The 72,089-nt window shown below is 42.5% G+C and overlaps 1 protein-coding gene and 1 long non-coding RNA gene across 3 annotated transcripts; one reads left to right on the forward strand and one right to left on the reverse strand.

Moving 5' to 3' along the window:
• Nucleotides 1–24,624: 24,624 nt before the first annotated feature.
• LOC142733345 (uncharacterized) lies at nt 24,625–30,340 on the forward strand. 2 transcript variants are annotated; one of them, XR_012880020.1, is made up of 4 exons: nt 24,625–24,800; nt 26,660–26,796; nt 27,441–27,729; nt 30,006–30,340. It is a non-coding gene; the product is annotated as an uncharacterized LOC142733345 (long non-coding RNA). The 2 variants fall into 2 exon arrangements; XR_012880021.1 differs by having other exon boundaries at nt 27,445–27,729.
• Nucleotides 30,341–30,508: 168 nt separating this feature from the next.
• On the reverse strand, nt 30,509–54,689 carry LOC142733355 (uncharacterized). The gene is made up of 4 exons (XM_075849520.1): nt 54,267–54,689; nt 53,928–54,081; nt 53,505–53,812; nt 30,509–30,621 (listed from the first exon to the last, which is right to left on the reverse strand). The coding sequence occupies exons 1-4, from the start codon at nt 54,448–54,450 to the stop codon at nt 30,509–30,511; spliced, it is 759 nt and encodes a 252-aa protein (XP_075705635.1). The 5' UTR covers nt 54,451–54,689.
• Nucleotides 54,690–72,089: the final 17,400 nt, after the last annotated feature.

The following is a 72,089-nucleotide window of genomic DNA, read 5'->3' on the forward strand; positions in this document are numbered from 1 at the left end:
GGTCTCAACCACCATTACCGTCAGCCGCGCACACCTACCCAAGGGCGCCAAGCACAAACTCAATATTAATTACAGCTCTTTGTTCCTTTACCCAAACGGGAACGACATTTCAGATGAATATCCCGTACGCTATCAGCTGTGCACAACACTTCTATCGTGCCTCATTTTAAAGTGTAGCTGCCATCAATTTTTTGCGTGTAATCAGTATTAGCTTATGATATATCCTTTTCTGGACATTCAAGTAAATTATATCTTTTACTTCTTTTAGTCTCTTTTTCAGTAACTTTTATTTAGAGGCGAATGAGTCTGAAGTATTGGCTTGTGTCTGAATGAGTCTAAAGGCTAGAGCTTCAGTGAGGGCTTTGACCAATCAGATTCAGCATGGTATATCAGATGACATGATCAACCAATCAGCTGCTTAATAAGAGGTCTGAACATGGGTGGAACCCCCTTATAAATGTTCATTATGAGCCATTTTGTTAAGATACATAGATAAAATTCAGGACAGCTGTGGTGTAAGTTACTGGAAATAAATCACAGTCACATAGTACAGGAGATATTTATCATATGATTCTACAGTGATTTCTCCAAATATGTTCATTTTGTTGTTGTTTTTTCCAAAGACCCCTTTTACCCCTTTTATATATATATATTGTATTTGATAGATTTTGACTTGATATGATCAATATTAGCCCTACGTTTAGTTGAGCTTTCCCAACCTACATAGTAAAGTGTCCCTAGGTCTCCACTAGCCCGACAGATTTAAAAAAAAATTTAGTGTCTTTTTGGCCAAAGTCAGGCTGGTATACGCTATTCCATACAATGGGATCCCTCAAGAAATGTACAATATGTGGTGTATGTTTTTAAGCATGGGAGACTATGGGTGACGTATACCACTATATAGCATATGTCACAGGCCTCTGTTTCATGTATACGTCATAGGATTTACAATAGCTTTTCATGGCATGTATATGTTACATTGATCTGTCGATGGGTGACGGATGCCTGTGACAGATGCCTAAGGCTGGGTTCACACTTAGTTTTTTGCAGGAGAAAAATCTGCCTCAAAATTCAGTTTGGAATTTTAAGGCAGATTTTCCTCTGCATACATGCCAATTTAAATGCCCAAAGATAGAGCATGTCCCTCCTTTTTCCCGTGAGCCGGTTTTTCTGCTCGCTGGAAAAAAAAACGCCTCCGCCTCCCATTAAAATCAATGGGAGGCATTTTGGGCCGTTTTTTGACGCTTTTTGCGGCGTGGTTTCCGCGTAAAAAAACTTACCAAAAAACTGTGTGAACTCCCCCTAACAGTGGCATCCCTCACCTATAGGCTATTATGGCATCCGTTTAACGTATATATGTCTTGAAATGGGTCATGAGAGTTAATGACATATACATTTAACGTACCCCATTGTAGTCTATGCTTGACAGATGCCACTGTTTAGTTGTTCCTGGCATATACATCAAGTGGAGGCTAAAAACGTGATGTGATGGAGCCTTATAGACTTTTCTAGACTGATATTCGTTGGAAACACAGTAAACTGTGATTTCTCGTGATCTAGTCCCCTGCAGGCTGTCTTCATCTCCGATAAAGGAGTTTCTAATTACTGTTTTTCCCCTGACATTTAGCTGAAACAAAATAAAACATAATACTGTCCTCACTGTATGTCCTTTATTCCCTGTATATTGTCCTCACTATATGTACTATATTCCCAGTATATGTCCTCACTGTATGTCCTATATGTCTTGTATACTGTCCTCACTGTATGTCCTATATTCCCTGTATACTGTCCTCACTGTATGTCCTTTTTTCCCTGTATATTGTCCTCACTATATGTACTATATTCCCAGTATATGTCCTCACTGTATGTCCTATATGCCTTGTATACTGTCCTCACTGTATGTCCTATATTCCCTGTATACTGTCCTCACTGTATGTCCTTTATTCCCTGTATATTGTCCTCACTATATGTACTATATTCCCAGTATACGTCCTAACTGTATTTCCTATATGCCTTGTATACTTTCCTCATTGTACTGCCCCTACCTCCCCCTTTTTCTTCTGTGTGCCCTTGTCTTGTGTTTGTCTGTCTTGCACTTATTGAGCGTAGGGACCGTCGCCCAGTTGTACGCCGTCACTTAGGGCGGGCCGTGCAAGTAGGCAGGGACTGAGTTTCGGGTAGATTAGGGCTCACCTGTCCGTCTCCCTACCCCGTTTCATTACACTATGACACATGATAGCTCTGCTACTTGATAGGAGACAGCGGCTCAGCAGACAGTATCACATATAATAGGCTTAGATACAACGGCTTAGCAGACAGTATCACACATGCTAGGCCCAATTAGAAGGTTAATTGTGAAAAAATTTCTTATGGTGTTTTTTGATAAAGGTCACTTGAACTGGTATAATCTAAACAGTTAACCGATGAATGGCGCTGTTTACGTGGAATTTACCCTGCGGCCTAATGTACCATATAATGTATTACATTTTTCTTTTTAAAAACCTACATTTTGTGGGGTGAATTGAAAAAAACCCTGTAATTCCGCCATTTCTGTTTTGATTTAACAGTGTTCATCGGGCGGCATCAGGGGCGGATTATAATGAGGACAATCTGGGCAAGTGCCCAGGGCCCGAGGCTGGAAAGGGGCCCAGTTCGCCCCGGTTCTCCGGTACTGGCTGTTAAAATTACAGCCAGTTCAGAGAATCGGGGTGAAGCGGGACCTCTCACCAAATTATATCCTCGTCCTTAGGATGCGGTTACAATTGATTACTTTAGCGGAGGCGAGACAGGGAACTATCCATTCCCTTCCTTTCATTCGGCGCTTTACTAATGACACAGTCGGCACGATGACGTCATCACGCCGACTGCGCCATTACACTAGATGACGCCGTCTGGTCTCTGACCAGTCCTGCATTCCTGGAGGATGGCGCGGGAACGGGGATTTTTTTTTTCTGGGCAGTGTTGGGGGCATTATCTACAGGGGGCATTATCTAGAGAGGGCATTGGAACTGGCGCTATCTACAGGGGACATTATCTACGGAGGGCATTGTAATTGGCACCATCTACAGGGGGTATTGTGACTGGCGCTATCTACAATCTGCGTTATCTACAGAGGGCATTGTAACTGGCATTATCTACAGGGGGCATTATCTACAAAGGGCATCGTAAGTGGCACTATCTACAGGGGGCATTGTGACTGGCGCTATCTACACAGGGCATTGTGACTGGCGCTATCTACCTATCTGGCATTGTTAGTGTGTGGGGTTTTACTTCATGAGCACAGTGTATAATACTATTATATTCAGGGGTGCAGTGTATGGTACTATTATATTCAGGGGCACAGTATATGTTACTATTGTATTCAGGGACACAGTGTATAATACTATTATATTCAGGGGCACAGTGTATAGTACTATTATATTCAGGGGCACAGTGTATAGTACTATTATTTTCAAGGGCACAGTGTATAGTACTATTATATTCAGGGGCACAGTGTATAGTACAATTATATTCAGGGGCACAGTGTATGATACTATTATATTACAAAACCACAAAAAAGGCCATACTCACTAGGTAGGTGGGTGGGTGAAAACCCGTTCCCATCAGGACGCAGACGGGTCAAAGAATGCTGCAGAAGGAGTGTGCATTAAATAGTGATAGCCCCTCCCACTAGTCTTGAGGGGAGTGGCGGACTAAGTGCTCAAAGGTGTGCGATAAATGAGTGTCAGTGTAGTGCTAGGGTGTGAATGGATGGTAAAAAATAAATATGTATGTATGAAAGTGTCAGAACTGTGTAATAATGTAATAAAAAATAAATAAATAAATAAATAAATAAATAAATGTGATGAGTAGGGGTCAGTGCTGTGAATAGTACATGGGGTGTCAGTACTATGTGTAATACGTGGAGGGATAATGTGCTGGTCGTCAGGCATGGCGTATCTTGCCGAATAACAGCCTATTTGTAACGCCGCTAGTGTTAGCTAAAGCGGGCTGCTCTGCATTCCAAACCAAACGCCAGCACATCATGCCCTCCCAGCATATAAGACCCGGCTGCGTCCTGAAAAAAAGTGTAGTATAAGTAGTAAGAAATATCCATGAAACATGGGGTATTAGTTGTTATTTTGGCCAAAATACGCAAAGCTCGCAACCCAACGTCAAGGGTCCCCAGTGCCTTGCGAGTCCCTAACCAGAACTTTTCGTTCCTAATTTAAAAACACAAACAGAAAAAATGGGACATAAAGATCATCAAAACCACAAAAAAGGCCATACTCACTAGGTAGGTGGGTGGGTGAAAACCCGTTCCCATCAGGACGCAGACGGGTCAAAGAATGCTGCAGAAGGAGTGTGCATTAAATAGTGATAGCCCCTCCCACTAGTCTTGAGGGGAGTGGCGGACTAAGTGCTCAAAGGTGTGCGATAAATGAGTGTCAGTGTAGTGCTAGGGTGTGAATGGATGGTAAAAAATAAATATGTATGTATGAAAGTGTCAGAACTGTGTAATAATGTAATAAAAAATAAATAAATAAATAAATAAATAAATGTGATGAATAGGGGTCAGTGCTGTGAATAGTACATGGGGTGTCAGTACTATGTGTAATACGTGGAGGGATAATGTGCTGGTCGTCAGGCATGGCGTATCTTGCCGAATAACAGCCTATTTGTAACGCCGCTAGTGTTAGCTAAAGCGGGCTGCTCTGCATTCCAAACCAAACGCCAGCACATCATGCCCTCCCAGCATATAAGACCCGGCTGCGTCCTGAAAAAAAGTGTAGTATAAGTAGTAAGAAATATCCATGAAACATGGGGTATTAGTTGTTATTTATAGTTGCGGAAATGTTGGAAAAGTAAGGAGCCGAAGACATCTTAGCTGAAAACTGCAGAAATGGGCCATGCCCAGGAGAAGTCGTCATAGAGGTCTGGACCGGATGGAGAAGAAAAAAGAAAAAGAACGTAAAGTAATCTGAAATGTCACCTGTGAGTCACTCAATGAAAATGTTTATTCTCCCTGTGACTGATCAGTACTGTAGTATATATATATATATATATATATATATATATATATATATATATGTACTGAGCTTTGTTCTGGCACTGTATTTATGTACTGAGCTTGGTTCTGGTGCTGTATATATGTACTGAGCTTCGTTCTGGGACCGTATATATGTACTGAGCTTTGTTCTGGTACTGTATTTATGTACTGAGCTTCGTTCTGGTGCTGTATTTATGTATTGAGCTTGGTTCTGCTGCTGTATATATTTAATAAGCTTGGTTCTTGGGCTGTATTTATGTACTGAGCTTGGTTCTGCAGTTATATATGTACTGAGCTTTGTTCTGGTGCTGTATATATGTACTGAGCTTGGTTCTGGAGTTATATATGTACTGAGCTTTGTTATGGTGCTGTATAAATGTACTGAGCTTTGTTCTGATGTTGTATATATGTACTGAGCTTTGTTCTGGTGCTGTATTTATGTACTGAGCTTTGTTCTGGTGCTGTATATATGTACTGAGCTTGGTTCTGGGGCTGTATTTATGTACGGAGCTTGGTTCTGGGTCTGTATTTATTTACCGAGCTTGGTTCTGGGTCTGTATATTTGTACTGAGCTTGGTTCTGGGGCTGTATATATTTACCTTATATTGAGGTAAAAGTAGATGTTAATCTACTTTTACCTTGAGAAGGTAAACATATACAGTAAAAACTAAACCCAAAAATCCATGGCAGAATCTAATTTTTTTCCAATTCACCCATTGTATGGTACTTTAAATGGTGCCAATAAAAACTACAACTCCTCCCACAAAAAAATAATCCTTCACACACCACTCCATTGACGTAAAAAGAAAAAAGTTATAAAGCTCCTGACCTCTCTAGTGTCTCAAAGTATTCAGCCTTTTCTCTTCTGTATGGCTCATTCTGCTTTTACAGCAAATGCAAAACCGTGCCAGATCTGTGGCCGCCTAAACAAAAATCTGCAAATATATACGGTACAGCGTTCAGAGTTCGGGGGGAGGGAGGCCCAGACTTGAAAAAGTGCCCAGGGCCCATGGTACCCTTAATCCGCCTCTGGGCAGCATGAATTGCATGATAACTTGTTTCTGCGGGTCGTTACGATTATGGCGATACCAAATTTATATTTATATAGTTTTATTTTTTACAAAATAATTTGTTTTCGTGATGCTGCATTCGAAGATGAACTGCACAGTTTTTCAATGCAACAGCACTTCATAGGGCTGGAAGGGGTTAAAACCCACTCTCTGAAGCCCCCCTTCAAGATACATTTCAACTAATCTGGTCCCCATGGCAGAAATATGTCTTTCCATCTGGCACCTCCAGCAGACTCCTTTCAGTCTAGTTTGATTTATTTTACCTCAGAGTTCCTCTTTTTACCTTTTTTTAATTTCTTTTCACCCCCCTTTTTTTGAACTATTTCTAACAGGGGCTGTGCAGGATTAGAAAAATATGGCTGCTTTCTTCCAAAAACAGCACCACACCTATCCACAGGTTGTATCTGGTATTGCAGGTTTGCTCCATTGAAGTGAATGGTAATGAGCTGTAATACCACACACAACCAATGGACAGGTGTGGTGCTGTTTTTTGGAGAACGCAGACAAGTTATCTTATCCTGGACAACCCTTTGTCATGTATTGTTCTTGTGCGGAGATGCTCCCTGCATTATCCCTTTTCCTTTATGGCCGCTGATATGTTCTATTCAGCTTTATGGCCTCTGTGGTAAGTGCACTGCCAGTCATTAAAGGGTTAACACTTCAGACCACTGTTGGTGACGTCACAATGAATGAGGCGGCAGTGTTAATAAACTCCTGCAGTAATGATGATGAATGTGCTGATGTCATAAATACAAATCTTTATGACATAAAGAAGATTCCATATTAGAAGGTTTTACTGCCACATTCAGCGCCATATTGGATGGGACTGAGGACCTTGAGCTTGACTTCCCCACCAATGACGACCTGATGTAATTTGTAGGTTCTAGCAGGGAAACCATTCACCCAAGACCACTTCTTCATCACAGTGATGCCATCCTCTTCATACGGGTTGTCTTTATTAGAGGGGGGTTTCCAGCAGGAGATCCCCCTCTATTAGCCGGAGCGGAGACAGATGCTACAAGGAGGCATCTGCAGGACCCGTCTCATCCGTGGATCGCTTATTCATTTTAATGGGTGGCCAGGAAGAGAGACATCCGTCTAGCCAACCAGATCAGCCGATTTATGTGTTTTATGTTGTTCGTTTATTGTAATGTCTTTCATTGAAAATCTGAGAAAACGTACAAATTCTGTTACAAATTATATTTTGGCACCTTCTAAGCTCAGAGGAAGGCCAATCCTCCAGCCATGGTTTCCCTAGAGGTTTCCCCCACAGGGGGTTTTTCCTTTCCTGCGTGCTGGAGGGTGACTCTTCGTGAGTCGGAGGTTTGCCATTTTGGGTTTGGTCATATAATATAATAAAAGTTTTGACCATTTAACACCCAATTATAATGTTTTGTGTCTTTATTTTGCATTCTTTGGTTTGGTGATTGGGATTCTGGGTCTATCACATATCACAAAATCATAAGGCCGGACATCTACTTCCCACTCTGACATAGAATGGAGACAACAAGCGTTGCTGCACAATTAAGTGTACACATCCTTACATATACTTCGTTATACCTTATTAATGCTTGGTGAGCATGTATATTACCATTGATGTTGTTATCGATTCAACAGACGACTCGCTCTGATCCCTGCTCTCTCCTACTATTTGTTTTTGTCCACCGAACTTGACTATGTAAAATAAATGTATTATGTAAAACAAATATATTATCATGCACTCGTGTATGCTGACTCTGCATGTTGCGCTGTGTGACTGTATTTTGCTCTCCCTGCGGCTAGCATGACGCGTATATTGTACTGAATGCATGCAATTGCTGTCATCCTGTATTGAGGCTCTCTACGGTATCCACTTGTTTGGATTTGTTTATCCCAATTGGGTGCCGTGTTGTACTCCTTATTGGCTGCCCATGCTGTCAATCTCCCCGCATACAGAACTTTCTGAATGACTATCACCCGTTTTGACTGACGTGCGCTTGCGCTCAGCCTCCGTGGTGATTGGATACCTGATCCCGGTGTTCTATTGGCTTGTTGTCATGCCATTTTCCTTGGCGTGGGGGCTTGTCATTTGCGGCCATCTGATTGGCTTTGAGGAGAATCGTTGCCGTCACACGTCATGCAGACGTAGGCACACGAGTCTATATAGGGAGCAGGTTTTCAAACGCGCGCTCATTAGCCCCGTATTATCCCCTGAGGACGCTGCTTCTGCAGCGAAACATGTCGGGGGGGCTATCGCCATTTTAATACATCACTGACGGTCCAGTTATTGCCTCCATTCGGGGGAACTGTTTCTATGTACGGCAGTCTGCAGCTGCCGAATCAGTCTCTCTCACTACGTCCAGTGTTGTACTGGATGCATGCACACTGACTCTTGTGTTACATACTGGCCGTCTTTTGATACAATTTTACTCTTCAGTGTCGTTTGTCTGTTTGATACATTAATAAAAGTTTTATTTTAACTGCCTTTACTGACATTTATCGACTAATTGACTGGTGGCTGGGAAATTGGGACTTTGTGCCTAGGCACATTTCTCTTCATTAGGTGCATGATAACGCGCCAATAGAGGACATGCAGTATGTTTCACGCAGCGGACTCTCGCTGCGTGAAAACGGCCCCATTGAAATAAATGGGTCGCGTGTGCTATGCGTGGTTTCGACGATCAGCACACGGACGAGATTCACCCTGGTGTGAATGGGGCCTTAGGCACGATTTACACAAGTGTGAATCACGTCCGTGTGCTGTGCTTTGAAAAAACGCACAACACATGCGACCCGTTTATTTCAATGGGGCCGTTGACACATGCGTGACTTTTCACGCAGCGAGAGTCTGCTGCGTGAAACATACTGCATGTCCTCTATTGGTGCGTTATCATGCACCTACACTCACATTGAAGTCAATGCATGCGTGAAAACCACGCACCGCACACGTGTTTGGTGCGTGATTTACACAGCAATTTGTTGTAAAAAAGAAGAAAAAAATGGGCTGGCTTTGTGAGTGCGTGAATAACACATGACAATCGAAAAGCACACTGATGCATAAGGGCAGATTTACATGAGCGTGTGCGTTTTGCGCACACAAATACGGTGGCGTTTTACGTGCGCAAAATGCACTTGACCGCTCCGTGTCATGTTCATACGGATGCGCGGCTGCGGTTTTCGCGCAGCCGTCATCATTATGACACTCCGTTTGGATGTTTGTAAACAGAAAAGCACGTGGTGCTTTTCTGTTTACATTCATTATTTTACTGCTGTTGCGTGAATTACGCACGTCACACGGAAGTGCTTCCGTGTGCTGCGCCTGATTTTCACGAACCTATTGACTTCAATGGGTGCGTGCTGCTCGAAAAACCCAGAAATATAGAACATGTCGCGAGTTTTACGCAGCGGACTCACGCTGCGTAAAATTCACGGACTGTCTGCACTGCCCCATAGACTTGCATAGGTCCGTGCCACAAGCGTGAATACCACGCGGGTTGCACGGACGTATAGCACGTTCGTGTTAATCCGCCCTAACGCAAACACACGGATGGGATTGACGCAAGTTTTTCACGCGCGGAAAATACACACGCTAGTGTGCATGAAGCCTTACTAATGGACACTGTTAGACAGTGGCCATTAATAATGCACTAGTAATACATTTTTAAATAAATGAGAAGGACAAAATATTGTAATAAAATAACACACAACACTGGTTAACGATTTTATTAAAAATAAAAAAGGTGTCATTGAAGTAGTCCTTGAACTTGATGTAGTACCAAGGACCCAACCTGTAAAAAACACCTAATAACTAAGAAAAAAAAAAAAGAGGGATGCTTAGATACACTGCTCATGTGTGATACTGTTAGACCATGTATCTAAGCCTACCACAAGGTAGCCTTAGTAACATTACCCAAGCAGACAGTGTCACACATGGGCCATGTATCTAAGAATACCACATGTTAGGCTTAGATACAGGGCCCCAAAACACTAATCTTAGGGTATGTTCACACGGCAGCGTCCGTAACGGCCGAAATTAAGGGGTTGTTTTCAGGAGAAAACAGCCCCGTCATTTCAGCCGTAACGGCATGTGCAGGCGCTTGAACGCCGCGTCCATTACGGACGTAACTGTAGCTGGTTTTCCATGTAGTCCATGGAAAACGGCTCCATTTACGTCTGAAGAAGTGACATGACACTTCTTTGGCGCGGGCGTCTATTTACGCGTCGTAAATGGGCAGATGTTTCAATGGGCAGATGTTTGCCAACGCTTTCAAGCCGTAATTTCGGTCGTAATTCGGGGGTTAATACGCCCGAATTACGTCCGTAAATAGGCCGTGTGAACATACCCTTATACAGGAATAAAAAGAATGTCATCTGGGGTCCTGTATCTAAGCCTACATTGTGTTAGGCTTAGATACAGGCTCCATGTGTGACACTGTTTGTTAGACCCCGTATCTAAGCCTAACAATGTAGGCTTAGATACAGGACCCCAGAAGATCTTATCCAGTTCAGGACCGGGCTATTTTGCGCCTTCAGGACCAGACACCGTTTAGCCCTTTTTAGCACGTGTTAGTTAAATGGCTATAACATTTTTATTTGTTGGGCTAACGGCGTTATTTTTGCGACGTTTTTTCCGTAGACAATGGAGGTTTATTTTTTTATCGTTTTTATACCCACCTTTTTGCCATTTTTGAATTTTCATTCATAAAGTTTGAAAATAATAGTAAAAAAATAAGCTTTTTTACGTTTCAGCTATTTTTTTTTTGGTAATAACATAGTTTTACCCTAAAATAGACATTTTTTTTGTGATCGTCATTGTCTACCGTAAATTTTAATATATTATATGTCTATATTAGGGTAATTGGGTCAGCGCTAGCGTTACAACAATGATTGGCGGGGGGAACGGTATTTTTTTGGGGTGGGTATTTTATGTGTATTTATTATTTAATTTTTTTGTACTTTACTATTTTTTTATTATTATGGTCTGTCCCTCAAAGGTCAAAAAAGACCTTTGGGGAACTTTATATCTTTTTTTTCTTTCTTTTACACCATCTTTTCCACTGTAACTGGAGTTGCACAGCAGCCCCAGTTACAGGGGAAATCAGCCCTCTCATAGTGACGATTGTCACTAACTGGGCTGTGCTGGGTCTAGTAAGACCCAGCAGCAGTCTGTCACTAACGGCACCCGGCGATCATGTGACCAGTTACATGATCACCGGGAGGAATAGAGACAGCGCCGCTGCTGCTGCTGTCTCTATTCCTATACACAGCGTTCATTGAAACACCACACACACTAACAATGCCCCCTGTAGATAGTGCCAGTGACAATGCCCCCTGTAGATAGCGCCAGTCACAATGCCCTCTGTAAATAATGACTGTCACAATAACCTCTGTGGATAGCACCAGTCACAATACCCTCTGTAAATAGTGGCAGTCACACTGCCCCCTGTAGATCGCGCCAGTCAAAATGCCCCCTGTAGATATTGCCCAGTGTAAATAGAGTGCCCTGTAGATATTGCCCCAATGCTGCCCACAGAAAAAAAAGCCAGTGCAATAGTAATCGGTTGTATCTGCATCCTAAGGACACGGATACAATTGGGTAAAAAGTCCTGTTTCACCCCGGTTCTCTGAACCAGCTGTAATTTTAACAACCAGTTCGGGAAAACCGGGGCGAACTGGTCCCCCTTCAGCCTCGGGACCTGGGCAAGTTCCCACATTGCCCTCATTGTAATCCGCTCCTGCATATATATGGTTCTGACACTTCTCGGCATCCACTATATATGAGCGGCGCTGAAATGATGACGAGATGGAGGGGAGAAGAAGAGCGGTGAGGTGAGTATGTGTTTTTTTATGTTATGGGAGACGTGGGAGGGATGCTATGGTGCATGGTGTGGTCATTGCTGCACAATTTTACCGCACGGCCCAGCAGAAAAATGCAACACATTTATTAAAATGCTTTTGCCTCTTAATAAATGTGTCGCACTTTACGTTCAATTTTCTTTCTATTAAGACTGGTGTATAAAACACCAGTGTTAATAAATTGCCCCCTTTATGATTAGTATCAGCGACTGGTAAGTATCCGGATAGATTGTAGTTGTAGGATCACACGCTGCAGTAACATCTTATTTCATGGATTTCTTACAGACATCGGCGTTATATAGAAATCGATAGCATTTACCAGGAATGTATTCTCACACCTCCTTCTTCTTTTTCAGGTGTCTATTTCCAAGTTCAGAGAATCAAGATGGTGAATGCTCCACAGGTCGGTTCACACGGAAACCGCAACGGAATCAGCGCCAAAAAAATGCCCCAAATCACTTTCCTGGAGCGGTTTCCGCCTCTGACCCCTCATTGAAATCAATGGGTGGCAGAAAAAAACGCGGAACTGATTAATTTGATTAATTTATAGGACTTTGTGGCTGGCGTTGGAGCCGTTTAGGTATTGTGATTGTCATGGGGCAGTTGGGTAAAGGTATGTTTTTAGTCTGGTGTGAGGCTGATAAAGTGTAACTAAACTTTTAACATATCAAAGTGACATAGCAGAAGTTTTGATCAGTGGGGGTCTCAGCACTGAGACCCCCCCCCCCCCCCCCGACTGCTACAGCGAAGCGGCAGAAGCGCTTGGGTGAGTGCTGTGCCGCATGGTTTCTGATTGGCTTTCCACGGAAAACTGAGTGAACGTTGTACGGACTAAATGTAAACTCTGAGTCTGTACACCGTTTGCTCAACTTTCCGAGGGAAGACGATCAGAAACAAAGCAGTACATCGCTCACCCTGCCGCTTCTGCTGCTTCATTTTAGCAATAAGTGGGGGTCTCAGTGCTAGGACTCCCACCGATCAAAACTTCTGACATGTCACTATGTTTAGTAACAATTTAAGGCCCCATGCACATGACTGTAAAAAAACAGAACCGCCTGGTTCTATTGGCCGCAGAAACCTTTCCGTATCGCTACGGATAGCTGTCTGTGCCGTAGAACCGTGCCGTGAATTATGGAGCATGTCCTACTTTTCGTTTTTTATGGGCCGTGCTCCCATACTTTGTATGAGAGCACGGCCCGAAACTGTGGCCCGCGGCCATCGGCAGCTGGCCGTGCCCACAATCACAGGCCGTGATTATGGGCACGGCCGTGTGAATGGGGCCAAAATGTTGATAAAATTCCTATAGAAAGTATTATGACTAAGTAAAGTAGCTGTGATAGAAATAATTCATACAGTTCTGGTAATAAAGTGATTTTGAGTTGGATTTCCCCGGTCAGATGCGGTTTGGTTGCTGTTTGCAGAAGAGTTTTCTTCTGGAGTTCTTGTTCTTGGAGGATATTCTTGAGGACATTTGGACGTTCTAACAGTCAGTTGTCTACCTCTGGCCATAGAGTAGTGTTTCATCTCTTACAGACGAGTGTGCAGCTTAAAGGGGTTTTTCCATCTTAGACATTTATGGCGGGTCCAGCTCTGATGTATGCCATAAATGTCTAAGATGGGAAGAACTCCTATAAAATGCTCCATTTGTGGCAGGGTAAGGAAGGACACTCTACTTGCCGTCAGATCCACCAAATTAAAGGTAGCGATGAATGGGGTGATAAATGTTGCAGCCAGACGCCCCTTACATCCCGGCTAGTAACAAGATATCATCATTATTTGAGGTGTTCCTGATGTAGAAATCCCTATGTGTAATGACAATGACGTTATCGAGCCCAGTATATTTTGTTTGTCAGTATGTTACACAATCGTTCTGGTTATCAGCAGTGTCCATGAAAGTCTCCCCTGAAATAAGGCTCATTTTTGTAGGGTTTGTGTGGGCAGGGTTTTAATATTTTTCCTGTGAATGGCGCAGTTTAGTTGATGCGTCTCCTTTTCTTTTCCTCTCTAGTGATTTGGCCAGAAGTCACAAGTCAGTGTCCGGCTATTTTCACTACTAGTGATATCACTTTGTGTCATAACTTGGCGCATGTGAGGTCTCTATTGAATGTGTAATATTTTTCCTGATGATGATATTAGATATACGGTGTCCTCTCTAGGCCACACTTAGGCCCATGTTATAAATGAGATGTAAATGGTCCACTGAATAGATTGTAGAATGGTTTTCTGTTATACAGATGTGAAGGAGAGCGCTATTTCTTCTAGACATCTGATCTTTGGTGTGATTGGTGAATAATTTAGGGGCTGTGGTCAGAGACAATTCCATGATACTTGTGGCTTATAGTCAGTGTGGGGTGGTCGGTGCGACCTCTTGGATAGGAAGACTTGAGGTGGGATCTCTAGTTTGGCTCCGCAGAATGTACCCCAGAACGGATTTAATTGCCCCTTAAAAATGATTTGAGCTTTATCAGAAACCAGGTACACTAACATCTCTTTACTGATCCAGTACATCTATAGCATATACCAGGAACGTATTATAGCACCTCTTTCTTTTCTAGATGTCTATAAGTGAAGAGAAGCAAAATATAGAATCCTCCAGTCAGCGGCAATGGAGGAATCAGAGGACTGGTAATTAATATTATTATTAATTACTGATCATTATCAGGCTGGTTTCTAGCTCTGGATTACTCAGAGGTGTAATTCCCAAGTGACGGCTAAGATTTGAACAGCGAAGCTACTGCAGTCCTAGTACTTGTAGCAGACGCTGAAATAGTAAATTAGAATCACTCGGAAACAACCGCCGATTCCCGGGTGCATACCGTCTTCTACAGCGCTGTGACTGCGCATGAGCAGTAGCGCACGCTGAAATACAGGTTTAGAATAAGCACTTTGGAACAGTCGCCGGTTCCCGGGTACATACCGTCCTCTACAGCCATGTGACTGCGCATGAGCAGTAGCGCACACTGAAATACAGGTTTAGAATAAGCACTTGGGAACAGTCGCCAGTTCCCGGGTACATACAGTCTTCTACAGCGATGTGACTGCGCATGAGCAGTAGCACATGCTGAAATACAGGTTTAGAATAAGCACTTGGGAACAGTCGCCGGTTCCCGGGTACATACCGTCCTCTACAGCGATGTGACTGCACATGTGCAGTAGCGCACGCTGAAATACAGGTTTAGAATAAGCACTTGGGAACAGTCGCCGGTTCCCGGGTACATACAGTCTAATACAGCGATGTGACTGCGCATGAGCAGCAGCGCACGCTGAAATACAGGTTTAGAATAAGCACTTGGGAACAGTCGCCGGTTCCCGGGTACATACAGTCTTCTACAGCGATGTGACTGCGCATGAGCAGTAGCGCACGCTGAAATACAGGTTTAGAATAAGCACTTGGGAACAGTCGCCAGTTCCCGGGTACATACAGTCTAATACAGCGATGTGACTGCGCATGAGCAGTAGCGCACGCTGAAATACAGGTTTAGAATAAGCACTTGGGAACAGTCGCCGGTTCCCGGGTACATACCGTCTTCTACAGCGATGTGACTGCACATGAGCAGCAGCGCACGCTGAAATACAGGTTTAGAATAACCACTTGGGAACAGTCGCCGGTTCCCGGGTACATACAGTCCTCTACAGCGATGTGACTGCACATGAGCAGTAGCGCACGCTGAAATACAGGTTTAGAATAAGCACTTGGGAACAGTCGCCAGTTCCCGGGTACATACCGTCTTCCACAGCGATGTGACTGCGCATGAGCAGTAGCGCACGCTGAAATACAGGTTTAGAATAAGCACTTGGGAACAGTCGCCGGTTCCCGGGTACATACCGTCCTCTACAGCGATGTGACTGCGCATGTGCAGCAGCGCACGCTGAAATACAGGTTTAGAATAAGCACTTGGGAACAGTCGCCGGTTCCCGGGTACATACCGTCCTCTACAGCGATGTGACTGCGCATGAGCAGTAGCGTACGCTGAAATACAGGTTTAGAATAAGCACTTGGGAACAGTCGCCGGTTCCCGGGTACATACCGTCCTCTACAGCGATGTGACTGCGCATGAGCAGTAGCGTACGCTGAAATACAGGTTTAGAATAAGCACTTGGGAACAGTCGCCGGTTCCCGGGTACATACCGTCCTCTATACAGCCATGTGACTGCGCATGTGCAGTAGCGCACGCTGAAATACAGGTTTAGAATAAGCACTTGGGAACAGTCGCCGGTTCCCGGGTACATACCGTCCTCTACAGCGATGTGACTGCGCATGTGCAGCAGCGCATGCTGAAATACAGGTTTAGAATAAGCACTTGGGAACAGTCGCCTGTTCCCGGGTACATACCGTCCTCTACAGAGATGTGACTGCGCATGTGCAGCAGCGCACGCTGAAATACAGGTTTAGAATAAGCACTTGGGAACAGTCGCCTGTTCCCGGGTACATACCGTCCTCTACACAGCCATGTGACTGCACATGAGCAGTAGCACGCTGAAATACAGGTTTAGAATAAGCACTTGGGAACAGTCGCCGGTTCCCGTGTACATACCGTCCTCTACAGCGATGTGACTGCACATGAGCAGTAGCGTACGCTGAAATACAGGTTTAGAATAAGCACTTAGGAACAGTCGCCGGTTCCCGGGTACATACCGTCCTCTACAGCGATGTGACTGCACATGAGCAGTAGCGCACACTGAAATACAGGTTTAGAATAAGCACTTGGGAACAGTCGCCGGTTCCCGTGTACATACCGTCCTCTACAGCGATGTGACTGCGCATGAGCAGTAGCGCACGCTGAAATACAGGTTTAGAATAAGCACTTGGGAACAGTCGCCGGTTCCCGGGTACATACCGTCCTCTACAGCGATGTGACTGCACATGAGCAGTAGCGTACGCTGAAATACAGGTTTAGAATAAGCACTTGGGAACAGTCGCCGGTTCCCGGGTACATACCGTCCTCTACAGCGATGTGACTGCACATGAGCAGTAGCGCACACTGAAATACAGGTTTAGAATAAGCACTTGGGAACAGTCGCCGGTTCCCGGGTACATACAGTCTTCTACAGCGATGTGACTGCACATGAGCAGTAGCCCACGCTGAAATACAGGTATAGAATAAGCACTTGGGAACAGTCGCCGGTTCCCGGGTACATACCGTCCTCTATACAGCCATGTGACTGCGCATGTGCAGTAGCGCACGCTGAAATACAGGTTTAGAATAAGCACTTGGGAAGAGTCGCCGGTTCCCGGGTACATACAGTTCTCTACAGCGATGTGACTGCGCATGTGCAGCAGCGCATGCTGAAATACAGGTTTAGAATAAGCACTTGGGAACAGTCGCCTGTTCCCGGGTACATACCGTCCTCTACAGAGATGTGACTGCGCATGTGCAGCAGCGCATGCTGAAATACAGGTTTAGAATAAGCACTTGGGAACAGTCGCCGGTTCCCGTGTACATACCGTCCTCTACAGCGATGTGACTGCACATGAGCAGTAGCGTACGCTGAAATACAGGTTTAGAATAAGCACTTGGGAACAGTCGCCGGTTCCCGGGTACATACCGTCCTCTACAGCGATGTGACTGCGCATGAGCAGTAGCGCACGCTGAAATACAGGTTTAGAGTAAGCACTTGGGAACAGTCGCCAGTTCCCGGGTACATACCGTCCTCTACAGCGATGTGACTGCACATGAGCAGTAGCGCACGCTGAAATACAGGTTTAGAATAAGCACTTGGGAACAGTCGCCGGTTCCCGGGTACATACCGTCCTCTATACAGCCATGTGACTGCGCATGTGCAGTAGCGCACGCTGAAATACAGGTTTAGAATAAGCACTTGGGAACAGTCGCCGGTTCCCGGGTACATACCGTCCTCTACAGCGATGTGACTGCGCATGTGCAGCAGCGCATGCTGAAATACAGGTTTAGAATAAGCACTTGGGAACAGTCGCCTGTTCCCGGGTACATACCGTCCTCTACAGAGATGTGACTGCGCATGTGCAGCAGCGCACGCTGAAATACAGGTTTAGAATAAGCACTTGGGAACAGTCGCCTGTTCCCGGGTACATACCGTCCTCTACACAGCCATGTGACTGCACATGAGCAGTAGCACGCTGAAATACAGGTTTAGAATAAGCACTTGGGAACAGTCGCCGGTTCCCGTGTACATACCGTCCTCTACAGCGATGTGACTGCACATGAGCAGTAGCGTACGCTGAAATACAGGTTTAGAATAAGCACTTAGGAACAGTCGCCGGTTCCCGGGTACATACCGTCCTCTACAGCGATGTGACTGCACATGAGCAGTAGCGCACACTGAAATACAGGTTTAGAATAAGCACTTGGGAACAGTCGCCGGTTCCCGTGTACATACCGTCCTCTACAGCGATGTGACTGCACATGAGCAGTAGCGTACGCTGAAATACAGGTTTAGAATAAGCACTTGGGAACAGTCGCCGGTTCCCGGGTACATACCGTCCTCTACAGCGATGTGACTGCACATGAGCAGTAGCGTACGCTGAAATACAGGTTTAGAATAAGCACTTGGGAACAGTCGCCGGTTCCCGGGTACATACCGTCCTCTACAGCGATGTGACTGCACATGAGCAGTAGCGCACACTGAAATACAGGTTTAGAATAAGCACTTGGGAACAGTCGCCGGTTCCCGGGTACATACAGTCTTCTACAGCGATGTGACTGCACATGAGCAGTAGCCCACGCTGAAATACAGGTATAGAATAAGCACTTGGGAACAGTCGCCGGTTCCCGGGTACATACCGTCCTCTATACAGCCATGTGACTGCGCATGTGCAGTAGCGCACGCTGAAATACAGGTTTAGAATAAGCACTTGGGAAGAGTCGCCGGTTCCCGGGTACATACAGTTCTCTACAGCGATGTGACTGCGCATGTGCAGCAGCGCATGCTGAAATACAGGTTTAGAATAAGCACTTGGGAACAGTCGCCTGTTCCCGGGTACATACCGTCCTCTACAGAGATGTGACTGCGCATGTGCAGCAGCGCATGCTGAAATACAGGTTTAGAATAAGCACTTGGGAACAGTCGCCGGTTCCCGTGTACATACCGTCCTCTACAGCGATGTGACTGCACATGAGCAGTAGCGTACGCTGAAATACAGGTTTAGAATAAGCACTTGGGAACAGTCGCCGGTTCCCGGGTACATACCGTCCTCTACAGCGATGTGACTGCGCATGAGCAGTAGCGCACGCTGAAATACAGGTTTAGAGTAAGCACTTGGGAACAGTCGCCAGTTCCCGGGTACATACCGTCCTCTACAGCGATGTGACTGCACATGAGCAGTAGCGCACGCTGAAATACAGGTTTAGAATAAGCACTTGGGAACAGTCGCCGGTTCCCGGGTACATACAGTCCTCTACAGCGATGTGACTGCACATGAGCAGTAGCGCACGCTGAAATACAGGTTTAGAATAAGCACTTGGGAACAGTCGCCGGTTCCCGGGTACATACAGTTTTCTACAGCGATGTGACTGCGCATGAGCAGTAGCACATGCTGAAATACAGGTTTAGAATAAGCACTTGGGAACAGTCGCCAGTTCCCGGGTACATACCGTCCTCTACAGCGATGTGACTGCGCATGAGCAGCAGCGCACGCTGAAATACAGGTTTAGAATAAGCACTTGGGAACAGTCGCCGGTTCCCGGGTACATACCGTCCTCTACAGCGATGTGACTGCGCATGAGCAGTAGCACATGCTGAAATACAGGTTTAGAATAAGCACTTGGGAACAGTCGCCGGTTCCCGGGTACATATCGTCCTCTACAGCGATGTGACTGCACATGAGCAGTAGCGCACGCTGAAATACAGGTTTATAATAAGCACTTGGGAACAGTCGCCGGTTCCCGGGTACATACCGTCCTCTACAGCGATGTGACTGCGCATGAGCAGTAGCGCACGCTGAAATACAGGTTTAGAATAAGCACTTGGGAACAGTCGCCAGTTCCCGGGTACATACCGTCCTCTACAGCGATGTGACTGCGCATGAGCAGTAGCGCACGCTGAAATACAGGTTTAGAATAAGCACTTGGGAACAGTCGCCGGTTCCCGGGTACATACAGTCTTGCTGAAATGCAAGTTTAGTAGAAGCACTCGGGAACAGTTGCCAGTTCCCGAGTGCAGGCGGGGACTTGGGCAGCGTTACTGTTGCACATACGCAGTTGCAGCTACAGGCTGGTAGTCACACCAAGCACTCGGGAATAATTGGATGTTCCGGAGTGCAAACGAAATAAAGCGTGTTCATGAGAACATTGAAAGCGACCACAAAGCCATACTATGGTCGGGATGTGTCTTTTCCCGACCATAGCCAGAGGAATGGGTTATGGTCGGATCCAAGGGCAACCAGTAACACAACAAAACTTCTGCAACAAAGGCGTTGAGTACATAATGGCATGGCTTTATAAGCATTCACACATGGCAGATCTGGGAGCCTTGTTTAGGCCCCAGGTTGCCATGGCACCTATCAGAAACCTGCGATTGCGCTGATGGTGACAGAAGAAGCCCCCGCCATCTGTTTACCCACGTAGATGCCCCACTATTGACCACAGCAACTGAGGGGTAACGTGCCGGGATCTACGCTATTTCCCGCACCATCCAAGTACTGTACATTTACGGTACTTTGTGCTAACTGCATGGCACTGTATATGTATGTCACCCAGTGGTTAAATGACAGAAAGCTGACATCAGTACCTTGAATTTCTAGGTTTTTAGGATTTGCGTCTGTAAGTAAATAAACCGTATGCAACCCCAATGGCAGCCTCTATCTGTGGTGCACGGTTGGGTAAACGTTCTTTTGGCACTTGCCCCCTCCCCACCTAGTGCTGCACATGGAATAATACAAGACGTTTTTGGGCATGTGCAGTAGCCTGGGGCTGCTCTGCTTGTATGTACCAAGATGATGAAGCAAGCGGGCCTGGGACATTTCACCCATCTGCCCTTAACAACAACCCACTCCCAAATCTGGAACTTCTACAGAGCAGAGAGTAAGCCGGAGGGCATGAATAGCAGAAACAGTGAGGAAAATCCTGACCTAGAATGGATCCAATTGTAGCAAACTATCAGCTGCGAGAAATATCAGGCATCTTCCTGATTATAAACAAGAATATTCCCATTCACTGACCCCAAACAGATATCTTAAAAATGCTGAAGAATTAGTAAATTGCCGAACTTTTCATTATACGAAATTTAAGCATCTAGTTACATGAAACCGGAAAATCCCTATTATATTGCCATTTTATAGAGATCAGTGGTAAAATAGTGGCCACTCGGGGGCACAAATATGCATAACCAGGCCTGTACCTCTAGTTGTGCCTGTGACAATGCATCACCCCCATCTTATTATTAAGGACCATGAAGTGTTTGAGCTTCTACATGGACCTAACAAGCGATCTGCTGGAGTCCCTTATCTACACATATTCAGGGGGGAGGTGCCTTGCTGGGGGCTCCACTACGTAAATATCCTGCAGACTGTCCGGAAACAAAATGTACTTCTCAGTCGTGTGTATATATGTATGGAACATGTCCTCACTGTATATACTGTACTCCCTCCTTACTGTCCTCATATATACTGTATATAATGTACTGTTCAGTTATATGTATATATAGGATGTGTCCTCACTGTATATACTGTACTCCCTTTTTACTGTCATATATACTGTATATAATGTACTGTTCAGTTATATGTATATATGGGATGTGTCCTCACTGTATATACTGTACTCCCTCTTTACTGTCCTCATATATACTGTATATAATGTACTGTTCACTTATATGTATATATGGGACGTGTCCTCACTGTATATACTGTACTCCCTCTTTACTGTCATCATATATACTGTATATAAAGTACTGTTCAGTTATATGTATATATGGGACGTGTCCTCACTGTATATATTGTACTCCCTCTTTACTGTCCTCATATATACTGTATATAAAGTACTGTTCAGTTATATGTATATATAGGATGTGTCCTCACTGTATATACTGTACTCCCTCTTTACTGTCCTCATATACTCTATATAATGTACTGTTCAGTTATATGTATATATGGGACGTGTCCTCACTGTATATACTGTACTCCCTCTTTACTGTCCTCATATATACTATATATAAAGTACTGTTCAGTTATATGTATATATAGGACGTGTCCTCACTGTATATACTGTACTCCCTCTTTACTGTCCTCATATATACTGTATATAATGTACTGTTCAGTTATATGTATATATGGGACAGGGTCCGCTCTCTAATCAGGATTTTTAAGGTGCTATGGATAAAACATTATCCCCTACTATACCTTTTCCTGTAATATTATAATAAATATTGAATTTCTCTCTTTCTAAACAGACTCCGCTCCCACTGGACAACATGCAGGGCTCCCATGTTACGTCATCGCCATAGAAACTTTTCGGTTTCCAACCATTGTAGAACGGACAACTAACCGGCAACTGAAAGCTCCTCCCAATGTATTAATTTCACTTCTGTATGGACAGGTAAGATTTGTCTATCCCCTTCAATGGGTTTTCCCATGAAGGACATTTATGACATCTCCACAGGATATGTCATAAATGTCAGATAGATGGGAGTCCCACCTCTGTGACCGGCGCCTATCTCCAGAACGAGGCCCCCTAAACAGTGGCGTATTAAGTAGGCCATAGGCCCTGGGCTGTTACCCAAACATGGGGCCCCCCTACTCCTCCGCCGCCCTGCCACTACCTTTTTGTGCAAGCATTAACAGATGGATGTTACGATTCCCCTTGTCAAAGGGCTGCATCCCTACATACTGACAGTATTACACTGTGCAGGGACACATCCTCCTGACAAGGGGAATGGTAACACGCAATTGTCTATCAGTCCTGGACTGCACAAAGATATTTTGTGAAAGACAAGGATTTCCTATAAAAAACATGTCAGGAGAGGAGACAGATTCTCTATAAATCTAGTGACTCACAGAAGGTAAAGTAAAGCACCACACACACAGCCCCCGTAGAAAGCGCCACACACAGCCCCTGTAGATAGCATCACACACACAGCCCCTGTAGATAGCTTCACACACATCCCCCCTCCCCTTGTATATAGTGCCACACAGCCCCCTCTCCCCTTGTATATAGTGCCACATATCCCCGCTCCCCTTGTATGTAGTGCTACACAGCAATCACCCCCCTGTATATTGCCATATATATTGCCTCCAAAACAAAACATTGTACTTACCTTGCCCCGTTCCCGCGACGGACGGTGCGCTGCACTGTCTCCAGGCAGAACGCATGCTCATATCAGCGTGATGCAGTTACGTCATCACGGCGGCCTGCCCAGGGAGTCTTCCCAGCACCTTATAGGCTGCAGTCCTAACTTGGCCTGAAGCCTATATCATTAATTCATATCTGCGTCCTGAGGATGCAGATACAAGTGAATGTGGCTGTCACTAGCATCGGGGCCCCCTCCAGTTCTAGGCGCCAATGGGCTTGAGGGGGCCCGTGCAGCCCAGCCAATAAATGTTATGGGCTTGGCAGCCATGGGCCCCCTGGGAGCCTTGGTCGGCTGCCCGAGCCTTCCTAACGATTATCCGCCGCTGCCCCCAAACCCAGTTATAGCTTTTTGTGCTCATGCTGCTTCCTGGTCACTTCTTGATGACATGGTCGGAAGTTACAGAAACAGCGGTGAGTGCCTCGAATTTCTACCTTCTATACATATATATATATTGATGTGCTCAGGACATCACCCTAGGATCCCCCCTTACTAGTAATAAAGGCCGTGCACCTGCATTTGGGATTTCAGATCCTCGCTGTCTTTTTGGATTATTTATCAGTTTGTTTTCTGTGTTTTTACAGATAGTGCCAGAAACCCAACTATGGATTTTAGAGCCAGAGAACAGTCATGGCTGGTTAAAGAGGACTCCACAGCCACAGGTGTTGGCAGTCAGAGAAATATTAGGGAGCCACAGAACTCCTTCAAAAGCCTTGTAAATAAAAGAATGAAAGTTTGGTGGAACCGAGCATTCCTAGCAAATTATCTCCAACAGAACCTTATACCGAGGGGGTTACGCATACAAGTTTTCCCATCATTTCCAAGATGTGAATTTTCCATCTAAATGGGAGGAGAACTGCAGTGCGTGTTCATTTAAAGTGATGGAGCTTCTTATTGGACCCAATAACACCTCATTAGAAAACAGGGATAACGAGCTGGAAAAGATCCAGCAAAAATTAAAAGCAGAGATGTCCAAAGAGGACTTAGAAACATTTAAAACACAATTGGATCAACAATGCCTCGTCTGGAGAAAAGAAATGGAGAGCAGAAAAACAAAGAAATTGATATGTGATAATAATGATTTTCAACAGAAGAAAATATATTGATGGAATTGGAGACAAAATGGTAATCACTGAGTCTTTCCTCTTCTATGTGATCTTTGTCATCACAGAGCGGTCACCATGATATGACATTATGTAGTAGCGTGAGTTCTACACGTGACTTACCAAGATACAAAAGAAAACAGAACTAAAATCAGTCGTCCAACAGTAGGAGAAAAATGAATAAGGGATTGGAACAAAATCCAAGACATCACAAGAAGGTCATTAACATTTCTATGCATCAATTATCTATAGGTGACGTCACACTGTTTGACAAAGTCTTGACCTTTTCTCCCGCCTCCTGTTTTGATCTTTTCTCAGCAGTAAAAGATCTGCAATTTTTTGCACAATCTTTGATCTTTAAGAAATGGTATTTTAAAGAGGAAGACGATTTATTTGTGGCAGTTGAGGAACGAGAAACATTGCGAATATTTGAGAAACTCTTTCACCAAGAAGGGGGAATATCCCAACTCATGGCTTGGAGGCACTTTACTCTATCATTTTTAGGTAGGGCTAATCTATTAAAAATGGTTGTCTTCCCTAAATTGTTATACTTACTACAATCCTTGCCTATATACTTGAGACCAGTTGACGTTAGGCGGCTGAATACTCTCTTTTGAGGCTACATTTGGAACCAAAAGAGACCAAGAGTGAGCCTATGCATATTGCAGCAACATCATGAAAATGGAGGGATTAATTTTCCACAGATTCACTTATACAATATGGCAGCTCAACTACGAGTGATTGGAGATTGGATAACTGGTAGCTCCTGCTTTTCTGATTCTACATTGGACCAACAATTTTCAAAACCCATTTCCTTAACATGCCTCTTACACACACCCTACTCGGCTCTATCACCTGATGAATGGGCTAACCCCCTAGTCATGTCCTCCTGGAAACATGGACCAAGGTCAGGCAACACTTAGGTTTAAACCCTAGATTTTTCCTACTTCTTCCTTGGGTCCATAACTTTGACTTCCAAAATGCCAACCCCCATGTGGTTTTTCGTGGATGGGTTGGGGGGGAGGGGTTGACATGTATTAATCAGATAACTAACATGCTCACTCGTCGTCCATACTCATTTAATGAACTACGTATACAATATGATTTTTTGGGCCAACACCCATTTTATTACATGCAGGCCTGTAGCTATGCTCACAAGGTCATTAGACACTTACAAGACCAAGACTGGGATGACTTCTTCTGTCATTTAACTCCATTTCATCAATGCCGAAAAAGACTAATCACTACCTATTATAAAGTTTTAAGACAGCCATTGGACTACACTAAATCGAGATCAGGCGTATCTTACTGGGTTGACCACTTAGATCAAACAACTCATGACGATGTCCTATCATCTGTAACTATGGCTGCCAAATACCTCCCATCAGCCATGTCCTGGGAGATGTCTTTTACAATAGCCCATAGGGCTGACGTGTCCGCTTATAGGGGCTTTCTCATGGGTAACTCCTCTGACCATTCGTGTTTAAAGTGTGGAGCACCGCAATTACATTGTCTCTGGTTATGCCCAACTATTGTTGACTTTTGGCGAAATATACAATATTTTGTGTCGAACACCCTGTCCATACCATGCTCCTCAACCCAAAAGTGGGGTCTCTTTGGGATACTGCCACCTTCCATGCTCTTTATCCCGAAACATCACAAACAACTGTTATACTATGTCTCTGCGGCTGCTAGGAAGGCCATTCTCCAGGTTTGGATAAATAATACACCCCCCACACATCGTATTTCCCTAGAAAATATATCTTATCTTTTCCGAATGGATTGGGTGGAAACCTCCCATCGAAAAGAGCACAAAACTGAAGCCTTTTTTAAGTTGTGGGAGAACTTTATACCTCTCTTACCACTTCATATAAAACAAAAACTGATTGCATGCTTTGGCTCCACAACTTGGTATCTGGAGCATCAGCTGTCTGGTGTGACACCAATCATGATCTGATTCCTTAAATATCTGTATTGAATCACGGTAACGATGGGGATACACGTGTCCATCCTCTTCCCCCTCCCCCTCTATACTTCCCTTCCCCCTTCTTTATGGTTTATTTAGTGTGTTTCATCTCCTATGAATATTGACACTTTTTCAATTTGTCTTTGGGCTAAAATCTCTAATTCTGTCCTCGCTCCAACTAGGATCATTTGAAGTAATTTATACAAATTGTAGATTAGATAATATGCAAAATAATGATATGTGTTCAGAGATGCTATTGCCATGGGACATATTGTTGAATTGTTGTTCGCTTGTTTGTTATGTTTGGAAAAATAAAAAATACATCAATTAAAAAAAAACTAAATAAAAACTCCACTTGTTGTAGAAGGTTAACATACAATTCTTTATTATCCTTTAGAGCAAAGATGATCCACATTCTACAAGATGGTATGGATGCCGGAGTCCTCTCCAAGTCCCTAATGGAGGCACTGATTGTGACTGAGCCAACGATACAGACGCCTTTTCTACTACCCAAAATTCATAAGGACCCTCCAGGTAGGCCAATTATATTGTGTACCGGGGGGTTAACTCAGAAGGTGTGCAAATGGGTCGACCACCATTTAAAACCATTAGTGGAATGTCTACCTTCGTATCTGTGCGACTCTGCAGATTTGTTGTTGAAAATTGAAGAGATTCATTTAGATGACAGACATATTTTGGTAACTTGTGACATTGAGTCACTATATATCGGCATCCAGCATTCGGATGGGTTGCATGCAGTGGCCACCTTTTTGCATATGAGCAATATAGGAAAGACTTTTCAGAGTTGTTGCTAACCCTATCGGACATTGTTCTCAAACACAATTTTTATCACGTTCAATGGGTCCTTCTACCTGCAACTCCAGGGCACGGCAATGGGGGCAGCCTGTGCACCCTCATATGCCAAACTGTTCCTGGGGCTGTGGGAGAGGGACCTATTCCTGCCAGATCATGAGATATCAATGAACCAGCTCCTTTTCTGGGCCCGTTCATTGATGAAATCTTCATGATCTGGCAGGGGACTTCGGATGAATTAATGGAATTCATCAGTGTATTTAACTATAATACACGTAACATTAAATTAACATGCAAGTGGAATCATGTTGAGATAGATTTTTTTGGACATACTAACTAAAAGTAACCATAATGGTTGTCTCCAGACAGATTTGCATCGTAAAGAGACATCAACAAACTCATTTCTTCATGCCACGTCTTCACATCCCCGCCACACCATCGAAGCTATACCAACTGGACGATTACTGCGTGTTAAGAAAATTTGTTCAACTCATGAAGATTTCAAATACCGCACGACTGAGTTAAGAAAGAGACTTGCTCAACAGGGCTGCTGCCGCCGCAATGTTAATAAAGCCCATTGACGACCACGTGCACAGCTCCCCCTCGTGCACAGCTATTACAAACTGTAACTAAAAATAAGGAATTTCTCCTAAGGTAAGATTTACGAACACGTATCATTTGGTCAGAAATGAGGGACACCTCAAACACATTTTGGCCGATGCTCCTCAATGATCCAATTCTACAGAAAGTACTACCAAATTATCTTGCTGTTGCACCATGTAGAGCGCGTTCTTTACGTGACGCAATAGTTCAGTTACCGAACAGTGGAAAAACCGGGTAAATGTTTTGGAAAGATTGGTCCTAAGTGGGGTTGTAACCCTTGCGGCGACTGTATTAGTTGCCCTAATATTGAACGCTCTCAAGGTTTTGTTGACTCAAGTGGGTTGAAAAATGTTAAGATCACATGGCCAATTACATGTGGCACTACAGGTGTGATCTATCATGCAACTTACCCTTGCCCTAAAATGTATATTGGCATGAGAACCCGAGAATTGCGCTTTCGCGTAAGAGAACATGTTAGAGACATTGAAAATGCCAAACCAGTAGAGTATATGGAACAGCTGAAGACGATTCCACAACATTTTCACCTACATCATGCGTGTAACTCTAGACTTGTGAGAGTGAAGGGAATAGATCACATCAATACTGATATGCGAGGACGAGATGTAAAAAGAGGCTTTTGCAATCAGAATGCAAGTGGATATGGAGGCTTAAGACAACACACCGAGGGGTGTCAATGAGAACATTGGTGTTGCTGCATTTCTCTGACTGCTACCAAAGCTTTTAGTTGGGTATTTTTGATTTTATGTTCTTATTTTGATTTTATGTTCTTATTTTGATCTACATTTCTTTATTTATGTATACAGATTAGATATATATGGTTTACGCTGCCTGTGTTGACTATGTCAACTGTGCAATTTTCGGGTTGTCATGATCTTCATCCTCAGCAATGATTTCCTACTTCTGATCATCTTCACAAACAATAGAAAAGCGGGCTCTGTCTGCAGATCACTGCATATTATATTCTGCACCTTTGAGGCTTGTTGTATTAGATATATCGACATGTAACTAAAATCTGCTTTGTGCTGGCACTTGTAGTCCATTTTATTTTTTGATGCATAATACACACGTTGTTTTTTTCTTCTTTTTTCATCGCACACGCCTATTCACACTATTTTATTTTTCGTTTTGTATTTCTTTTATTTTGTCACCATACATTTATTACCTTTTCACTCTTTTACTTACACATGTTCTATATAAACAACACTTTATTGTGTTTAATATCATTTCTTACCTGTCACTTACCTACTATGTTCAGGTTGTGCACTGGATTGTTCCTTTTTGGCACGTATATATTGGTCTTTTTTCACACATTATAATTGATAATAATGTTCCACACTTGATTACTCCCTACACGTTGACACTCTTCATCACACATCACTTTGTGGCCATATATTTATATGTATTTGTATGATACATCTGCAATATATCTGTATAACTATCTTGTCTCTCTGTATTTTGGGTTTAGACTTGCAGACATGAAGTGTATCGCTATTGGACTGCCCGTACAGGGTTAATATCCTTCTGAATGCTTTTCATGCCTTCAATCACTGGTTGCATTCTGATTGGTTGTGATTGACCGGCCTCCGATTCGTCACCCATGACACGCTGGGTTGCTGACACACGTGACCGCGTCAGGTGACGCGCTGATGTGTTTCCGCCCCAGTGTCTCGTTATTGCCGTTTCTGGAGTCCGGCCATGTACTCGACCACATATTGCCACCAATAGTAAACAGTGAGTGCACTGATCTGATTTATGGGCATATATATATATATATCACCTGGATATATTTAAGCACCATTGGCTAGCGTTCATTTAAATACTGTGTGTGTACTATCAGCGCCACCCCCTGATGAAGGCATTTAGCGCTGAAACGTGCGTCTGGGTGGGCACTCCCTGTGTTGGTGCTCCTGAACAACCTTATTATGGGTATGTTATATCCCTCCATACTTGTTTAATAGTTGATTCATTTTTGCTCTTACTTATGCGCTGACTGCTTTTTTGCACTGTATAGTTGTTTATTCCATACCATTTGGTATTTATATATGACCTACATTACGCAGGTCTGTGCAGCCATGGGGTCTTATCTAATTCTTATTTTCTTTGTGAGTCACACAATGAGCTGTCCTTTTCTTCTGTAGAGTCTTGTGGAGTCTTTTTCATTTAATTGTATTGACATGTAGCTTTTCATTGTTATTCCAATAACGATTTTTTCCATTTTCTACACTTTTTTTGGTAGCATCAATTTCTTTGTAGGTTATATATTTGTAGTTTTTGGTCTCAAAATATTTTTCTTGTTTTTTTTTCAGGAGATCTTTATCCCAGTCTTTGAGATTTTAAAGAGTCCTGACAACACGTAGACCCCAGTTAGCAGCTAGAAGATTCCTGCATATACCTAGAAGATGACCACCTTCAACATCTAGAAGACACCAACCAGCACAGAGAAGGAGATCCTGGCTACAAGAAGATTCCTACAAACATCTAGAAGAAGAGACACATTGTAAATACTGGCGTGTCCATCCTAGCAGAAAACCCATGACGTCTGAACAGTGAGGAGAGAACTTATATGTTACTTCTGACTATATGATCCCAGGGTAAAGGAGCAGAAAATGCTGAGAAATATGGAGAGGCTTAGTAATTGTCAGTGCGCAGGATGCGCCATATGTGGTGATAGTCATGAGATGGTCACAGCTAGAGAAATACTCAATTCATTATTCATTTATCAATGATATCATATTAAAACATGTACTGAGACTACTATAGAAAAGAGGCAGGGATATTATCATCATCATCATCATCATTGGTATTGTTGTTAAGCTGAACGTAGAGAAAAAGTATTCACTGGCCGACCCCCAGATCTATTGTAGAAAGAGTCCTGTTGAGACACTATCATGTAATGGAAGTTGGCACTTGAGTTGTACGCTACTAAAGAAGGAGAAAACATTAGGGTATAATGGTTCCACTACGTATGTGATATGACCTTTCTAGATTCGTTTTCCGCCTCAAAAAACCCTATTGAAATCAATGAGAGACGGAAAAATGCTGTGAATGGCCGCGACCGTTTTTGATGCGTTTTCAAGCGGTTTTAGGCAAAGAAAAAAATGCTTGCGTTTTTTTTTTCCTTTGCCTGTTGAAGAAGGAGATAAAAATAACGCTTTAAAATGGGCATAAAGAACCACGTAGGAAAACGCATCAAAAACTGTGTCAAAAAACGTGTGTGGCAAAAAAAACACTTAAAAAAAGGCGGAGCTAATTTTTCCAGGCAGAATTTTTTGCCTGCAAAAAACTCCACATGAACAAAACCTTAAAAGCAAACAGGCTGGGAGGGTAAAACACTGACTGCATATTAAAAAGGCCAATTTCTCCCGGTTGATGGCTGCACAAGAGGAAATAGACTGGGGGCAACTATTGTCAAATAAATATACAGACACTACATGGGAATGCTTTACATGTACTTTAAGTAATTACACTGTAAAATATAATCTTATAAGTAACAAGTATTAAAAACCCTAAAATGAAACTAGAAAAAGCTTGCTTCTAATGTTAATAAGACAATAAATGACAAGGTAAGCGGACACACACACACACACACACACACACATACACACACACACACACACTTCCATACACACACACCTACATACTTCCATACACACACCTACATATTTCCATACACACACACTAACATACACACACACACACACACACACACACACACACACACACACACACACCTACATACTTCCATACACACACACACACACACACATACTTCCATACACACACCCCCATACACACCCCCACCCCCATACACACCCCCATACACACACACACCCCCATACACACACACACACCCACACACACACACACCTACATACTTCCATACACGCACACACACCTACATACTTCCATACACACACACCTACATACTTCCATACACACACACACACACACACACCTACATACTTCCATACACGCACACACACCTACATACTTCCATACACACACACACACACACACCTACATACTTCCATACACACACACACACACACACCTACATACTTCCATGCACACACGACACACACACGACATACACACACACATACACACACACAGATACTTCCATACACATATACACACACACCCACATACACCTACATACTTCCATACACATACACCTACATACTTCCATACACATACACCTACATACTTCCATACACACACACCTACATACTTCCATACACACACCTACATACTTCCATACACACACACCTACATACTTCCATACACACACGACACACACGCACACACACACACACCCATACACACACACACACACACATACACACACAAACACACCTACATACTTCCATACACACACACACACATACATACTTCCATACACACACACGTACGTACATATAAATACATTACACAGATACATTTACATATATTCAAATTAAGCACATACATATATCCACACTATACAAACACATATATCCACATTACACTCTACACACAAACATATATCGACATTATACACACACGCACACATGCACATTACACAAATACATTTACACATTACACACGAGGAAACATTATTCACCTGGTATATCCCTGCCGCTCCGGTGGTCTCGCCACTCATTTTAGCTGTCCTGCAGTGATGAAATTTCAGCTTCACGCACGTGACCGCTGCGTCAATGCTGAGGCCAGTGACTGGCTATAGCAATCATGTGTAGGTAGTTATCATGTCATCACTGCATGACAGCAGACACAGGCCTGCTAATCCTCTGAAGCAGAGGTGGATATATTAAGCGAGAGTGCTTTCTGTAAAGAACTTGGTTAGGGGTTTAGGGAGTAAGAGGGTTAGCGGGTTAGGGTTGGAGTTAGGGTGTTAGAGGGTTAGGGTAAGGGTTTAGGGCGTTAGGGGTTTAGAGGGTAGATGTTAGGGTTAGAGGGTTAGTGTTAGGGGGTTATAGGGTTAAGTTTAGGGTTACAGCTTTTCCAGAAGCGGAATTCCCAGCCAGAGCATTATCCGATGCTCTGGCTGAAATTTCCGGCATCTTAAAGTCCCCAACATCGCTGTTTATATATGGACAGTGACATAAAGGTCTTTCTCAAGAGAGGAGTCCTCGACATGACCATTTGCTGCAAAGCGCTTTGTTAGGGGGTTAGGCATTAGGGTTAAGGGGTTGGGATTTAGGGGATAGGGTTTTTTCAAGAGCGGAATCCCCGGCCAGAGCATTGCCTTGGATTCTCGCATTACAAAGCCCTTGACGCCACACTCCATATATGAATACTGACGTCAAGTTCTTTCTCAAGCCAGGAAGGAGTCCACCGCCAGAGTGCTTGCTGTACAGCTCTCGGTTAGGGGATAGAGGGTTAGAGTTGGGGTTACGGTGAGGTGGTTTGAGTTAGGGTTGGGGTTATAGTTAGGGGGTTAGGAATAGTGTTAGGGTTAGGGGCTTAGGGTGCTTGGGTTAAGGGGTTTGGGTTCTAGGTTTAGGGGTTAGGATTGGGGGATAGGATTAGGATTTAGAGTTTAGTGGTTAGGGTCAGGAATAAGGATAGGTTTAGGGTTGGAGTTAGAGTTAGAAGGTTAGGGTAAGAGGGCTAGGTTTAAGGTTAGGAGCAGAATCCCCAGCCATAGTGTTTCCGACGCTCTGGCTGAGGAATCCGGCATCTTATAGCCCCTGCCGTCACTGTCCATTTATGGACATTGACTTCAGGGGCTCATTCTAGGAGTGGAATCCCCGGCAAGAGTTTTGCCAACGCTCTGTCAAGGGATTCTCGCATTACAGAGCACTTAACGTTACTCTCCATATATCAACAGGGATGCCAAAGTCTTTCTCAAAACAGGAATCCCCGGCCAGAGTACTTGCTGTAAAGTTCTTGGTTAGGGGCTACATTTAGGGATAGGGTTTTAGGGGTTAGGGTTAGAGCTTTTCCAGGAGCGAAATCCCCGGCCAGAGCATTGCTGACGCTCTGGTTGGGGATTCCAGCATCTTAAAGCCCCTAATGTTACTGTACATGTATGGACAGGGACGTCAGGGGCTTCCTCTAGGAGCGTAATCCCCAGCCAGAGTGTTGCCTACGTTGGGGTTATGTTTTAAGTTAGTGGGTTAGGAAGTTAGTGTGTTAGGGGTTGTGGATAGGGGGTTGGGGTTAGGATTAGAATCAGGGTTAAGGTAAAAGGGTTAAGGGTTTAGGGTGCTGGGGTTAAGGGGTTAGGTTTTGGGGATTAGGGTTTGTGTTAGGGTTTAGAGCATAGTGTTAGAAATAGGGTTAGGGGTTGGGGTTAGGTTTTGGGTTAGCGGGTTAGGAAATTAGAATGTTAGGAGTTGGGGTTAGGAACAGGGTTAGAATCGGTGTAGGGTTGGGGTTAGGGGTTAAAGTTCGAAAAGGGTTAGGAATACGGTGAGGGTAGTGGGTTGGGGTTAGGAATAGGTTTGTGGTTAAGGGATAGGGTTTAGAGGTTAGGGGCTATGGTTGCGGGTTAGGGTTAGGAATATGGTTAAGTTTAAATGGGTAGGGTGTTAGGGTTAAGGGGTGGGGGTTAGGGAGTTGGAGCTAGGGTTAGGGGATAGGGTTAGGGTTTAGAGGTTAGTTGTTAGCGTTAGGAATAGGGTTGGTGTTAGGATTTAGAGGTTAGAGGCTAGGGTTGGGGATTAGGAATATGGTTAGGGTTACAGTGTTAGGGGGTTGGGGTGCAATTTTAAAGGGGTTAGGATAAGGGTTAGGGTTTAGCAGTTAGGGTTGGGGATTAGGGGTAGGAATAGGGTTAGTGGTTAGGGTTAGAAGATCAGGGTTGGGATTTAGGGTAAGAGTTAGGGTAAGAATAATGGGGTTAGGGTGCTAGGGTTAAGTGGTAAGGTTTAGTGGGTTAGGGGATAGGGTTAGTTGTTAGGGTTTAGAGGTTTGTGTGGTTAGGGTTGGGGTGTTAGAGTTTGGGTTAAGGGATTAGGGGCTATGGTTAGAGTTAAGGGATAGGATTAGGGCTTTTCCTGACGCTCTGGTTAGGGATTCCGGCATCTTAAAGGCCCTAATGTTACTGTTTATATATGGACTGCGACATCAGGGGCTCCCTCTTGGAGAGGAATCCCCGGCCAGAGTGTTGACTACGCTCTGGCCGGGGATGCTCGCATTACAAATCCCTTAATGTCACTCTCCATATATGAACCGGGATGTCAAGGTCTTCCTCAAGACAGTCCCAGGAGTCCCTGGACAGAGCCCTTGCTGTAAAGCGATTTGTGATGGTGTTAGGGTTGGGGTTAAGAATAGAGTAAGGTGGTAGGGTTTGGGTTAGGGGGTTAGTAAAAGGGTTGGCGTTAGCAGATAGGGTTTAGAGTTCAGGGTCGGGGTTAGGAATATTTTTAAAGGTTAGGGGTTAGAGGTTGGGGTTAGGGTTAAAGTGTTAGGACGTTGGGGTATGGGTTAGGATGTTAGGGCTAAGGGGTTGGGGTTAGGGGATTATGCTTAGGGGATAGGGTTAGGTTTATAGTTAAGATGTAGGGGTAGGGTTAGATGTTAGGGTTTGGGCAAAGGTTTAGGGGGTTAGGAATAGGGTTAGGGTTTAGAGGCTAGTGGTTGGGGGTTAGGATTAGTGGTTTAGGGTTAGCGTTTGGATTAGAATTCAGGATGGAATTCGGGTTAGGAGTTAGGGCTCCTCCAGGAGCCAAATCCCCAGCCAGAGCCATAATGGGTTAGGAATAGGGTTAGGATGTTAGCGTTTGGGGTTAGGGTTAGGAATAGGGTTAGAGTGAAAGGATGGGGTTGAATTTAGGGAGTTAGGGGCTAGGGTTTAGAGATTAGGTTTGGGGGGTTTGGAATAGGGTTGGGGTATGTAATGAGGCGAAGGGGTTAGAGTGTTAGGGTTTAGGAATAGGGTAGGGGGTTAGGGCTAGGGGTTATGAAAAGGTTAAGGTGAGGGGTTAAGGAGTTAGAGTTAGGGTTTTTAGGTTAGGAGTGGGGGTTAGGAATAGGGTGAGGGTATGTGGTTAGGGGGTAGGGTTTTGGATAGGGGGTTGGGGTAGGGTTATAAATTAGAGTTGGGGGTTAGAGTTAGGAATACGTTTGAGGTAAAAGGGTTAGGGGGTTGAGGGCTAGGGTGCTAGGGTTAGGGTTTGGGGATTAGGGGGTATGGTTTGTGTTAGAGTATAGAGGTTGGGGTTTAGGAATAGGGTGAGTGTTATGGTTGGGCTTAGGTTTAGGGGGTTATGGTTTTAGGGCGAAGGGTAGGGTTACAGGGTTGCGGTTAGGGTTAGCAGGTTAGGGTTAGAAAGTTAAGGAGTTAACGTTATGTGTTAGGGTTTGTATTAGGGGGGTTAGTATTAGTGGATAGGGTTGGAGTGAAGGTGTTAGGGGTTGGGGTTAGGGGGATAAATTTGGGTTAGTGTTTGGGGAATAGGGTTTGTGTGATTGGCTTAAGGAGTTAGGGGTTGAGGTTAGGCAATAGGGTTGGGGTTAAAGTTAAGAATAGGGTTAGAGGCTTAGGGTAAATAATAGGGTTAGACTTAGGGAGTTAGGTGGCTAGGGTTAAGGGGTTAGGGGTTTGAGTTATGGGATTAGGGTTAGAGTGTTAGGGTTTTTGGTTTAGGGGGTTGGGGGTGTTAGGTTTAGGGGGTTAGGAATAGTGTGAGGGTAAGTGGTTAGGTGTAGTTTTGGTTTTAGGAATAGGGTCTGAGTTAGGGAATAGGCTTTAGGGGTTAGGGTTGGAGGTTAGGAATAGGGTTAAGGCTAAAGGGTTAGGGGGTTGGAGTTTGGATTAACGGGTTAGAGTTAGGGGATACGGTTAGGGGGTTTGGAATAGGGTTAGTAAAGTTTAGGGGTTAGGGATGGGGGTTAGGGTTGTAGTTAGGGGTTTAGGATTAGAGTTTGGGTTAGAACTAGGGGTAGGGTTAGTGGGTTAGGGATTTTCCGAGAGCAAGATTCCCGGCCAGAGCCATAATTGGTTAGCAATAGGGTTAGGGGTTGGGGTTAGTATTATGGGCTTAGGAATAGGGTGAGGTGTTAGGGTTGAGGTAAGTGCTGTAGTGAGGGGCTAGGGTTAGAGTTTAGATTTTGGGATTAAGAATAGTGTTATGATTTTGAGGGGGGTAAATGTTGAGGTTAGGCGTTTAGGTTAGGGGGTTAGTGTTTTGATGTTAGGGTTAAGGGTTAGGATTAGGTTTTGGGTTATCAATAAGGTGAGAGAAAGTCATTAGTGGGTAGGGTTTTGGCTAAGGTTTTGGGATTAGGTATAGAATTAGGCGACATGGTAACGGGTAAGGGTTGGGGGTTAGAGTTAGTAATAGAGTTAAAGGGTTAGGGTGCTAGGGTTAAGGGGTTGGATTTAGAGTTTTGTTGTTTAGGGGTTTGGGTTAGGATTAGGGGTTAGGGAATAGAGGTTAGTGGATTAGGAGTATTAATAGAGTTAACGGTTAGAGTATTAGGGTTGGGGTGTTGGGGGTTAGGTTTAGTTCTTAGGGTTAGGGGTACTATGGTTTGGGTTAAAATTAGGGGATAGGGTTGGGGGTTAGGAATAAAGTTGGAAGGTTAAGGTTAGGTTAGAGGGTTAGGATTTAGGGTGAGTTAGAATTAGGGTGATAGGGTTTGGGGGTTAGCATTAGGGGCTAGGGTTAGAGTTAGGGGTTTTCCAGAAGCGAAATCCCTGGCCAGGGCGTTGCTGATGCTTTGGTTGGAGATTCCGGCATCTTAAAGCCCCTAATGTTACTTGTTTTTTATGTGGACAGTAACCTCAGGGGCTCCCTCTCGGAGCGGAATCCCTAGCCAGAGTGTTGCCTACCCTCTAGCCGGGTATTCTCGCATTACAAATCCCTTCATGTAACTCTCTATCAATGAACAGTGATCTCAAGGTCTTTCTCAAGACAGGAGTACCTGGCCAGAGCGCATGCTGTAAAGCGCTTGGGTGAGTGGGTTAGGGTTGGGGATAGGGTTGGGTTGTTAGGGTTGGGGTTAGGAGTTTAGGGTTAGAATTATGGATACGGTTAGTGGGTTAGGGAATTAGGGGTTACGGTTAGGGCTTTTCCATGAGTGAAATCCCTGGCCAGAGCCATAATGGCTTAGGAATAGGGTTAAGGTGTTAAGGGTTGGAGTTAGGATTCGGGGGTTCTAATACGGTTAGGTTGATGGGGTAGGGTTAGGGTAAGTGTGGTTAGGGAGTTAGGGGCTTGGATTTAGAGGTTAGGTTGAGGGTTAGGAATACGGTTGGGGTTACGAATAGGGTGAGGGGGTTAGAGTATTAGGGGTTAGTAATAGGGTAGGGGGTAAGGGCTAGGGGTTATGAATTGGGTTAAGGTAAGGGTGATGGTGTAGGGTTGGGGTAAGTGTTGGGGTTAGGCGGTTAGGGTTAGGGAGTTAGGGTTTTGAGGTTAAAGTTGGGTTTAGGAATAGGGTGAAGGTTAGTGGTTAGGGGGTAGGGTAGTGGATAGGGGGTTAGGGGTAGGGATTAGGAATAGAGTCAGGGGTTAGGGTTTAGAGGTTAGGGGGTAGAGTTAGGAATAGGGTTAAGGTTAAAGGGTTAGGTTTAGGGGGTTGGGTTTAGGGTGCTAGGGTTAAGTTGTTTGGGGATTAGGGGATAGGGTTTGTGTTAGGGTTTAGAGGTTAGTGGTTAGAAATAGTGTTAGGGAGAGAGTGTTAGGGTTGGATTTAGGTGTCAGGGGGTTGGTGTTAGGGGATTAAGAATAGGGTTAGGGGGGTATGGTTGGGGTTAGGATTTAGATATCAAGGGTTAAGGTTGGGGGTTAGGAATTGGGTTAGCAATAGTTTGAGTGTAGGGGGTGGGGGATAGGGTTTAGAGGATATGGGCTAGTGTTGGGGGTTAGGAATAGGGTTAGGGAGTTAGAGGTTGGGGCTAGGGTTAGAGTGGTAGGGGGTTGGGGTGCTATTTTAAAGGGGTTTGGGTTAGGCGGTTAGGATTAGGGGTTAGTTGTTAGGGTTGGGGTTGAGGGTAGGAATAGGGTTAGGCTGGGGGTTAGGGTTAGTTGTTAAGGAGCCATATATGAGTTTGGAGTTGGGATAGGGATTATAGTAAGGGGATACGGATATGGAATAAGTTTAGAGGTTAATGGTTGGGGTTAGGAGTTTAGGGTTAGATTGGTTTAGAATTAGGGATACGGTCAGTGGGTTAGGGAATGAGGGGTTAAGGCTTTTCCAGGAGTTAGGGTGTTAGGGGTTTGGGTTAGGATTAATGAGTTCAGAATAGGGTTAGATTGATGGGGTAATGTTGTGGTAAGTGTTGTGGTTAGGGAGTTACGGGCTATGGTTTAGAAGTTAGGTTGAGGGTTTAGGAATAGTGCTAGGGTTGGAGTTAGGAATGGGGTGAGGGGGTTAGAGTGTTAGGGGTTAGTAATAGGTTAACTAGGGGTTATGAATAGGGTTAAGGTGAGGGTGATGATGTAGGGTTGGGGTAAGGGTTGGAGTTAGGCGGTTAGGTTTAGGGAGTTAGAGTTTTGAGGTTAGGGTTGGGGGTTAGGAATAGGGGTAGGGTTGGGGTTAGGATTTAGATATCGGATTATGGTTGGGGGTTAGGAATTGTGTTAGGCGGTTAGGAATAGTGTGAGTGTAGGGGGTGGGGGTTAGGAATAGGGTTGTGGTTAAGAGATATGGTTTAGAGGATAGTGGCTAGTGTTGGGGGTTAGGAATAGGGTTAGGGAGTTAGAGGTTGGGGCTAGGGATAGAATGGTAGGGGTTTGGGGTTAGGTTGCTATTTTAAAGGGATTTGGGTTAGGGGGTTAGAAGTTAGTGGTTAGGGTGGGGGTTGAGGTTAGTTGTTAGGGGGCCCTATATGTAAGGGGGTTAGGAGATATGGATTAGAGTAAGGGGATAGGTTAGGTTTAAGTTTAGAGGATTGTGGTTAGGGTTGGGTTGTTAGGGTTGGAGTTAGGAGTTTAGGGTTAGAGATTGCGTTAGAATTAGGGATAAGGTCAGTGGGTTAGGGAATTAGGGGTTAGGGCTTTTCCAGGAGTGAAATCCTTGGTCATAGCCATAATGGTTTAGGAATAGGGTTAGGGTGTTAATGGTTGGGATTAGGATTAGGGGGTTCAGAATAGGGTTAGGTTGAGGGGGTAGGGTTGGGGTAAGTGTTGTGATCAGGGAGTTAGGGGCTAGGGTTTAGAGGTTAGGTTGAGGGGTTAGGAATAGTGTTAGGGTTGGAGTTAGGAATGGGGTGAGTGGGTTAGAGTATTAGGGGTTAGTAATAGGGTAGGGGTACGGGCTAGGGGTTATGAATATGGTTAAGGTGATGGTGTAGGGTTGGGGTAAAGGTTGGAGTTAGGGAGTTAGAGTTAGGGTTTTGAGGTTAGGATTAGGAATAGGTTTAGGGTTTGGGTTAGAAATAGGGTGAAGGTTAGGGGGTAGGGTAGTAAATAGGGGGTTGGCGTTAGGATTAGGGGTTAGGAATAGAGTCAGGGCATAGGTTTAGGATTTAGAGGTTAGAGGGTAGAATTAGGAATAGGGTTAAGTTTAAAGGGTTAGGTTTAGGGGGTTGAGAGTTGGGTTTGGGGCGCTATGGTTAAGGGGTTAGGGTTTGTAGATTAGGGGATAGGTGGTTTGTGTTAGGGTTTAGAGGTTAGTGGTTAGAAATAGGGTTAGGGGAAAGGGTGAGGGTGTTGGTGTTAGGTGTTAGGGTATTGGGATTAGGGGGTTAAGAATAGGGTTAGTGAGGGGGGTAGGATTGGGGTTAGGATTTAGAGATCAGGGGTTAAGGTTGGGGGTTGGGAATTGGGTTAGGGGGTTAGGAATAGTCTGAGAGTAGGGGGTTGGGATTAGAGGGTTAGGAATGGGGTTGTGGATAAGCGATAGGGTTTATAGGATACGGGCTAGTGTTGGGAGTTAGGAATAGGGTTAGGGAGTTACAGTTTGGGGCTAGGGTGTTGGGTTGGGGCTAGGGTGCTATTTTAAAGGGGTATTGGTTAGCGGGTTAGGATTAGGTGTTGGGGTTCAGAGGTTAGTGGTAAGGGTTGGGGGTTAAGGGTAGGGTTAGGGTGGGGGTTAGGGTTAGTTGTTAGGGGGCTATATATGTACAGTAACGTCAGGTGCTCCCACTAGAAGCAAAATCCCCGGCCAAAGTTTTGTCAATGCTCTGGCCGGGGAATCTCGCATTACAAAGCCCTTCTCACATCACTCTCCATATATGAACATTGACGTCAAGGTCTTTCTCAAGACAGGCGTCCCCGGCGAGAGCGCTTTCTGTAAAGAACTTGGTTAGGGTTAGAGGGTTTGGGTTAGGGGTTTAGGAGTTGGGGTTAAAGGGGTTGGAGTTAAGGTTAGGGACTCGGGAGTAAGAGGGTTAGGAGTTTAGGGTTGTAGTTAGGGGGTTAGAGGGTGAGGGTTTAGGTGGTTAGCGATTTAAGGGGTTAGAGGGTAGAGGTTATGGGTTAGAGGGTTAGTGTTAGGGGGTTATAGGGTTAGTGGTTGAGTTTAGGGTTACAGCTTTTCCAGGAGCGGAATCCCCAGCCAGAGCATTTCCGACGCTCTGGCTGAGAATTCCGGCATCTTAAATTCCCCAATATCACTGTTTATATATGGACAATGATGTCAGGGGCTTGCATTACAAGGCACTTACCGTCACACTCCATATATGAAGAGTGACATCAAGGTCTTTCTCAAGACAGGAGTCTTTTACCTGAGCGTTTGCTGTAAAGTTCTTGGTTAGCATTTTAGGGGGTTAGGCATTAGGGTTAGGCTTTTAGGGGTTAGGGATAGAGCTTTTCCAGGAGAGAAATCCCTGGCCAGAGCATTGCTGACGCTCTATTTGGGGATTCCGGCATCTTAAAGCCCCTAACGTTACTGTACATGTATGGACAGTGACTTCAGGGGCTTCCTCTAGGAGCGTAATCCCGAGCCAGAGTGTTGCCTACGTTCTGGCCGGGGATTTTCGCATTAATAATCCCTTCATGTCACTCTCCATATGTGAACAGTGATGTCAATGTCTTTGTCAATACAGGAGTACCTGGCCAGAGCGCTTGCTGTAAAGCGCTTGGGTGAGGGGGTTGGGGTTATGAATATGGGTGGCATTAGGGGATAGGGATTAGAGGTTAGGGTTGCGGGTTAGGAATAGGGTTAAGGTTACAGTGTTAGGGTTAGAGGTTTAGGGGGTTGGGTTAGGGAGTTAGGGTTGAGGGGTTTGAGTTAGGGGATTAGGGGATAGGGTTAGAGTCTAGAGGTTAGGGTTCGGGGTTAGAAATAGGGTAAGGGTTAGAGTATTCTGGTTATGTTTAGGGTGTTGGGGTTAGGGGTAGGGTTGAGGTTAGGTGTTAGGGAGTTAGGGGGTTAAGGTTTGGGTTATTGTTAGAATAAGGGGATACAGTTAGGAATAGATTTAGGGTTTAGAGGTTAGTGATTAGGGTTGGGGGTTAGAGTTGGGTTGTTAGTGTTGGGGTTATGGATTTAGGGATAGGGTGAGGGGGTAGGGTTAGGGTAAGAGTTGGGGTTAGGGGCTAGGGTATAGAGATTAGGGTTAGGAATATTGTTATGGTTGTAGGGTTGGGGTTAGAAATGGGGTCAAGGGGTTCGAGTGTTAGGGAAGAGTGTTAGTTAGTTAGTTAGTTAGTGTTAGTTAGAGTGTTACGTTAAGAATAGGGTAGGGGGTTTTGTATAGGGTTAAGCTGAGGGGGTGGGGTTGGGGTTAGGCTGTTAGAGAGTTAGGGTTTTGAGGTTAGGGTTGGGGGTTTTGGTTAGGAATAGGGTCAGGATTGGGATTAGGAATAGGGTGAGGGTAAGTGGTTAGGAGGTAGGGTTGTGGATAGGGGGTTGGGGCTAGGATTCGGGATAGGGTTTAGGGAGTAAGGGGTTAGGGCTATTCCAGGAGCGAAATCCCCAGCCAGAGCCATAATGGGTTAGGAATAGGGTTAGGGTGTTAGCGTTTGGGGTTAGGATTAGAAGGTTAGGAATAGGGTCTGGGGGTTAGGAATAGGGTTAGAAGGTTAGGGTTAAGGTTAGGTTAGAGGGTTAAAATTTAGGCTAAGAGTTAGAATTAGGGTGATAGGGTTAGGGGGTTAGCATTAGGGTTTAGAGGTTAGCGTTGGGGTGTTAGGGTTAGGGGCTAGGGTTTTGGGGTTAGGGGCTAGGGTTAGGGGTTAGGGCTTTTCCAGAAGAGAAATACCCAGCCAGGGAGTTGCTGATTCTCTGGTTGGGGATTCCGGCATCTTAAAGCCCCTAATGTTACTTTGTTTTGTGTGGACATTGACCTCAGGGGCTCCGTCTAGGAGCGGAATCCCCAGCCAGGGTGTAGCCTACGTTCTGGTTGGGTATTCTCGCATTACAAATTCCTTCATGTAACTCGCCATATATGAACAGTTAGGGTTGTGTTGTTAGGGTTGGAGTTAGGAGTTTAGGGTTAGTATTAGGGATACGGTTAGTGGGTTAGGGAATTAGGGGCTACGGTTAGGGCTTTCCCAGGAGTGAAATACCTGGCCAGAGCCATAATGGCTTAGGAATAGGGTTAGGGGGTTTAGAATAGGGTTAGGTTGAGGGGGTAGGGTTGGGGTAAGTGTTGTGGCTAGGTAGTTAGGGGCTAGTGTTTAGAGGTTAGGTTGAGGGGTTAGGAATAGAGTTAGGGTTGGGGTTAGGAATCAGGTGAGGGGGTTAGAGTGTTAGGGGTTAGTAATTGGGTTGGGGGTAAAGGCTAGGGGTTATGAATAGGGTTAAGGTGATGGTGTAGGGTTGTGGTTAGGCGGTTAGGGAGTTATCGTTAGGGTTTTGAGGTTAGGAATAGGGCTTGAATTAGGAATAGGGTGAGGGTATGTGGTTAGGGGGTAGGTTGTGGATAGGGGATTGGAGTTAGGATTAGGGGTTAGGAATAGAGTCAGGGGATAGGGTTAGGGTTTAGAGGTTAGGGGGTAGAGTTAGGAATAGGGTTTAGGTAAAGGGTTAGGATTAGGGGGTTGAGGGTTAGGGGGTTGGGTTTAGGGTGCTAGGGTTAAGGGGTTAGAGTTTGGTGGTTAGGGGCTAGGGTTTGTGTTAGGGTTTGGAGAATAGTGGTTAGAAATAGGGTTAGGGGCTTAGGGTGAGAGTGTAAGAGTTGGGGGTAGTGTTGGGTTTAGGGGGTTAAAAATATGGTTGGGTTTAGGATTTAGATATCGGGGGTTAAGGTTGGGGTTAGGCATTGGATTAGGGGTTAGGAATAGTGGGAGGGTAGGGGGTTAGGAATTGGGTTGTGGTTAAGGGATAGGGTTTAGAGGATAGGGGCTAGTGTTGGGGTTTAGGAATAGGGTGTTAGGGTTAGGGAGTTACAGGTTGGGGCTAGGGTTAGGGGGTTGGGGTGCTATTTTAAAGGGGCTTGGGTTATGGGGTTAGGATTAGGGTTTAGAGGTTAGTGGTTTGGGTTGGGGGTTAAGGGTAGGGTTAGGGTGGGGGTTAGTTGTTAGGGGGCTAGGGTGTGGGTTAAAGGTAGGGGATAGTGTTGTGGGTTAGGAATAGGGTTAGGGTTAATGTTAGAGTTTTAGGATTTAGGGTACGCGTTAGGATTAGAATTAGGGGGTTAGGGTGCCAAGGTTAATGGGTAAGGGTTAGAGGATAGTTAAGTTTTAGGGTTTAGAGGTTAGTGGTTAGGGCTGTGGGGTTAGCGTTGTGGTGTTAGGGTTTGGGTTTAGGGGCTATGGTTAGAGTTAGGGAATAGAATTAGGGCTATTCCAGGAGTGAAATCCCCTGCCAGGGCATTGCTGAAGCTCTCGTTAGGGATCCCGGCATCTTAAAGCCCCTAACGTTACTGTTTATATATGGACAGTGACATCAGGGTCTCCCTCTTGGAGCAGAATCCCTGGCCAGATTGTTGCCTACGCTCTGGCCGGGGTTTCTCACATTACAAATCCCTTAATGTCACTCTCCATATATGAACAGTGACGCCAAGGTCTTTCTCAAGAAAGAAGTGCCTGGACAGGGTTTAGGAATAGGGTTAAGGTTAAAGGGTTAGGGTGTTATGGGGCTGGGGTTAGGGTAATATTGTTAGGGGGTATGGGTTGAGATATTAAGGTTAAGGTTTTGGGATTAGGGGATAGACTTAGAGTCTAGGGGTTAGTGGTTAGGGTTGGGGAGTTAGGAATTGGGTTAGGGGGTAAGGGTTAGAGCATTGGGGTTAGGTTTATGGTTAGGGTGTTGGGGTTAGGAATAGGGTTAGGGTTTAAAGGTTAGTGGTTAAGGTCCGGGTTGTTAGGGTTAGGGGTTTTCGTTTAAAGTTTGGGATAGAATTAGAGTTAGGGAGTTGGGGGTAAGGGCTTTTCCAGGAGCGAAATCCTCAGCCAGAGCCATAATGGGTTAGGAATAAGGTTAGGGGGTTTGCGTCTTAGCATTTGGGGTTAGGATTAGTAATAGTGTTAGGATGAGGTTGTAGGGTTGGGGTTAGGGAGTTAGAGTTTGGGGCTAGGGTTTAGAGGTTAGGTTTGAAATATTGTTGGAGTTAGGAATGAGGAGAAGGGGTTAGAGTGGTAGGGTTTAGGAATAGGGTAGGCGGTTAGGGCTAGGGGTTATGAATAGGGTTAACGTGAGGGTGAGTAGGGTAGGGTTGGGTAAGGGTTAGGGAGTTAGAGTTAGGGTTTTGAGGTTAGAATTGGGGGTTAGAATTAGGGTGAGGGTAAGTGGTTAGGTGGTAGGGTTTTGGATAGTGGGTTGGGGTCAGGGATAGGGTTTATAGGTTAGTGTTGGGGCTTAGAGTTAGGAATATGTTTAAGGTCAAAGGGTTAGGCGTTGAGGGTAAGGGTGCTAGGGTTAAGGAGTTAGGGTTTGGGGATTAGGGGATAGGGTTTGTGTTAGAGTTTAGAAGTTAGGTGTTAGAAATAGGGTTAGGGTGAGAGTGTTATGGTTGGGCTTAGGGGGCTATGGTTTTAGGGGGAAAGTGTTAGGGGTTGGGGTTAGGGGTATAAATTTGGGTTAGTGTTTGTGGGTTAGGGTTAGTGGTTTAGGGAGTTAGGGGTTGAGTTTAGGCAATAGGGTTAGGGTTGGGGTTAGGGTTAAGAAAAGGGTTTAGAGGCTTAGGGTAAAAGATAGGGTTAGAATTAAGTGGGTTAGGTGGCTAGGGTTAAGGGGTTTGGGGTTTAAGTTATGGGATTAGGTTTAGAGTTTTAGGGTTTTTGGTTTAGGGGGTTGGGGTGTTAGGTTTAGGGGGTTAGGAATAGTGTGAGGGTAAGTGGTTAGGGGTAGGTTTGGTTTTAGGAATAAGGTTTGTGTTAGGAGATAGGGTTTAGAGGTTGGGGTTAGGGTTTGGGGTTAGGAATAGGGATAAGGCAAAAGGGATAGGGGGTTGGGGTTGGAGTTTGGATTAACGGGTTAGAGTTAAGGGATACGGTTAGGGGATTAGGAGTAGGACTAGAGTTAGAGTTTTTGGTTTAGGGGGTTAGTTATAGGGTGAAGTTTAGCGAGTAGGGTTGAAGTTAGGGGTAGCAGGTTAGAGTTAGAAAGTTAGGGAGTTAACATTATGGGTTTGGGTTAGGGGGTTTAGTATTAGGAGATAGGGTTAGATTTGGAGTTAAGGTGTTAGGGGTTGGGTTTAGGGGGTTATGTTTGTATTAGTGTTAGGGTCTGAGTTAGCGGTTTAGAGAGTTAGGGGTTGAGGTTAGGGGTAGGCGATAGGGTTGTGAGGTTAGGGTTAAGAATAGGGTTAGAGGGTTAGGGTAAGTGTTAGAATTAGGGTTCTGGGGTTAGGGGTTTGGTTATGGGGTTAGGGCTACGGAATTAGGGTTAGAGTGTTAGGGTTTTTGCTTTAGGTGGTTGGGGTGTTAGGTTTAGGGGGTTAGGAATAGGGCGAGGGTAAGTGGTTAGGGCTAGGATTAGTTTTAGGAATAGGGTTGGTGTTAGGGGAATGGGTTTAGAGGTTAGGGTTGGGGGTTAGGAATAGGGTTAAGGCTAAAGGGTTGGGTTGGGATTAGAGTTAGAGGGTTAGGGGGTTGGAGTTTGGATTAATGGTTTAGAGTTAGGTGATACGGTTAGGGGGTTAGGAAAATGGTTAGGGTTTAGAGGTTAGGGATGGGGGTTAGGGTTGGGTTGTTAGGGTTGTAGTTAGGGATTTATGGTTAGAGTTTGGTTTAGAATTATGGTTAGGGTATAGTGGGTTAAGGCTTTTCGGGGAACAAAATCCCCGGCCAGAGCCGTAATTGGTTAGGAATAGGGTTAGGGTGTTATGGGTTGGGGTTAGTATTATGGGTTTAGGAATAGTGTTAGGGTTGGGGTTAGGGCTTTAAGGCATTGAGATTAGGGTTTGGGGTTAGGAATAGGTTGAGGGTAAGTGGTTAGGGTTTTGGAAAGGGGGTTGGGGTTAGAAATAGGGTTAGGGGATATGGTTAGGGTTAAGAGGTTAGGGTTGGGGGTTAGAGTTAGGCATAGGGTTAAGGTCAAAGGGTTAGGTTTGGGGTTTAGGGTTAGAGTTTGGGATAGAATTAGGGTTAGAGAGTTGGGGGTTAAGGCTTTTCCAGGAACAAAATCCCCAGCCAGAGCCATAATGGGTTAGGAATAGGGTTACGGGGTTAGGGTGTTAGCGTTTGGGGTTAGGAAAAGGTTAGGATGAGGGGGGTAGGATTGGGGTTAGAGTTAGGGGCTGGGATTTAGAAGTTAGGTTTGGGGATTTAGAATAGTGTTAGGGTTTTAGTGTTAGGGTTAGGAATTGGGAGAAGGGTTTAGATTGTTAGGGGTTAGAAATAGGGTAGGGGATTATGAATAGGGTTAACGTGAGGGTGAGTGGGTAGTGTTGTGGTAAAGGTCGGGGTTAGGGAGTTAGAGTTAAGGTTTTGAGGTTAGGGTTTGGGGTTAGGAATAGGGTTAGGGTGAGAGTGTTAGGGTTGGACTTAGGTTTAGGGGGTTTTAGTATAGGGTTGGGGTTAGGTTTTTGGCTGCGGGGCTAGGGGATTAGGGTGTTAGAGTTTTAGGGTGAAGGTTAGGGGTAGGGTTGAAGTTAGGGTTAGGGGCTTGCGGTTAGGTTTAGCAGGTTAGGGTTAGAAAGTTAGGGAGTTAACATTATGGGTTTGGGTTGGGGTTTAGTATTAGGGGATAGGGTTAGGTTTGGCATCAAGGTTTTATGGGTTGGGTTTAGGGGGTTATGTTTAGGTTAGTGTTAGGGTTAGTGGCTTAGGGAGTTAGGGGTTGAGGTTAGGGTTAGGCAATAGGGTTGGGGGTTAGGGTTAAGAATAGGGTTAGAGTAAGAGTTAAGGTTAGAATGTGAGGGTTAAGGGGTTAGGGGTTTGAGTTATGGGGTTAGGGCTAGGGAATTTGGGTTAGAGTGTTATGGTTTTTGGTTCAGGGGGTTGGGATGTTAGGTTTAGGTGGTTAAGAATAGGGTGAAGGTTAGGGGTAGGGTTGGAGTAAGGTGTTAGCGGGTTAGCAGGTTAGGGTTAGAAATTTAGGGAGTTAACGTTATGGTTTAGGGGGCTAGTATTAGGGGATTGGGTTAGGGGTTGGGGTTTGGATTAGCGGCTTAGGGTGTTAGGGGTTGAGGTTAGGGTAAGGCAATAGGGTTAGGGGGTTAGGGTTCGAAGGTTGGTGGCTTAGGGTAAGAGTTATGATTAGAATTACGGGGTTAAGGTGTTAAGCTTAAGGGGTTCCAGTTAGGGTAAAGAGTCTCAGGCCAGAGCGCCTTACATTCATTTTAAAGCCCCTGACGTCACTGTCCTTATATGCACAGTGACATCAGGGGATTCACCGGGCTCAGCGCTTAAAGTAGCGCTGTGCCCAGGGGCTACGGGAGACGTATCCATCATTACTCACATAAACATAGATATATACACATTGTACACACATACACACATACATATATACACATTATAAAGATATTTACATAACAAACATACACACTTATACATACATACATACACATATTACACACACCTACATATATACACATACACGTTGCACATAGATACATACATATATATACATTACACACACAGACACGCATATACACACTATATACATATTACATACACATACATGTTACACATAGATACATACATATATATATATATCTACAATTATACACATACATATATACACATTACACAGACATTGGCACAAGTATATAAACTTTAAACACTTTACATACATACACATACATATATACACATTACACAGATACATATATCAACATTATACACATGCATATATCCACATTACAGAAATACATATATCCACATTACACACATACATATATCCACATTACACACATACATATATCCACATTACACACTTACACATATATCCACATTACACACTTACACATATATACACATTACACACATACATATATCCACATTACACACATACATATATCCACATTACACACTTACACATATATCCACATTACACACTTACACATATATCCACATTACACACATACATATATCCACATTACACACTTACACATATATACACATTACACACTTACACATATATCCACATTACACACTTACATATATCCACATTACACACATACATATATCCACATTACACACTTACACATATATACACATTACACACATACATATATCCACATTACACACTTACATATATCCACATTACACACATACATATATCCACATTACACACATACATATATCCACATTACACACTTACATATATCCACATGACACACATACATATATCCACATTACACACATACATATATCCACATTACACACATACATATATCCACATTACACACTTACACATATATCCACATTACACACTTACACATATATACACATTACACACTTACATATATTCACATTACACACTTACACATATATACACATTACACACATACATATATCCACATTACACACTTACACATATATACACATTACACACTTACACATATATCCACATTACACACTTACACATATATACACATTACACACATACATATATCCACATTACACACTTACACATATATACACATTACACACTTACACATATATCCACATTACACACTTACACATATATACACATTACACACATACATATATCCACATTACACACTTACATATATCCACATTACACACATACATATATCCACATTACACACATACATATATCCACATTACACACATACATATATCCACATTACACACTTACACATATATCCACATTACACACTTACACATATATACACATTATACACTTACATATATTCACATTACACACTTACACATATATACACATTACACACTTACACATATATACACATTACACACATACATATATCCACATTACACACTTACACATATATACACATTACACACTTACACACTTACACATATATACACATTACACACTTACACATATATACACATTACACACTTACACATATATACACATTACACACATACATATATCCACATTACACACTTACACATATATACACATTACACACATACATATATCCACATTACACACTTACATATATCCACATTACACACTTACATATATCCACATTACACACTTACACATATATACACATTACACACATACATATATCCACATTACACACTTACACATATATACACATTACACACTTACACATATATACACATTACACACATACATATATCCACATTACACACTTACATATATCCACATTACACACTTACATATATCCACATTACACACATACATATATCCACATTACACACTTACACATATATCCACATTACACACTTACACATATATCCACATTACACACTTACATATATCCACATTACACACATACATATATCCACATTACACACATACATATATCCACATTACACACTTACACATATATACACATTACACACTTACATATATCCACATTACACACATACATATATCCACATTACACACATACATATATCCACATTACACACTTACATATATCCACATTACACACATACATATATCCACATTACACACATACATATATCCACATTACACACTTACATATATCCACATTACACACATACATATATCCACATTACACACATACATATATCCACATTACACACATACATATATCCACATTACACACTTACACATATATCCACATTACACACTTACACATATATACACATTACACACTTACATATATTCACATTACACACTTACACATATATACACATTACACACATACATATATCCACATTACACACATACATATATCCACATTACACACATACATATATCCACATTACACACTTACACATATATCCACATTACACACTTACACATATATACACATTACACACTTACATATATTCACATTACACACTTACACATATATACACATTACACACTTACACATATATACACATTACACACATACATATATCCACATTACACACTTACACATATATACACATTACACACTTACACATATATCCACATTACACACTTACACATATATACACATTACACACATACATATATCCACATTACACACATACATATATCCACATTACACACTTACACATATATTCACATTACACACTTACACATATATCCACATTACACACTTACATATATCCACATTACACACTTACACATATATACGAATTACACACTTACACATATATCCACAATACACACTTACATATATCCACATTACACACATACATATATCCACATTACACACTTACATATATATCCACATTACACACTTACACATATATCCACATTACACACATACATATATCCACATTACACACTTACATATATCCACATTACACACATACATATATCCACATTACACACATACATATATCCACCTTACACATATATCCACATTACACACTTACACACATACACATATATACACATTACACACTTACATATATTCACAGTACACACGTACACATATATACATATTACACACTTACATATATCCACATTACACACTTACACATATATACACATTACACACTTACACATATATCCACATTACACACATACATATATCCACATTACACACATACTTATATCCACCTTACACATATATCCACATTACACACTTACACACATACACATATATACACATTACACACTTACATATATTCACAGTACACACTTACACATATATACATATTACACACTTACATATATCCACATTACACACTTACATATATCCACATTACACACATACATATATCCACATTACACACTTACACATATATCCACATTACACACATACATATATCCACATTACACACTTACATATATATCCACATTACACACTTACACATATATCCACATTACACACTTACATATATCCACATTACACACATACATATATCCACATTACACACTTACATATATCCACATTACACACATACATATATCCACATTACACACATACATATATCCACCTTACACATATATCCACATTATACACTTACACACATACACATATATACACATTACACACTTACATATATTCACAGTACACACTTACACATATATACATATTACACTTACATATATCCACATTACACACTTACACATATATACACATTACACACTTACACATATATCCACATTACACACTTACACATATATACACATTACACACATACATATATCCACATTACACACTTACACATATATACACATTACACACTTACACATATATCCACATTACACACATACATATATCCACATTACACACATACATATATCCACCTTACACATATATCCACATTACACACTTACACACATACACATATATACACATTACACACTTACATATATTCACAGTACACACTTACACATATATACATATGACACACTTACATATATCCACATTACACACTTACACATATATACACATTACACACTTACACATATATCCACATTACACACTTACACATATATTCACATTACACACTTACGTATATCCACATTACACACTTACACATATATACACATTACACACTTACACATATATACACATTACACACATACATATATCCACATTACACACTTACACATATATCCACATTACACATTTACATATATTCACATTACACACATATATATCCACATTACACACATACATATATCCACATTACACACTTACATATATCCACATTACACACATATATATCCACATTACACACATACATATATCCACATTACACACTTACACATATATACACATTACACACATACATATATCCACATTACACACTTACACATATATACACATTACACACTTACATATATTCACAGTACACACTTACACATATATACATATGACACACTTACATATATCCACATTACACACTTACACATATATACACATTACACACTTACACATATATCCACATTACACACTTACACATATATACACATTACACACATACATATATCCACATTACACACTTACACATATATACACATTACACACTTACACATATATCCACATTACACACTTAGGCCTCGTTTACACGAGCGTGTGCGTTTTGCGCGCGCAAAAAACGCTGCGTTTTGCACGCGTTGGCATTGCGTTTTGCCTGCGTATACGCAGCGTTGTTGCGTTTTAAACGCGCGCATGACTAGCGTTTGCAACGCGCGTCAAAAACGCAGAGGAGATTCATGCCAGGCCAGCCTACAAATAGGCCAGCTGGCCCAACCCCTGCTTGCTGGGAGAAGCAGGTTTAGCACCTTAATCTCCGCCTCTGCCGAGCTCGTCGATGTGTGGAATATGGCTTTGCCATTATGTCGCGCAGGTGGCGTGTCTTTGGGACGACAATGCAATTGTCCATGCAGAATGTGACACGTGTTATAGAATTGTGTGTCGGTCTGCATAACTTCTGCTGCATTAATGATGCTACCTTTGATGCAGCAAATATACTTACAGATGCAGGCAGCAGCCTCAGTGTCCCGGTTATTCCTCCCGTCCTCATCAGCGGCTCGCCGTAGATAGTCCAGGACCCGGGCATCTACTTGCCCCGCTGCGGAGGCCTGTTGAGCACGGGCCCGGCGAGTGCGGGCACGCACGGGGCGCTCCTCTGCCGGAGAGGCGACGGCCCGTGCGGACTGGCCAGGGGCGGGCTCCAGGGGTGTCGGCTCTGGGCTAGGGGGCAGGACAGGGGCAGCAGGAGGTTCCGGCCGAGACTCGCCCACGTCTGTCTCTTCTGCGGTATCCTCCAAATTGTCTGTGGTTCTAGAAAGAGGAAATTACGTTAAAACAGAATATATAACAATGCCTACAACAACACGATGGCAAACAGGACATGGGCGAACACACATTAGACACATGCAATGGCAGAAACTCTTACGTGCGCATCTCCATGATGTCCTTCAAGAACATCAGCTGTTGGGTATACATATACGGTCGCTTGCGAGATGCGCCATCCCCGCTGCGTCCCCTTTCACCCATTTCACGCCGGAATTGGTCACGGCAGCTCCGCCACCGTGTTTTGATCTCTTGGACTGTTGGAGTTAAAAAACAGATATCATGCCATCAGACCTATGACCTCTCACTTTAAATTAAGGGCCCTGCACTGCCAATTACGTGGTACACAAAAGTTTCTCGTGAAAATGCGCAGAAGACACATACAGGGCCCCAGTTCTTCAAAAGGGATGTCATGCTTTGCCAGAAAATGCCTGGTACTCACCCAACCGACTGCGGTCACGGGTTCGGCCACTCTCCCACTCCTGGCCAAACAGCTCCTTTGCCACCTCCTCCCAGGCGTCCTCCTTGGCCGTCCGGTTGTGGTACGCCTCCGAGCGAGTGTCCCAAATTTCGGGATGTCCCTGGACCAGGACGAGGAGGCGCTCCACGTCCATCCCACGCGGCATGGCAGCAGATGTTGACAGTGGAAGATACCTTCACAGTCTCCAGTCACTAGCCCTGCCCACTCGCAGTGGAAACTCAAGCACTTCCTGGTTTTTGTTTGCTTTGTCCAGCTTTATAGACTGTTTTTCATGGACATAACAAGTGATGCGTGATTTTCGCGCATGCAACGCAGGAGCGTCCGTGTGGCATGCGTTGTTTTCACGCACCCATTGACTTCAATGGGTGCGTGATGCGCGAAAAACGCACGATTTTAGAACATGTCGTGAGTTTTACGCAACGCACGCGCACTGCGCAAAATTCACGCATCGTCTAAACAGCCCCATAGACTATTATAGGTGCGTACGACACGCGTGAAAAGCACGCGCGTCACACGCGCGTATAATACGCTCGTGTAAATGAGGCCTTACATATATCCACATTACACACTTACACATATATACACATTACACACTTACACATATATCCACATTACACACTTACACATATATCCACATTACACACATACATATATCCACATTACACACATACATATATCCACATTACACACTTACACATATATACACATTACACACTTACATATATTCACAGTACACACTTACACATATATACATATTACACACTTACATATATCCACATTACACACTTACACATATATACACATTACACACTTACACATATATACACATTACACACATACATATATCCACATTACACACTTACACATATATACACATTACACACTTACACATATATATACACATTACACACTTACATATATCCACATTACACACTTACACATATATACACATTACACACTTACACATATATCCACATTACACTTACACATATATCCACATTACACACTTACATATATCCACATTACACACATACATATATCCACATTACACACTTACACATATATCCACATTACACACTTACATATATACACATTACACACTTACACATATATCCACATTACACACTTACACATATATCCACATTACACACTTACACATATATCCACATTACACACATACATATATCCACATTACACACTTACACATATATCCACATTACACACTTACATATATATACACATTACACACTTACACATATATCCACATTACACACTTACACATATATCCACATTACACACTTACACATATATCCACATTACACTTACACATATATCCACATTACACACTTACATATATCCACATTACACACATACATATATCCACATTACACACTTACACATATATCCACATTACACATTTACATATATTCACATTACACACATATATATCCACATTACACACATACATATATTCACATGTACACACTTACATATATCCACATTACACACTTACATATATACACATTACACACTTACACATATACACATTTCACACATACATATATACACATTACACACATACATATATACACATTACACACTTACACATATATCCACATTACACACTTACACATATATCCACATTACACACATACATATATCCACATTACACACTTACATATATCCACATTACACACATACATATATCCACATTACACACATATATATCCACATTACACACATATATATCCACATTACACACATACATATATCCACATTACACACATATATATCCACATTACACACATACATATATCCACATTACACACTTACACATATATCCACATTACACACATACATATATCCACATTACACACTTACACATATATCCACATTACACACATACATATATCCACATTACACACTTACACATATATACACATTACACACATACATATATCCACATTACACACTTACACATATATCCACATTACACACTTACACATATATCCACATTACACACATACATATATCCACATTACACACTTACACATATATCCACATTACACACATACATATATCCACATTACACACTTACATATATCCACATTACACACATACATATATCCACATTACACACTTACACATATATTCACATTACACACATACATATATCCACATTACACACTTACACATATATCCACATTACACACTTACACATATATCCACATTACACACATACATATATCCACATTACACACTTACACATATATCCACATTACACACTTACATATATACACATTACACACATACATATATCCACATTACACACTTACATATATCCACATTACACACATACATATATCCACATTACACACTTACACATATATCCACATTACACACATACATATATCCACATTACACACTTACACATATTTCCACATTACACACTTACACATATATACACATTACACACATACATATATCCACATTACACACATACATATATCCACATTACACACTTACATATATCCACATTACACACATACATATATCCACATTACACACTTACACATATATCCACATTACACACATACATATATCCACATTACACACATACACATATATACACATTACACACATACATATATCCACATTACACACATACATATATCCACATTACACACTTACACATATATACACATTACACATATATCCACATTACACACTTACATATATACACATTACACACATACATAGATCCACATTACACACTTACACATATATACACATTACACACTTACACATATATAACCACATTACACACTTACATATATCCACATTACACACATACATATATCCACATTACACACATACATATATCCACATTACACACATACACATATATACACATTACACACATACATATATCCACATTACACACATACATATATCCACATTACACACTTACACATATATAACCACATTACACACTTACATATATCCACATTACACACATACATATATCCACATTACACACATACATATATCCACATTACACACATACACATATATACACATTACACACATACATATATCCACATTACACACATACATATATCCACATTACACACTTACACATATATACACATTACACATATATCCACATTACACACTTACATATATACACATTACACACACATAGATCCACATTACACACTTACATATATACACATTACACACTTACACATATATCCACATTACACACATACATATATACACATTACACACTTACACATATATAACCACATTACACACTTACATATATCCACATTACACACATACATATATCCACATTACACACATACATATATACACATTACACAATTACATATATATCCACATTACACACTTACACATATATCCACATTACACACTTACATATATCCACATTACACACTTACATATATCCACATTACACACTTACATATATATCCACATTACACACTTACACATATATCCACATTACACACTTACATATATCCACATTACACACTTACACATATATCCACATTACACACTTACATATATCCACATTACACACATACATATATCCACATTACACACATACATATATCCACATTACACACATACATATATACACATTACACACATACATATATCCACATTACACACATACATATATTCACATTACACACATATATATCCACATTACACACATACATATATACACATTACACACATACAGATATGTGATTACTCCGGGGCTCCTGGAGATCTCCACACTTTATGAGTGCGTTCAAAAGTCTATTCCGAAAAACTTGCCTCTGGTAGAAAAGCAAAGGTCATTCCCAAATATATCGTTCAAGCTGATCATTTTTATTACTTTCTGGTATTCCAAATAGACGGATGTTATCTAACAAGACCTATTCTCTAGGTCCAGAAGTTTATTATTATTATATAGCTTTATCTCTTCCTCCATGAATAGGTTACGGCCTAGAAGGACATTAAGGTTGTGAGTAATGCATGTAGTCTGATATTCCAATTGGTTAGATCTAGTGTTCAAACTGATCAAATCATCTTTTACTTCTTTAAAATCCATTTGTTTGCGCTTCTCAGGCATCATCCTTTGCATCACGACCTCCATTGTTTTTTTTTATTAGCGCTGGCGGTATCTGCAGAGTGTCCGTACTAGAGGCCACCATTACTTCCGCCATCTGTGAAATTGTGCTCTCCTGTAAACTTACTTTCTGTGTGGGATCAGTTATTTTAGTTAAATCCCCAATTGTTCTTCTTCTTTACCCCTCCACCACCCATCAGAGAATTCTGAAAGTAAACTGATTTAAAGCAAGAAAGTTAAACCTCCCTTAAAGTTGTAACTTGCGTTTTGGAATGGAGAAGTTTCTTTGTTGCACTGGTTCTCAATACTTATTAGGTAAAAAAGAAAGGTTCAATGACACCCCTTCCAGTAGTAAACGTTTTCCTCCTGCAGCCACCCCTAAAACAGGAGAAGAGTTCCTTGTTTGTAGTCGGCGCCCTCCAGGGTTTAGATGCGTTCTACAATGCTGTTCTGTAAGGGGTCTTACATGTGCCGCTGCCGGAGCCGCCAGCCAAAGTGGCGTACAAAGTAAGTGCAGAGTTGCCAGCTTCAGTAGCAGTACGCAGTCCACAGCTTGCCTGCACATCACCTCCTGATCAGTGTTTGGGCATCCACTTGGCAAATGAAATTTCATGTGGATAAGTGTGAAGTTGTGCCTTATAGTCTTGGGAAGAGATGTCTAAGGGTGACATAATAAATCTATATCAGTATATAAATAGCCTGTATAAAAAATTATGGTGAAAAGCTGTTCCCTTTAAAATCCCCTTAAAAGACCAGGGGCAACTCCCTCCATCTGGAGAAAATAAGGTTCAGTCTCCAGATGTGACAAGCCTTCTTTACTGTAAGAGCGGTGAATCTGGGGAATAGTCACCTGAGGAGCTGGTCACAGCAGGGACAGGTGATGGCTTCAAAAAAGGCAAAGATCATTTCTTACGGCAAACAAAATCCACACTTACTTAAATGTATAGAATTCTTGTATGAACAATTCTCCAGTCTGATCACCACATAGGATCAGGATGGAAATGTTTCCCTTTTGGGCAGATATGAGTTTGTTTTATTCCTTCCTCTTGATCAGTAGGAGGAAACAATGTTCTAAAATGTACCGCTACCTCTTACCTTCATCCACATCCTCTCTGATGCTTTGGTTGAACTTGATGTACATGTGTCTTTTCCCAGCGATGTAACTATATAACTATGTGAATGGAAATCATCGCTCCTCCTGCTAATAATTCTGCTTCTTTATGTTGGGTGAACTATAGGCCCACAAGATGTCAGGGCCCAGTTGTGAATGTGACCTCTGTATCCCCCACAGCTGCACCGCTGCCTCTCTCCTGCTGTATTCTGTCACTGCTGAGAATTGTGCTTGTGTTTAACCCCTTCACGACCAGCCCACGTAGATTAACGGGCTGCCGTGCTGGGCTTTTCTCCTGCAGCCCGTTAATTCACGTGGTGTCAGAACAGCGTGCACAGCGCTCTCCCTGTGCTCTGAATCTCTCAGCACACGCTGCTACTAGCAGCCTAAGTGCTGAGAGAAGACATCAGGACCGGATTGGTGTCGGTCCTGATCACGTGATCACCATGATAAACTTATCATGATGATCACAGCAAAGTTTGTTGCAGCAAGAAACTTTCGAGCTGTTTGTTACAAGGTTTCTCCTCCCTCCCTGTCAGATCGTTCTGAGACAGTGGGGGAGAAGAAGCTGTGCCGAGCAGCTGCTGTGTGTCTCATATAAAGACACAATGACTGTGAAACACACAAAAACACCTCCACATAGATAGTTTAGTGTAGGCAGCTAGTTATAGTTCAGGTAGATAGTACTCAGACTAGGACAATTAATTAGTTAATTAATAATCAATTAGGGCTTAGAATGTGTGTGTGTGTGTGTGTATATATATATATATATATATATATATATATATATATACACACACACACATACACACACAGTATATGAATATATATATATATATATATGATTTTTTATATATATATATATATATATATATATATCTGTCTCTCTCTCTCTATATATACACACACACACACGTAATATATATTATATGTAGACATATATTTGAAATTTGTTAATACTAAAAATTTATAATTAGGGATGTTATATATCTATATCATCAAATAGATATATACGTACATGTATACACACATATACTTATATAAATCTCTTCATATATTTGACACGTCTGTAAATTCTAAATACATTGATTCATTGTTAGGCTGTGTTCACACAGAATTTTTTGCTGGAGGAAAATTCCTCCTGCAAAAACTGCTCCAGACGTTTTTTGCACAGTGGTTTGCCAAAAACTCGTCAAAACACTCGTCGAGGTGTTTTTTTTTTACTCTTCTGACTGATTGAAATGGAGTTTTGGAGGCGGAAACCGCCTCAAGATAGGTCATGTCGCTTCTTTTTACCGCGATGCGTTTTTTTTGCTCACGGTAAAAAAGCTCGTCCAGCTCCCATTGAAATCAATGGGAGACATTTTCGGGCGGTTTTTGACGAGTTTTGCGGAGCGGTTTCCGCGCCGAAAAACTCGTAAAAAAAACTCTGTGTGAACAGGGCCTTAGGGTTGTTCAGAAATGTATTGATCAATGGATTAGTGGACTTTTTCTTTGTTACTTTTATTAAAACTGTTACAAAAAATAAGTAAAAAAAAAAAAAACATAAAAAATGGCACGCAAGTTATATACCACTGAAGAGGCATTTGCTCTCTTGGATTCTGATAGTGAATGGGGTCACTTTTGGGGGGTTTTCGCTGTTTTGGTCCCTCCACGGCGTGGAGCTCCAAAACCCAAATGGCGCTCCTTCCCTTCTGAGGGCTGTAATGTGTTCAAATATAAGTTTATGACCACATATGGGGTATTGCCGTAATCAGGATAAATTTCTTTACAAATGTTGGGGCGCTTTTTCTCCTTTATTCTTTGCAAAAATTAAAAATGTCTATGTTTCTTCAGAAGAAATGTAGATTTTCATTTTCACAGACTAACGCCAATAAATTCAGCAAAAAACCTGTGGGGTTAAAATGCTCACTATACAACTAGATAAATTCCTTGAGGGGTGTAGTTTCCAAATTGGGGTCACTTTTTGGGGTTTCTACTGTTTAGGTACCACAAGACCTCTTCAAACCAGACATGGAGCCTAAAATATATTGTAATAAAAAGGAGGCTTCAAAATCCACTAGGTGCTCCTTTGCTTCTGAGGCCGGTGTTTCAGTCCATTATCACACTAGGGCCACATGTGGGGTATTTCTAAATACTGCAGAATCTGGGCAATAAATATTGAGTTGCGTTTCTCTGGTAAAACCTTCTGTGTTACAGAAATGTTTCTATTACAAATGAATTTCTGCAAAAAAAATTACATTTGTAAATTTCACTTCTACTTTGCTTTAATTCCTGTGAAATGCCTAAAGGGTTAAGAAACGTTCTAAATGCTGTTTTGAATACTTTGAGGGGTGAAGTTTTTAAAATGGGGTGAATTATGGGGAGTTTCTAATATATAAGGCCCTCAAAGCCACTTCAGAACTGAACTGGTCTATGAAAAAATAGGTTTTGGAAATTTCTTGAAAATGAGCAATTGCTGCTAAAAATCTAAGCCTTGTAACGTCCTAGAAAAATAAAAGGATGTTCAAAAAACGATGCCAACATAAAGTAGACATATGGGGAATGTTAACTAGTAACTATTGTGTGTGGTATTAATATCTGTTTTGCAAGCAGATACATTCAAATTTAGAAAAATTCAATTTTTTGCAAATTTTCTATAAATTTTGGTGTTTTTCACAAATAAATATTGAATTTATCGACCAAATTTTTTCACAGACGTAACTTACAATATGTCACGAGAAAACAATCTCAGAATCGCTTGGATAGGTAAAAGCAATCCGGAGTTATTACCACATAAAGTGACACATGTCAGATTTGAAAAAATTGCCTGCGTCCACAAGGCCAAAACGGCTGTGTCCTGAAGGGGTTAAAACCATGCACTTCTGATAATGATGATGATGATGATGATACATATTCATATAGTGAGAAAAGCACCTTATGATTTGTTATATATTTCTATAAGCTTAAACCCATATGTGAAGTCCAGTAGTGAATATAATTTTAGTCATGGAGTGAAAGAGCAGATCAGTAAAGGCCCATTTATAAGGGACAATTCTATCCCAGTTATATTTACATTCAGATACAAATAATAATATTTTTTTTATAAGAATGCTTTATATAAAGTACATTATCCTGATAATCTCCTCATGTAAATGGGCCTTTACAGCAGCTACCTGACTGTGAGAAAGGAACAAAGCTCCTTATTCAGATCCAAATCAAAAATACAAAGCAATAAAAATAATCAAAATGATATGAATCTGATAAACAGAAAAGGCAAATTACAGAAATTCTCATATATATTCCTATCAGTGAAGAATTATACAAATCTTTCTGAAATTTCTTCTTCATAGACCTATTTATACAATGTCCGTAGTGATCTAGTTGACCTGTTAAGAAGGAAATTAGTGCAGATTTGATAGGGATTGGTCAATTTAGGATTTGAAAAATTAGCTTTATCCAGAAATAAGAAAGAAATTGTATTTTTTATTAATAGAGTAATTTTATGTTCTTTCTAGTTTTTGGTGCCACAATGGGGTGGGTGTCGCTTTTTTATAAAATGGTGCAACCTTCCCATGTGCTGGAAGTGAAAGGGTCCCTGGTGTGTGAGTGCGATGAGGAAATTAGATTGTGAGCCCCTCTGGGGACAGGGACTGATGTGAGTTACTATAATCTATCTATAGAGACGTCTTTTGTAGCTGCTCTGGGCTCCCGCTGACTAATAAGGGTCCTGTATGAGTGCCCCCATATAACAATGCTGTAGTAGGGCCAGACAACCCCTGTAATGTATGAAATATAACAATTCTCTACATGTTTGGACCTTTATAAAATATTTGTAAGATCTTTGAATCTGTTTCTGCTGCTTTTGTGGATATTTGTTATAATAAACGGTTCCGCTGTTTACTACTTATTCTTGTCGTCTTTGTCTTTTTTTATACCGGTGATTGAGTGTTGGTTTATGTGTGTAATACAAAAAAAGAGTAAAGTTCCTTTAATCTGGAATTCAGTATTCCGCAAAATTCTGATTAACCGACCCCAAATTGTAAGATAATCTGGAATCTGAGAAAACAAGAAGCAGAAGACTTAGGAGGGAGAAGCTATGATGAGACTCCCGGATTTCTACTTCTACAAGGACATTTTATAAACTTGTTTATTTTTCATCTAATCGTACAGAATGTCTGATAATCTGGGATCTGTCAGATCCCACTAATGTTGGATTTACAGAATAATACTGCACTCGGATAAAGAACCAAGCTTTACGTGAGCTCCAATTCATTAACAAGTCTTACGTTACAGTTAGGTCCGGAATTATTTGGACAGTGACACAAGTTTTGGCATTTTAGCGTTTTTTTTTAAAACATATTGAATATACAATTATATAATCAATATGGGTTTAAAGTGCAGACTCTCATTTTTAATTTGAGGGTATTCACATCCTAATTTGAGGAATGTCTTAGGAATTATAGCTCTTTAATATGTAGCTGCCTCTTTTTCAAGAGACCAAAAGGTAATTGAACAATTATCTCAATGGCTATTTAATGGGCTGCATGGGCTATTGCCTCGTTAATCCATCATCAATTAAGCAGGTAAAAGGTCTGGTGTTGATTCCAGGTGTGGCATTTGCATTTGGAAGCTGTTGCTATGAACCCACAACATGAGGTCAAAGGAGCTCTCAATGCAAGTGAAACAGACCATCATTAGGCTGAAAAAAATGAAGAAATCCATCAGACAGATATCACAAATGTTATGAGTGGCCAAATAAACTGTTTGGTACTTTTTTGAAAAGAAAGAGCGCACTGGCCTGGACGTCCACGAATGAAAACAGTGGTGGATGATCACAGAATCCTTTCCATGGTGAAGAAAAACCCTTTCACAACATCTACCCAAGTGAAGAACACTCTCCTGGGAGTAGGAGTAACAGTATCTAAGTCTACCATAAAGAGAAGACTTCATGAGAGCAAATACAGAGGGTTCACCACAAGGTGCAAACCATTAATCAGCCTCAAAAATATAAAGCCCAAATTAGACTTTGCCAAACAACATGTAAAGAAGCCGCCCAGTTCTGGAACAGCATGAAACTAAGATCAACCTGTACCAGAATGATGGGAGGAAGAAAGTATGGAGAAGGCTTGGAACGGCTTATGATCCAAAGCACAAAACATCCTCTGTAAAACATGGTGGAGACAGTGTGATGGCATGGGCATGCATGGCTGCCAAAGGCACTGGGTCACTAGTGTTTATTGATGATGTGACTGAAGACAAAAGCAGCCGGATGAATTCTGAAGTGTTCAGGGATTTACTTTCTGCTCAGATTCAACCAAATGCAGCAAGGACGTCGCTTCACAGTACAGATGGACAATGACCCAAAACATATTGCGAAAGAAACCCAGGAGTTCTTTAAGGCAAAGAAGTGGAATATTCTGCAATGGCCAAGTAAATCACCAGATCTCAACCCGATCGAGCTGCATTTCACTTGCTTAAGACAAAACTTAAGGCAGAAAGACCCACAAACAAGCAACAACTGAAGACGCTGCAGTAAAGGCCGGGCAAAGCATCACAAAGGAGGAAACCCAGCGTGTGGTGATGTCCATGGGTTCCAGACTTCAGGCAGTCATTGCCTGCAAAGGATTCGCTACAAAGTATTAAAAATAAAAACCATTTTATTTATGGTAATGTTAATTTGTCCAATTACTTTTGAGCCCTTGAAATGAGGAGGTTGTGTAGAAAAATGGTTACAATTCCTAAACGTTTCACAGGTTATTTTTGTTCAACCCCTGGAATTAAACCTGAAAGTCTACACTTCAATTGCATCTCAGTTGTTTCATTTCAAATAGAGCCCAAATCATGAAGACTGTGTCACTGTCCAAATAATTCTGGACCTAACTGTATAAAATGTGGCTCCCTAAGCAGGGGTGTAACAAGGAGCCATGGGGCGCAGGAGAAAAACAGAACGGGCCTCACGGCAAAGATGATCATCACCAGCAGCAAGTGTGTCCAGGAAATTGAGAGTTATGATTTGTATGGTTTTCAGTCCCTGTAGGTGCACAAAAAAAAAATTCTGGCACCCCTCCATCATGCACAGTGAATCCCAACTATTCCTCACCTTTAATAATATGGAGATGACCCCTTAGATGCTGGATTCTATAAAAGCTGCTATGTCTGCTACAGCGGCAGACACAGACAGCTGAACAGTATATGGGCCCAACACCAATAATATGTCTGCCCCTAGCCTTCTACCTTGGTTGTTATACACTGGTGACCAGGATCATGTGCAAAAATCCTAAGGCCCTAAAGCAAAACTCAGAATGGGTCCCACGTCCAACTGAGAGCTCCAGCAAGTGTACTACACCTTTATTAAAGGTAACATCCTTTATTATGTTTTTGGATCCAAAATTCTGTGCCAATAAATGTCATAATATATCTGGGGAGCTCTGTTTTCTGACTTGTGATATACAGTATATCTCTGGGTGTATACAGCAGCCACTAGGGGGAGCTCACTACATATTTATATAGCTAGTGTTTAACTCAAGGGGTGTAATTGTACATCTTTATGTAGTGATCGTCCCTTAGTGGCTTGTGCAAATAGCTGCTATGACAGTGTCATTTGTCAGTGTTTCCATCAGGGAAGCTGCTGTGACATCACAAGAGGGTTTCAGTCACATAAACTATTGTGACTTCAGCAATGTTTTTTTGTTAAGTAGCTGCTATAACTTCACAAGTGAGTTTCAGTCAGGTAAGCTCCTGTCACTTTTTTTGGCAGATGCCTGCCGGGGTTCTTCCATACATGGATGTAAAAGCAACAAGCAATGGCTTTTCACAAGCCCTCCAAAAATTGACGCTTTTTTTGTCAGATGCCTGCCGGGGTTCTTCCATACATGGATGTAAAAGCAACAAGCAATGGCTTTTCACAAGCCCTCCAAAAATTGACCCTTTTTTGGCAGATGCCTGCCGGGGTTCTTCCATACATGGATGTAAAAGCAACAAGCAATGGCTTTTCACAAGCCCTCCAAAAATTGACCATTTTTTTTGGCAGATGCCTGCCGGGGTTCTTCCATACATGGATGTAAAAGCAACAAGCAATGGCTTTTCACAAGCCCTCCAAAAATGTACGCTTTTTTTGGAAGATGCCTGCCGGGGTTCTTCCATACATGGATGTAAAAGCAACAAGCAATGACTTTTCAAAAGCCCTCCAAAAATTTACTCTTTTTATTGGCAGATGCCTGCCGGGGTTCTTCCATACATGGATGTAAAAGCAACAAGCAATGGCTTTTCACAAGCCCTCCAAAAATTGACCCTTTTTTTTGGCAGATGCCTGTTGGGGTTCTTCCATACATTGATGTAAAAGCAACAAGCAATGACTTTTCACAAGCCCTCCAAAAATTGACGCTTTTTTTGGCAGATGCCTGCCGGGGTTCTTCCATACATGGATGTAAAAGCAACAAGCAATGACTTTTCAAAAGCCCTCCAAAAATTTACTCTTTTTATTGGCAGATGCCTGTCGGGGTTCTTCCATACATGGATGTAAAAGCAACAAGCAATGGCTTTTCACAAGCCCTCCAAAAATTGACCCTTTTTTTTGGCAGATGCCTGCCGGGGTTCTTCCATAGATGGATGTAAAAGCAACAAGCAATGGCTTTTCACAAGCCCTCCAAAAATTGACCCTTTTTTGGCAGATACCTGCCGGGGTTCTTCCATAGATGGATGTAAAAGCAACAAGCAATGGCTTTTCACAAGCCCTCCAAAAATTGACCCTTTTTTTTGGCAGATGCCTGTTGGGGTTCTTCCATACATTGATGTAAAAGCAACAAGCAATGACTTTTCACAAGCCCTCCAAAAATTGACGCTTTTTTTGGCAGATGCCTGCCGGGGTTCTTCCATACATGGATGTAAAAGCAACAAGCAATGGCTTTTCACAAGCCCTCCAAAAATGTACGCTTTTTTTGGAAGATGCCTGCCGGGGTTCTTCCATACATGGATGTAAAAGCAACAAGCAATGACTTTTCAAAAGCCCTCCAAAAATTTACTCTTTTTATTGGCAGATACCTGCCGGGGTTCTTCCATACATGGATGTAAAAGCAACAAGCAATGACTTTTCACAAGCCCTCCAAAAATTGACGCTTTTTTTTGGCAGATGCCTGCCGGGGTTCTTCCATAGATGGATGTAAAAGCAACAAGCAATGGCTTTTCACAAGCCCTCCAAAAATTGACCCTTTTTTTTGGCAGATGCCTGCCGGGGTTCTTCCATACATGGATGTAAAAGCAACAATCAATGGCTTTTCACAAGCCCTACAAAAATTGACCCTTTTTTTGGCAGATGCCTGCCGGGGTTCTTCCATAGATGGATGTAAAAGCAACAAGCAATGGCTTTTCACAAGCCCTCCAAAAATTGACCCTTTTTTTGGCAGATGCCTGCCGGGGTTCTTCCATAGATGGATGTAAAAGCAACAAGCAATGACTTTTAACAAGCCCTCCAAAAATTTACGCTTTTTTTGGCAGATGCCTGCCGGGGTTCTTCCATACATGGATGTAAAAGCAACAAGCAATGGCTTTTCACAAGCCCTCCAAAAATTGACCCTTTTTTTTGGCAGATGCCTGCCGGGGTTCTTCCATACATGGATGTAAAAGCAACAAGCAATGGCTTTTCACAAGCCCTCCAAAAATTGACGCTTTTTTTGGCAGATGCCTGCCGGGGTTCTTCCATACATGGATGTAAAAGCAACAAGCAATGGCTTTTCACAAGCCCTCCAAAAATTGACCCTTTTTATTGGCAGATGCCTGCCGGGGTTCTTCCATACATGGATGTAAAAGCAACAAGCAATGGCTTTTCACAAGCCCTCCAAAAATTAACGCTTTTTTTGGCAGATGCCTGCCGGGGTTCTTCCATACATGGATATAAAAGCAACAAGCAATGGCTTTTCACAAGCCCTCCAAAAATTGACGCTTTTTTTGGCAGATGCCTGCCGGGGTTCTTCCATAGATGGATGTAAAAGCAACAAGCAATGACTTTTCACAAGCCCTCCAAAAATTGACCCTTTTTTTGGCAGATGCCTGCCGGGGTTCTTCCATACATGGATGTAAAAGCAACAAGCAATGGCTTTTCACAAGCCCTCCAAAAATTTACGCTTTTTTTGGCAGATGCCTGCCGGGGTTCCTCCATAGATGGATGTAAAAGCAACAAGCAATGACTTTTCAAAAGCCGTCCAAAAATTTACTCTTTTTATTGGCAGATGCCTGCCGGGGTTCTTCCATACATGGATGTAAAAGCAACAAGCAATGGCTTTTGACAAGCCCTCCAAAAATTGACAATTTTTATTGGCAGATGCCTGCCGGGGTTCTTCCATACATGGATGTAAAAGCAACAAGCAATGGCTTTTCACAAGCCCTCCAAAAATGTACCCTTTTTATTGGCAGATGCCTGCCGGGGTTCTTCCATACATGGATGTAAAAGCAACAAGCAATGGCTTTTCACAAGCCCTCCAAAAATTAACGCTTTTTTTGGCAGATGCCTGCCGGGGTTCTTCCATACATGGATGTAAAAGCAACAAGCAATGGCTTTTCACAAGCCCTCCAAAAATTGACGCTTTTTTTGGCAGATGCCTGCCGGGGTTCTTCCATAGATGGATGTAAAAGCAACAAGCAATGACTTTTCAAAAGCCGTCCAAAAATTTACTCTTTTTATTGGCAGATGCCTGCCGGGGTTCTTCCATACATGGATGTAAAAGCAACAAGCAATGGCTTTTGACAAGCCCTCCAAAAATTGACAATTTTTATTGGCAGATGCCTGCCGGGGTTCTTCCATACATGGATGTAAAAGCAACAAGCAATGGCTTTTGACAAGCCCTCCAAAAATTGACAATTTTTATTGGCAGATGCCTGCCGGGGTTCTTCCATACATGGATATAAAAGCAACAAGCAATGGCTTTTCACAAGCCCTCCAAAAATTGACGATTTTTTTGGCAGATGCCTGCCGGGGTTCTTCCATGGATGGATGTAAAAGCAACAAGAAATAACTTTTCACAAGCCCTCCAAAAATTGACCCTTTTTTTTGGCAGATGCCTGCCGGGGTTCTTCCATACATGGATGTAAAAGCAACAAGCAATGGCTTTTCACAAGCCCTCCAAAAATGTACGCTTTTTTTGGAAGATGCCTGCCGGGGTTCTTCCATAGATGGATGTAAAAGCAACAAGCAATGGCTTTTCACAAGCCCTCCAAAAATTAACGCTTTTTTTGGCAGATGCCTGCCGGGGTTCTTCCATACATGGATGTAAAAGCAACAAGCAATGGCTTTTCACAAGCCCTCCAAAAATGTACGCTTTTTTTGGCAGATGCCTGCCGGGGTTCTTCCATAGATGGATGTAAAAGCAACAAGCAATGACTTTTCAAAAGCCGTCCAAAAATTTACTCTTTTTATTGGCAGATGCCTGCCGGGGTTCTTCCATACATGGATGTAAAAGCAACAAGCAATGGCTTTTCACAAGCCCTCCAAAAATTTACGCTTTTTTTGGCAGATGCCTGCCGGGGTTCTTCCATACATGGATGTAAAAGTAACAAGCAATGACTTTTCAAAAGCCGTCCAAAAATTTACTCTTTTTATTGGCAGATGCCTGCCGGGGTTCTTCCATACATGGATGTAAAAGCAACAAGCAATGGCTTTTGACAAGCCCTCCGAAAATTGTCAATTTTTATTGGCAGATGCCTGCCGGGGTTCTTCCATACATGGATGTAAAAGCAACAAGCAATGGCTTTTGACAAGCCCTCCAAAAATTGTCAATTTTTATTGGCAGATGCCTGCCGGGGTTCTTCCATACATGGATATAAAAGCAACAAGCAATGGCTTTTCACAAGCCCTCCAAAAATTGACGCTTTTTTTGGCAGATGCCTGCCGGGGTTCTTCCATGGATGGATGTAAAAGCAACAAGAAATAACTTTTCACAAGCCCTCCAAAAATTGACCCTTTTTTTTGGCAGATGCCTGCCGGGGTTCTTCCATACATGGATGTAAAAGCAACAAGCAATGGCTTTTCACAAGCCCTCCAAAAATGTATGCTTTTTTTGGAAGATGCCTGCCGGGGTTCTTCCATAGATGGATGTAAAAGCAACAAGCAATGGCTTTTCACAAGCCCTCCAAAAATTTACCCTTTTTATTGGCAGATGCCTGCCGGGGTTCTTCCATACATGGATGTAAAAGCAACAAGCAATGACTTTTCAAAAGCCCTCCAAAAATTTACTCTTTTTATTGGCAGATGCCTGCCGGGGTTCTTCCATAGATGGATGTAAAAGCAACAAGCAATGGCTTTTCACAAGCCCTCCAAAAATTGACCCTTTTTTGGCAGATACCTGCCGGGGTTCTTCCATAGATGGATGTAAAAGCAACAAGCAATGGCTTTTCACAAGCCCTCCAAAAATTGACCCTTTTTTTTGGCAGATGCCTGTTGGGGTTCTTCCATACATTGATGTAAAAGCAACAAGCAATGACTTTTCACAAGCCCTCCAAAAATTGACGCTTTTTTTGGCAGATGCCTGCCGGGGTTCTTCCATACATGGATGTAAAAGCAACAAGCAATGACTTTTCAAAAGCCCTCCAAAAATTTACTCTTTTTATTGGCAGATGCCTGCCGGGGTTCTTCCATACATGGATGTAAAAGCAACAAGCAATGGCTTTTCACAAGCCCTCCAAAAATTGACCCTTTTTTTTGGCAGATGCCTGCCGGGGTTCTTCCATAGATGGATGTAAAAGCAACAAGCAATGGCTTTTCACAAGCCCTCCAAAAATTGACCCTTTTTTGGCAGATACCTGCCGGGGTTCTTCCATAGATGGATGTAAAAGCAACAAGCAATGGCTTTTCACAAGCCCTCCAAAAATTGACCCTTTTTTTTGGCAGATGCCTGTTGGGGTTCTTCCATACATTGATGTAAAAGCAACAAGCAATGACTTTTCACAAGCCCTCCAAAAATTGACGCTTTTTTTGGCAGATGCCTGCCGGGGTTCTTCCATACATGGATGTAAAAGCAACAAGCAATGGCTTTTCACAAGCCCTCCAAAAATTGACGCTTTTTTTGGCAGATGCCTGCCGGGGTTCTTCCATACATGGATGTAAAAGCAACAAGCAATGGCTTTTCACAAGCCCTCCAAAAATGTACGCTTTTTTTGGAAGATGCCTGCCGGGGTTCTTCCATACATGGATGTAAAAGCAACAAGCAATGACTTTTCAAAAGCCCTCCAAAAATTTACTCTTTTTATTGGCAGATACCTGCCGGGGTTCTTCCATACATGGATGTAAAAGCAACAAGCAATGACTTTTCACAAGCCCTCCAAAAATTGACGCTTTTTTTTGGCAGATGCCTGCCGGGGTTCTTCCATAGATGGATGTAAAAGCAACAAGCAATGGCTTTTCACAAGCCCTCCAAAAATTGACCCTTTTTTTGGCAGATGCCTGCCGGGGTTCTTCCATAGATGGATGTAAAAGCAACAAGCAATGACTTTTAACAAGCCCTCCAAAAATTTACGCTTTTTTTGGCAGATGCCTGCCGGGGTTCTTCCATAGATGGATGTA

Source organism: Rhinoderma darwinii, unplaced genomic scaffold (genome assembly GCF_050947455.1).
Source record: "Rhinoderma darwinii isolate aRhiDar2 unplaced genomic scaffold, aRhiDar2.hap1 Scaffold_94, whole genome shotgun sequence".
Lineage (NCBI taxonomy): Eukaryota > Metazoa > Chordata > Amphibia > Anura > Rhinodermatidae > Rhinoderma > Rhinoderma darwinii.

What these genes read in the sequence shown, in the direction of transcription:
- LOC142733355 (XM_075849520.1), bottom strand. Translation starts at nt 54,450, where the DNA reads ATGCCGCGTGGGATGGACGTGGAGCGCCTCCTCGTCCTGGTCCAGGGA. An exon ending in CCGTGACCGCAGTCGGTTGG is followed by an intron (nt 54,082 to 54,266) that starts GTGAGTACCAGG and finishes TAACTCCAACAG; the next exon opens with TCCAAGAGATCAAAACACGG. An exon ending in GACATCATGGAGATGCGCAC is followed by an intron (nt 53,813 to 53,927) that starts GTAAGAGTTTCT and finishes TCCTCTTTCTAG; the next exon opens with AACCACAGACAATTTGGAGG.